Raw genomic sequence first — 72,089 nt, forward strand, 5'->3', positions numbered from 1 at the left:
ATGAGAACTTTCATGGGGTTGCACAAAGATTGAGTTGCAAAACTAGGAAATGGAAAGTCCATCTGAATGACTCCAGAATCTTTACTTTTAATCACTATACTGCATGCTCTCATTAGTATTAGTACATCACTTTCAGGCATAGATAAATTTGTGATATTACATATTGACTGTCATTTTAATTCTTTAAAAAAATGTTTTTAGTGGTATCTTTATTCTTGAAAGTATTACATATGTCCCTCTTTACCCCCCGCCCCATTAACCGCTTCTAGCCTGCCCCTGTCCCTGACCCCAGGCCTTCACCACCCTATTGTCTGTGTCCATGGGTTATGCATATGTGCATACAAGTTCTTTGGTTGATCTCTCCGCACCCACCCACCCATCCACCCACCCACCTCTGCCTTTTAAAGTGAAACTTTTGCTTGTTCTGAATAGTACATAGGCATCATATTAAATTAAATCAAGATGGATGAACTATTGACTATAGGTTAGCATTGTTTTTCTTGAACAACCTCATCACTCCTTGAAACAACTTCAGTTATCCAAGATCCAAGTGGCCATATCAAAATGTCTGTGCATCGCCTACCACATTAGGATACACTTTAGCCAATCTTTGCTATCTGATGACCTGAGGGTTTTCTACTAAGAGGGTTTTTTTGTTTTGTTTTGTTTTGTGTGTGTGTTTGTGTGTTTGTTTTTTATAATTTTGTAACTGTTCACTATTCTCACATTCTTCTCTTCATAGAATGGTGCTAACTCAGGCAGAAATTGATTTTCAAGCCCACTCATATTCTGCCCTGGCAAGTTTGGAGGCAAACAACTCACCCAATGCCACAAGTAGATTGTATACCTCAGTGAGACCTGCAGTAGAAAAACAGTACAGCAACCCTAGTTAGTGTGGATCAGTTGGTTGGAGCATCATTCTGTGCATTGGAAGCTCATGGGTTTGAGTCCCAGTAGGGGCACATGCTAAGTTGTGGGTTTGATCCCTGTTGGGATGAGTACAAGAGACAATAAATCAATGTATTTCTCTCACATTGATGTCTCTCTCTCTGTCTCTCTCTCTGTGTAACTCTCTCTCTGTCTCTCTGTCTCCTTCTCTAAATTCAATACAAAACAGTGCAACACATTTTTAGTCATGTGTCTATTTTCAGCATCTTAATTGATTCTGAACTCAAAATGGTAGAGAGATGGAAACATCTCCCTTCTAACCTATAGGCAGCTCTGATATTCTATTTGTCAGAGCCAAAAGCAGATGGACTAGGAGCAGGAAACATTTCTTGCAAAAAATAAAACATAAATAAATAAAACACAATAAACTTTTGTTATTTCCTATATTTTTGCATTGTCCACTTAGTGATTTTTTTTTTTTAATGATTTAACCTGGAAAGAACTAGTATCTTTTCCAGGTTTATAATTTCAAAGGTGGACTGACAGAAATGATAGATAAATATGGCAGTTACATCAGTGGCTTAAGTCACACCTACTTGTCATTTATCTTGACAAGACACAATGTTCCTATAGTGTTTATACCATTAGTGAGTTCATGGATCAAGTTGAATAATAAGCTCTTAGCCCTAACTGGTTTGGCTCAGTGGATAGAGCGTCGGCCTGCGGACTGAAAGGCCCCAGGTTCGATTCCTGTCAAGGACATGTACCTTGGTTGCGGGCTCATCCCCAGTAGGAGGTGTGCAGGAGGCAGCTGATCGATGTTTCTCTCTCATCGATGTTTCTAACTCTCTATCCCTCTCCTTTCCTCTCTGTAAGAAATCAATGAAATGTATTTAAAAAATATATTATTTAAAAAATAATAATAAGCTCCTAGACAATGATCAACTGATATCTGGTCAAAAGTCATTAATTCATATTGCCTCTTTAGAGTGTCCAAAGCAACAGCTGTAATTTAACCATTAAAAAAAAAAAAAGTACTAGAAAGGGAACCAAGCATTTTCTTTTATACTGACATGGTAGTAGGCATACACTATTACTGAAAGATGAAGTTGCTAATATCAGGTAATAGTAAAAATGTACATGAATACAAAAGAGGTTATTAAACAAAGTGTGACAAAACAAGTTTAAAGAAAGTTATTCAAGTCCTACATTGCTGAAGTCAAGGAAGCCATGGAAAAAGGTTGAAATAATGTCATACTCAAGTGAGTAATGGCATTTCAGAGGGAAGTGAGGAGGGGTGGGAGGGAAGAGACTGACAAAAGAACTTATATGCATACTAGAAGCCTGATGCACAAAATTAATGCAATGGGCTTGGCTCTCACAGCCCCAAGGTCATCTGGAAGGATATCCGGAAAAATATTTTAGCTGTTCGGTTTAATTAGCATATTACGCTTTCATTATTATAAACTAGGGGCCCAGTGCCCAAATTCATGCACCTTGAAGGGAACTGTGGGCCGCGAGGCTGCAGTGGGCACAGGAGTGGGTCTCGGCCCATCCTCTGCGTCCCTGCCTGACCCCTCCCGCCACAGCCCCCAGTCTCCTGTCTGTCGGCAGCCCTGCTCCCACTCCCACCACCACCGCTCCCATGCACTGACAGCACCAGCCCTACTCGCACCCGCTGACAACAGTGATTGGGGCGGGTGCTGTCAGTGGATGCAAGCAGTGGCTGCTTCCCAGATTGCCCCTCAAGAGCAGGGGGAGGTGGAGAAGCCCTCAGGGGCAATCGGGGCTGGCAGCAGCTGCTCACACCTGCTGATGGCGCAGAGCAATTGGAACCAGCACTGGGTGCTGGCAGTGGGTGAGAGTGGGGCTGGTGCCGGCAGCCGGTGCAAGCGCCAGGCAGGACCATGGCATGCGGGAGCAAAGAATTTTCAGTCACCACCAGAGGCTTGCCCCAATGACAGAGACTGGTACCCCGCCTTGGTCTGGTGCCCCCACTCACCTGTTCCACCATCCCACCGCGGCCAACGCCTGCCATGTTCCACACTCTGCCTCCTGCTGCCCAAGCCCACCATGTTCCGCACTCACCCCCTGGTGGTCAGCGCATGTCATAGCGACTGGTTGTTCAGTTGTTCGGTTGTTCTGCCGTTTGGTCTATTTGCATATTAGAGTTTTACATATATACAGATATATAGATATGTAGACCCTATGGACACAGACAATAGTGTGGTGAAGGCCTGGGGTGGGGGAGATGGGGATAGGTCAAAGGGACATCTGTAATACTTTCAACAGTAAAGATAAATTAAAAAAAGAAGAAAAACAATGGCTTCTGACAGATCATCATGAAATAAAGATAAGGCACTTGATGTTAAAGTATATATATTGTGATAACTTCAAGAGTAAGGAAAAAGAAACTGATTATATATGTTACAGGTATAGTACTAAAGTAGACATTTAAACCAATTAGAATTCTTTAGCATATCTCTAAGTAGTTTCCTACTAATTGTCAACAATTATTTAAAACTTTTTATTATAATCATATAATTATTAACACAGAGATAAATGAATGCACATCATTATAGTAATGATAACAAAGGAATGTATTCTCACTTATATCTTCATAAATGCATTGTAACCCAGCTTCATCACAAATGATGATTAATGATTAATTCTGAAGATATGAGTTCTGCTATACATTTGAGCAAGTACAATTAAAATAATTTGTATCTCAGGCAAAAAGCTTGGTTTATGTATATAATTCTATGAAATCATAGTAATCTATACAAAATTAGTCTATTATTTCTGCCTTAGGGTTGTTTTTTATAGGATATATATCCAACTGAATACAGATACTGGGTCCTTTCTATCATACACAGCTACCATCCATTTAGTAGCTTTCTCTGAGTCAGTGGGCTTGTTTGCATCCTGGATCTTTGAAACAGAGTATTGATATAGGGCCTTTAGGGTGAGGTTCTGTATTGCCTTGTGACAAGAAAGGGATTTGCTTTTGCCAGATTATGTACAGCAGAAATCTTTTATCACAAGTGGCCCTATATGTTGGTGCTGTCTTAGCAGATCAGAGTACTCAAGAGCTAGCACCCAATGTGGCTGGCAATCTCTGATTGCTGAAGGCTGCTCTTCACATGGTTCCCCTACTTCTACTCCTCTGTCTTCCTCAGCCCCCACGGGTCATGCTCCATCACACTTTCATCCTTAGACTTACCAGGCAGGTAGTGTTCATCACTTTTCCTTGGTGATGCCAAGTAATCTGCATTTTCCTTTGTTCATCTTCTGTTTTACTTTATCTTTCAAAATAAAGGTAGATGTATGTAACAGAGGAAACAGGGTAAGAAACTGCAGCCAGGGGCAAACATTTTCCAAAGTAGCATTTGACATACAAAGTATGTTCTGCTTTGTTGACAGACTTTCAATTTTTTTGTTGAACACTTTTTACTTGTTTCAGTGAAATTGATGATGTTCATTAAAACCTTTATCTCACATATCCAAAGGTTTTGGCAGTGATTTGTAAGCTTGGCTACACAATCATTTTGGGAGGAATGTACCACCAGGTTCTCCCCCTCCTAAACCCTCCCCCATATTCAGAGATGCTCATGCAAATAGTTTGATTGGTGTCTGTCTGAGTTTGTTTGGGCTGCTATAACAAAAACACCATAAACTAATAAACAACAGAAATTTATTTCTCATAGTTCTGGAGGCTAGAAAGTCCAAGATCAAGACACATACTGATTTAGTGTCTACTGACAAGAGCAAACTTCCTGGTTCACAGACAGCTATGTTTTCATTGTAACCTCACCTGGTGGAAGAGGCTAGGTAGTTCTCTGGGGTCTCTCTCATTATGAGGACACTAATAGTATTCCCAAAGGGCCTACCTCCTAATATCATCACATTGGTCATTAGCATATGAATCAGAGGGGGATGACACAAAAAGATTCAGTCTATAGCAGGACTCCATATCCTAGCATTTCCCAAAAGAAATAAAAATAAGCAACTATGATTGAAAATTAATGGCTTATAGTGTAAATGTAAGAGCCCTTTTGAAAGTCTTAACATTGACCTGTATTGGAGACCTGTTGTTAAAAACAAAAATAAAAAAAAATAGCCTGGTTGGCATGGTTCAGTGGTTGAGTATCAGCCTATGAACCAGGAGGTCATGGTTTGATTCCTGGTCAGGGCACATGTCCAGGTTGTGGGCTCAATTCCTTGTGTGGGGCATGCAGGAGGCAGCCAATCAACGATTCTCTCTCATCATTGATGTTTCTATCTCTTTCTCCCTCTCCCTCTCCCTTCCCCCTTCTGAAATCAATAAAAATACATTTTAAATAAATAATAAATAAATAAATTTAGATAATCAATGTAAAATGTTTAGTGCGGGGCCTAGTACAAAATAAACCCTCAAATCAGTGAGGTGATAATGATATTTTTTTTTCTTTTACTATTATAATAATCCTAATTCTCCTTGTGATAATATGGATTTTTCTGAATGATTTAAAGAGTCTTCAGCTACAAAGTTATAGCACCATGGTAAGTACTATGCAATGACTAATAATCTGTTTCTCTATCTTTCATATGTAAATACCATATGTATAAAGCAGTATTTTGAGTATAGTAGGTTTTACATAAATGACATCTTTCTCTTGTCAAATATACAGTGGTTGTGTTCAAATGTTTCTCAACAAAACTAAATTCAATTCTAAGTTTCTATGAAATTAATGTTGTTCCATACTTGTCAAGATGGGGAATGGTAGGCCTTGATTTGATCTAATTTGTATCAACATGACACAAAAGGCAAGGAAATTGAAGTGAAAGAAAATAAATCACACCCTACCCGGTTTGGCTCAGTGGATAGAGCATTGGTCTATGGACTGAAAGGTCCCTGGTTCAATTCTGGTCAAGGACACATGCCTGGGTTGCGGGCTCCATCCCCAGTAGGGGGGCGTGCAGGAGGCAGCCGATCAATGATTCTCATCATTGATGTTTCTATCTCTCTCACCCTCTCCATTCCTCTCTGAAATAAATAAAAGAATAAAATAAAATAAGTCACAAGTGAAGTAAAACTTTATAACAGGCACAAATCAAAATATTTGTATGAGAAAGCAAGTGAAGTACCCTTAATTTAGGATTTAGTTTAAAAACAGAAAATACAACTGTTCAGAGAACATGGTGAAAAATAAATTCATTTGCCCACTGACTGTTAGGTCTCTTACAGAAATTAATCATGATGTTCAAAGGGAACCTTTTAGAGTATATATTAAATCAAGATATCTTCCATGATAAAATAATGTTTTCCATGTGCAGTTAAAAACAGCATGCTGAATCCCTAAAATGGCATGAGTTGTTTTTTTTACTTTCATGTCTGAGAATTTATACTTCTTTAACATACAATAGAAGAGACCTTTATTCACCCTTATTTAATCATTTTATTCTTTCTTTAGAATAAAAATTACTGACACATAAAAATAGTTTGGTTATACCTGGAATTTAGTGGATGGAAAACATAACTCTCAGATATCTCTTACTGTACCAGTGTGTTATCATTGATTCTGTCACAGTTATTTTGAACACTGTTTGCATTTTTTAAAAAGCAATATAAAAATCTTTATGAAACAAAATAAAACCATTTCTTATAAATAAATGAACCTTTATGCTAGGTTGGGGATGAAGCTTGTAAACATTGTGTTAAGATGATTTTAAGATTATTTAAATAATTTATGCTTTTCAACAGGATTTAATAAATACCCTTAACCACTTACTCTTCTTAAACTGAAAAGGTACCTAATATGAGCATTCACACAATTAAGTTCCTTATATACTTTATATATTGTATCTCTTTAAATAATACTAGAAGGATAAAATAGTGTATAAGAGAGTTAGTGGCCACATAAGCAGAGCTGCCATCTTGTGGATAGCTCAACAATGGATCAATTATTGATGCTGCAAGTATAGCAAAATGCTATATTCTACTATTTCTAACTCCCTAGATTTAAGTAATAATATTCAGAGTTTAAAACCTGTTTAAATTCCTAAATCCTGTCTATTAAATTACCACTTGAAAGGCATGTCCATTTCCTCTGAAGTTAAAAAATAAATATGGCATTTACTTAATACCATAACCTAACTTATTTATTTTTTTTAAAAATATATTTTATTGATTTTTTACAGAGAGAAAGGAAGAGGGATAGAGAGTCAGAAACATCGATCAGCTGCCTCTTGCACACCCCCTACTGGGGATGTGCCTGCAACCAAGGTACATGCCCTTGACCGGAATCGAACCTGGGACCCTTGAGTTCGCAGGCCGACGCTTTATCCACTGAGCCAAACCGGTTTCGGCAACCTAACTTATTGATGTGTACCTTTGGAAACATTCAGGCTGTTTTCTCTAGTTTATTTAGCTTTAGTGCTGATTCATTTTGATAACATAGTTTAACGACAAAATTTATGAATAGAAATAATTGTCCAGTTCTGAAAACAATGGCGGCCAAATAGGCAGACGTGTCCTGCGCCTTGTCCTAGAGCAGATGGAAGAAGTGACTAAATCACATAACATCCACCCGGAACTGGTGAATTAGACACTGCTGGTGAGGCAATTCACAGCTAGGAAGGGCAGAGGATGCCTGGAGAATGATAATATCAGGGATCTGGGCTGGAGAGAGACACGCAACCACTGGGCTGAGAGGGTCAGAAGAAAGCTGCACTGCACCAAGTCTGTGTTCCTTGGGCAAGGGCATAACATGTGATTGTGGAAAGGAAGTCCACAGGGCTGCTGGAGGCTGGGAAATATGGATTTAAGTCCACGGCCATGAGAGGCTGCACCCAGAAAAGCAGTCTGAAGAGTTGCCTGAGCCTCGCCATGCTGGGGGGAGAGAAACTCACAGTCATGTGGTTGTTTTGCCTGTTTTGTCTTTGCTTTTATTTGCTAAATCCAGTCCATAGGACCTTTCAATTACAAACACTCACTTGCGGCTATGTTGCAGATAGAGGTGAAGATTTGTGAAGTTTGGGGAGAGGCTGTGGAAGGGGGCAGGATGGGGAGAGGTGACCAGGAATCCAGCACTGAGACATTCCTGACCCTCCAAATCTAAACAGCCATTTTCCTGAAGAGCCAACCTCTCCCAGCAGCCTCTAGGCAGCTAATACAGCCACACCCAGCCTACACCTAGAACTTTTCAAAGGAAACAGACTGAATAGCCCCAAAGAGCCCTCAGGGACTGGGTTGAAGAGGGGCAGTTCAGTCCCGAAAAGTGATACAGCACCACCCCCACCTAAAGCCCTGTCAGAAACAGACTCTTGAGTGATTAAGATTGACAGCAGGCAGACAGGCAAAGCAGGCAGATTGATCCTGCCTGCTTGCAGGCAAAGCTGTGGAGACAGACACAAACAGAGGAGTGGGGCATCACTTGGTACTTCAACACAGTGCTGACTACCTAATAGAAAACTGAGAAGTGACAGACAGAACAGAAGAGTGAGGTCTTAAACCAGCCCCCATGGGGCATTAAAACTCAGTTGGACTGAACGACACTTGTCTTTTTAATTTTTCAATCTTTTTTTCTTTATTTTTTTATCTTTTATTTTTTGTATTATTTTTCTTCATTCTATATTTACTTTTTATTGTTATTTTATTTTATCTTGTGCTTTTCTTTTTTTCCACCCTTTTCTTCCACACTTCTCCCTTTTTAATCCTGTTTTCTCTTCTCCTAACCCTGCTTTAGTTTTTCTCTTTTCTTTCCTATTACCCCTTGTTAAAAATTGATCTTCTTTATCTGCTTTATTAACGTGTTATTATTATTGTCATCTCTGTTGGCTTACTCATATATTTAATTTCCTCTCCCCTGCTCCAAATCCATGAATGCTCCTCCTTCTTTGCTAGTCAATTTTTTTATGCTTTTGTTTTTCATCTCTCTTGCTCTCTTCTTCTCCTGTTTAATTAGTTTCACTCACTAAACTCAAGCCTATCTGCTCTGTCTGCTATTCTTCTTTTCCAAAAACCAATGAATAAAAGAATAGATACATTTAAAATTTTTTTGTTTTATCTTTTTATTTATTATTTTTCTTTTCTTCTTATGCACTAATTCTCTTTCTACATCCTCTATACTATTCATTCAATTCTTTAACCTTACTTTCTGTATAAAAGTTCTGTCTCTACAGATTCTGTCCTTCCACCCCTTTTTTTCTGGGTGTCTGTTGTTTACATTTTTTGGTTTATTTGTTTGTTTTGTGGTGTTTTCTCCCCATTTATATTTTTTCTTCTTTTTCTTTTCTCTCTTACCTTTTTTCTATTTTCTTGATATCATTTTTGCTCTCTTTCTCTCTCCTAATTCTCCATTCTCTGGTGGTCACTTTTATTGGGTTTATTTGTGTCATGAGTACATTCATGTTTCCTTCCCTTTGTGTTGTGTCTTGTTGAGTTGTATTTTGTGCTGTTTGGTCAACATGGTAAAGAGTGAGCCACATAACCAGACACCCTGACAGGAGACTCCATCCACTAACAGGACAATAACACTCAAGACCCAACTACACCAAGAGAACTCAAATATCCCAAGTAGGAGGCATCCCTAGATTACCCAGCACAGAAGACCTGAAAGGTTGCACCACTGGGTCCCACAAAACATCTACTATATAAGACAAACTTAAAAAATCTGGATGGCATAGCAGTTTGATCTAATACAATCACAAAGGAACCGCAAATATGGGGAAACAAAGAAACAACCTCCATACGAAAGAAAAGGAGGAATGACCAGAAAAGAATATAAACAAAATAAAGCAAGCAATTTGTCAGAGAAAGAATTCAAAGCAAAGGTTATAAGGACAATGGGAAGGATGGAAGACAAATTCAACAAAATGTATAAGAATCAAGAGGAAACAAAGAAGAATCAAGAGAGAATGAAGAATGACATAGCTTTAATAAAAATACAATAGAAAGTTTTAACAGTAGACTAGAAGAAGCTGAGAACCACATCAGCATGTTAGAAGACAAGGTGGACAAAACACCCAATCAGAGCAGCAACTGGAAAAAGAAAAAACTTAAAAAGCAAGAGAAGAGCCTAAGGGAGCCTTGGGACAACACAAAATGAAACAACATCCCCTTAATAGGGGTACCAGTATGATAGGAAGCTGAGCAAGGAATAGAAAGCCTGTTTAAAAAAGTAATGACAGAAAACTTTCCTGATTTTTGGGAAAAAGCCACACAAGTGCAAGAAGCACACAGAGTCCCAAACAAGATGAACCCACAAAGACTGACACCAAGACACATAATTAAATTGGCAACCATCAATGACAAAGTAAGAAACTTAAAGGCTTCCAGAGAGACACAGAAAGTTACCTATAAGGGATCTCCCAATATACTATCAACTGATTTCTCAACAGAAATACATCAGGTCAGAAGGGAATAGAATGAAGTATACAAAGTGATGCAAAGCAAGGGACTGAATCCAAGAATACTATACCCAGCAAGGCTATCATTCAAAGTTGAAGGTAAAATCAGGGGCTTCACATGCCCTAGCTGGTTTGGCTCAGTGGATAGACTGTTGGTTGGCCTGTGGACTCAAGGGTCCTGGGTTAGATTCTGGTCAAGGGCATATGCCGGGGTTGTGGGCTTGATCCCCAGTAAGGGGTATGCAGGAGGCAGCCAATCAATGATTCTCTCTCATCATTGATGTTTCTATCTCTCTCTCCCTCTCTCTTCCTATCTGAAATCAATAAAGGTATAATTTAAAAAATCAAGAGCTTCATAGACAAAAGTGATGCTAAGGGAGTTTATTACCACCAAGGCAGCAATGCAAGAAATGCTAAAGAAAGTGCTGTAAAAAGAAGAAATAGAAAGGGAAGCAGGAACACAGGAATAAAGAATAAAAATGACAACAAACAAGTACCTATCAACAATAACCTTAAATATAAATGGATTCAATGCTCCAATCAAAAGACATAGGGTAGCTGAATGGATAAGAAAACATGATCCATATATATATGCTGTCTACATGAGACCCACCTCAGAACAAAGGACTCACACAGACTGATAGTGAAGATATGGGAAAAGATTTTTCACGCAAATGAAAAAAAAAAAAAAAGAAAAGAAAAAAAAGCTGAGTTAGCAATAATATCTGACAAAATAGAACTCAAAGTGAAGGGCACGGGACATTTTCAAAGATAGACCAAATATTGGGACACAGACAAGTTATCTTCAAATTCAAGAAAATAGAAATCACATGAAGCATCTTCTTAGATCACAATGGCATAACATTAGAAATCAACTACAATAAAAACAATGGAAAAAATCAAACACTTGGAAGCTAAATATCATGCAATTAAACAATGACTGGGTTACTAAAGAGATAAAAGAAGAAATAAAAAGGATCCTGGAAACAAATTACAATGAAAACACAACAATCCAAAATCTATGGGACACAGTCAAAGCAGTCCTGAGAGGGAAGTTCATAGCTCTACAGGCCTACTTCAAAAAACAAGAAAAATAGTAATAAATCATCTAACCATACAACTTAAAGAATTAGAAAAAGAGCAACAAGCAAAGCCCAGAGTAAGCAGAAAGAAGGAAATAATAAAGATCTGGAAGGGAATAAATGACAAAGAAACCAAAAAGCAATACAAAAGATCAATAAAACCAAGAGCTGGTTCTTTGAAAGAATAAACCAAGAGCTGGTTCTTTGAAAGAATAAACCAAGAGCTGGTTCTTTGCTAGAATGAACCTCTAGCCAGGCTCCCCAAAAACAAAGAAAGAAGACCCAAATAAATAAATAAAAATCAGAAAAGAAAGAGGTGAAGTAACAACTGACCCCACAGTCATACAGAGGATTGTAAAAAAGTACTATGGCCCTAGCTGATTTGGCTCAGTGGATAGAGCATAGACCTGAGGACTGAAGCATCCTGGGTTCAATTTCAGTCTACAGCACATGCCTGGGTTGCATGCTCAATCCCCAGGAGGGGACATGCAGGAGGCAGCAGATCAATGATTCTCTCTCCCTTCCTCTCTGAAATCAATAAAAATATATTAAAAAAATACTATGAACAAGTCTGCTCCAACAAACTGGACAACCTAGATGAAATGGACATATTCCTAAAAAAATACAATATTCCAAAACTCAATCAGGAAGTATAAAAACTCTTGAATAGGCCAATAACTACCAATGAAATTGAAGCAGTAATCAAAAAACTTCCAGCAAACAAAAGCTCTGGTCTGGATAGCTTCACAGGGTAGTTTTACCAAATATTCAAAGAAGAACTGAAACCTATCCTCTTCAGATTATTCCAAAAAATTCAAGATGAAGGCACACTTCCAAGTTCTTTCTATGAAGCCAGCATTACCCTAATCCCAAAACCAGATAAAGGCACTACAAAGAAAGAGAAGTACAGGCCAATGTCTCTGATGAACATAGATGCTAAAATCCTCAACAAATTATAGCAAATCAGATCCAGCATTACATTAGAAAGATCATATACCATGATCAAGTAGGATTTATTCTGGGGATTCAAAGCTGGGACAATATCCACAAATCAATAAACGTGATACATCACATAAACAAATTGAGAGAAAAAAATGAAATAATCATATCAATTGATGCAGAAAAAGCTTTTGACAAAATCCATCACCCTTTCTTGACAAAAATGTTTAGCAAAGTAGGAATAGAGGGAGCATATCTCAACATACTAAAGGTCTTATATGATAAACCTACAGCCAACATCATATTCAATGGGCAAAAACTACAACCATTTCTCCTAAGAACAGGAATAAGACAGAAATGCCTACTCTAACCACTACTGTTCATCATAGTATTGGAAGTGCTAGCCATAGCAATAAGGCAAGAAGAAGAAATAAAAGGCATCCAAATTGGAAACGAAGAAGTAAAATTATCATTAGTCACAGATTATATTGTACATAGAAAACCCTAAAGACTCCATCAAAAAATTACTAGACTTAATAAATGAATTTGGCAATGTAGCAGGAAACAAAGTTAACACCCAGAAATCTATGTCCTTTTTATACACCAATAATGAACTCGCATAAAGAGAAACTGGAAAAATAATCCCATTTACCATTGCAACAAAAAAAAAGTAAGATACCTAGGAATAAACTTAACTAAGGAGGTAAAAGACTTGTACTCAGAAAACTACAGGATGTTGAAAAAAAGAGATAGGGAAGACATAAATGAATGATAGAATATACCTTGCTCATAGATTGATAGAATCAACATCATCAAAATAACTACTACCCAAAGCAATCTATAGATTCAGTGCAATCCCCAGTAAAATACCAACAGCATATTTCAAAGACCTAAAACAAACTCTCCAAAAATTCATATGGAATAAAAAAAGACCCCGGATAGCCTCAGCAATCCTGAGAAAGAAGAACAAAGTTGGAGGGATCACAATACCAGATATCAAGCTATATTACAAAGCCACAGTTCTCAAAACTGCCTGGTACTGGCACAAAAACAGACATATAGACCAAGGAAACAAAACAGAGAACCTAGAAACTGACCCAAGCCATTATGCTCAATTAATATTTGACAAAAGAGGCAAGAGCATACAATGGAATCAACACAGTCTCTTCAATAAATGGTATTGGAAAAATTGGACAGATACATGTAAAAAAATGAAACTAGACGACCAATTTATACCATACACAAACTAAAATTGATAAAGGACTTAAACATAAGATGGGAAACCATAAAAATTTTAGAAGAATCCATAGGCAGCAAAATATCAGATATATGTCATAGCAATATATTTACCTATACAGCTCCTAGGGCAATGGAAACTAAGGAGAAAATAAACAAATGGGACTACATCAAAATAAAAAGCTTCTTCACAGCAAAAGAAACCATCAACAAAGCAACAAGAAAGCCCACTGGATAGGAGAACATATTTGCCAATGTTATATCCCATTAGGGCCTAATCTCTAAAATTTATAGGGAACTCAAAAAATTTAACAAAAAGAAGATAAACAATCCAATCAAAAAAATGGGCAAAGGGCCTAAATAGACACTTTTACAAAGAGGACATAAGGAAGGCCAAGAGACATATGAAAACATGCTCAAAGTCACTAATCATCTGAGAGATGCAAATCGAAACAATAAAGAAGTAGCCTCTCACACCTGTCAGAATGGCTATCATCAACAAATGAACAAACGACAAGTGCTGGCGAGGATGTGGAGAAAAAGGAACTCTCATGCACTGCAGGTGGGAATGCAGACTGGTGCAGCCACTGTGGAGAACAGTATGGAGTTTCCTCAAAAAAAGTAAAAATGAAACTCCCCTTCGACCCAGTAATCTCACTTCTAGGAACATATCCCAAGAAATCAGAAACACCAATCAGAAAGGATATATGCACCCCTATGTTCATAGCAGCACAGTTTACAATAGCTAAGATTTAGAAACATCCTAAGAGCCCATCAGCAGATGAGTGGATTAAAAACAGTGGTACATCTACACAATGGAATACAATGCTGCTGTAAAAAAGAAGGAACTCTTACCATTTGCAACAGCATGGGTTGACATGGAGAACATTATGCTATGGGAAATAAGGGAGTCAGAGAAAGATAAATATCACATGATCCCACTCATTTGTGGAATATAATGAACAACATAAACTGATGAACAAAAATAGATCCAGAGACATAGAAGCATGGAACAGACCGTCCAACATCAGAGGGAATGCAGAGGAAGGGCAGGGGGTAAGAGATCAACCAAAGGACTTGTATGCATGCATATAAGCATAATCCATGGACACAGACAGTAGGGAGGTGAGGGCATGTTCTGGGGGGTGGGAACAGCTGGGGGAAGGTCAATAGGGGAAAAAGGGGACATATGTAATCATACTTTAAACAATAAAGAATTTAAAAGAAGAAATAACTATCAGGCAATTAATATTGCAATGATTTCAACTACTGGAAAATATATAGTATGTAAATGCAGTAAAATTGATGTGTACTTGGATTGAACTACAAAATAACTTTTCCTTGATTTGTCAAAAATATTTTTATAGAATCCATGTTCTTCATATTGGAATACTTGCACTAATATAAATTTTCTTAGAATAAAGCCTAGATTAATTCCTGTAGTTTTTTTTTTTTTTCCCCCCTCTTTTATTTTAAGCTTGTATGTGGCTGTTATAGTTAAAATATTTGTCTGTTTTCTGGAACTCACAAGTGTTTGCTGGCCATTTTAGTTGGAAGAAAGTAAAAAAATAATGAGACGATGTTGACAAAATAGTTATAAAAATGGTGTTTGTTATTTTCCCTTTTAATAAAATTAGAGATATTTTAGAAACCTTGACAAAAATGTATCTTACTTTCTACATGGATATAATAAATAGTACATTATAAATTGACCCCATTCTTTCACTTATTTTGCAGTCCTTTAATGTTTTAACATTTCTAAATTTAGAATTTTTGTTTTACATTATATAATCAAGTTGGATTTTTTACTATTGCAGTTTTATTATAGTAGTGAGAATTTTCATCTCATCATCAATGTGATATTACACATTACGTATTCGCTGTCTTATTTTTGGCTTTAACCCCAATGCATGTGCAGACTGACGTTCTAGAATCATTAGACTTCCAGAAAAGACACACTGAAAATAAAGAACTGGAAGTTCCTGACCTTTAATATAGCTCTTCCTAAAGAAAAACTACCAAATAATTACTAAAAGATATATGACTTTCACTTATCATTGATTTCAGATGATTACTGCCCATATAAGGAAATACAACTTTTTTGTTGTTATGTACAAAGTAATAGAGCAATCACATTGTTCCTTTGTATATTATATGCTACTAGAGGCCTGTTGCACGATATTTGTGCAAGAATAGGCCTTCCTTCCCCTGGCTTCGCTCCCGGCCACCTGGGAGCCACCAATTCCCTGCTCCCTGGCCGCCTGGGAGTCACCAAGTCCTTGCTCCTGGCTGGAGAACCGCTCCTGTAGTTCTCTCCGCCCCTCTCCCCCTCATAGCAGGCGTCCCACCCTGGCCAGTTGCTCCCTGCTTGCATATGCAAATTAACCTGCCATTTTTGTTGGGTTAATTTGCATACTCACTCCTGATTGACTATGGGTGTAGAGGAGGTATGGTCAATTTGCATGCTTGTCTATTATTAGGTAAGATATTTATCAGACACTTTCTTGAGTGTATAGGTGTAATTATTTAAAACTAAAACATAAATTCTGTAAATACAACTTGTATATATATAAATTATTTCTAATACATTATAATAAAATTGAAAATTGACAATGTATGGGGTAAAGATTCATTTATCATTATAAGCCAGAATTATTTAAACATTTTTCTACTATATTTCCTTTCTCCCCTATTCATTTTCCAAGAATTAAATCATATTCTACCAACTTGCCTATTTTGTACGCAAGTCAAACATTTGTTTTCATATTTTGTAAGTCAACTCCCTTAAAATTTTACTGCTGCCTTTATTAGACTTGACTTTTATACTATTTAAGCATTAAAATCTGTATTCTTAAAAAGTCTTATTTACATAGTATTAATAACACAAAACTGGGATCCTTTATCAAGGTATTCACTTATTAATGAATCATGTGAAGGATGTGGATATTTGCTATAGTCTGCCTGCAGAGCACTAGGATATTCATATTTTCCAATTTTCATCATGTGCTGTGTCTATTTGACAGGGTACTAGCCAAATACAAAACAAGATAAGAAATTTTAAAATCTGTTTATATTAAAAATTAACTGAATGGAGCCATGGCCTAGGTAGTTCAGTTGGTTAGAGTATCCTCCCTATGCACCAAATTTTGGGTTTGATCCCCAGTCAGGCTATATACAAAAATTTAAAAATCAACTGAGAATGCAAAAATAAGTGAAACAACAAATTGTTCTCTCTATCTTTCTCTCTCTTTCTCTCTCTCTCTCTTTCTCTCTCTCTCCCCCCTATCTCCCTTACTCTCTCTCTCTAAAATCAATAAAAACGATTAACTGAATGGCATATACATCAGCATACATTCTATGTGCAACAAGATAAAATCTAATTTTTCTAGTTATCTGTCTCTGCCATTAAATATTTATACCATTAAATTTTTATATAATGTATGACATGAAGGTGCATATATTACTTTATAAATAATTATTTTCTCATGACTTATCTTTTTAGCAATTACAATATCTTAGCTTTATCATTTGTCTACCAGGCATACAGTTGACATTCTCATTGTCCAAATTAATCTTTTCTGATCTGTAATTCAATTTTATGTCATTTTGCATGGCAATGAATCTTTTTTAATACACATTTCCATCTAAATCCCCATGTTTTTAGACAGAAATAAATGAACAGTGTCTTTTACATTGGCCCAAAGTACATTTTGACAAATAGTCCTTTTGAGTCTAGATTCTTGCACTTGACTAATATGATTAAGTCACAAATAATACTGGGAGGGGCAACAACTTCAAAAAAAGACCACTAAATCAGTCAGTTTTATAAGTTAATTTGGAGCATCATTTTGTGTTGAAATTTTAAGACTTTAGGATACTATTTTTTCCTTCATTATTTTGAAGACACTGGATTGACTCTTCCTTTTAGATTTATCCAAATGTTTTAAAAATGAACTCACTTGATCTTTTGCATAACAATAATATTATCCATCTTATATTTACATAATACTTTTTATTTTGCATATGTGATACATTATCTTATCTCATTTAATCCCTGTATCAACCTTTTTTCTGTAGGTAGCATTCTCATTCCATATATGAAAATTATTAATTTTCCAAAGTTCTTACAGATAGTAGGTGATACGGTGAGAATTAGAAACCTGATGTTTTGAACTCAAATCTAGAAATCTTGCTACTAAGAGTAATCAAATAATCAAATCAATGTTTATGAAAGTCAAACCTTGGAAGGAAATTTTGAACATATGGTCTACGAAAGTATATTTTCATATATTTTCAATTTTTATAACTCTAATTGAGCAGTGCAATAGTAATAATTTTCTGTCATTGGAAATGTGGAGGTATTATAACAATTATTTGCCCTGAATCCATTATTCAGAAGGATACACAAGGTCACTGTTGGTGACCTCCTTCCCTAAAGGTGGGGATGGATGAAGCGAATTTCTCTCCCTCTCTCTCCAGGTGGTTATACTGTTCGCATGCTGAGCTGCACAGCTTTGAAAGGGCTTGCCCTGGGATATGACTGGGCTGGATTTAGAAGAGGCTGGTCATTGAATAGCTCTGCTAATTTTTGCATCTCACAGTTATGCAGCTGACAGCCCCTTTTGGTGGGGAAAACTTGGATATATTTCAAGGTGATAGCAGTTTTGTCCCTCTGGCAGCAAGCTGCTGCAACCAGCTTAGTCCATTATCTTCCTCTCCCACTGGATTTAATCCTGAGCAGAAGTCTTGGGCTTTTGTCAGAATAGAGGGTAAGGGATGAATAATTATTTCCCATTTGTGCTCAAAGAAAACAGAACTATACTACATAGTAGTCTTCAATTACTGAGCTGTGTTTGTCTATAGTTCCAGTGACTTACAAATTACTCTTTGTAAAAACCACTGTTTAAAATTATTATTTTAGTAATTTTATTCTTTTAATATCTCATACTTTAAGCTTTATGACACAAAACTTCGGCCATACTATTTAATAGTCAGAGAGTAAAATGCAATTTTTTTTTTTAAATTTGTATTAGAAGATTTAAAAATACAGCTGGCTGCTCTGACCAAAGTGATTGAAACACCACTGTACAACTGTGTACACGGTAATTTTTCTCAACTTGACTTTCTTAATCTCATGGGGTGGTTCTGTAAAATCAATGAAAAGTAATTAGAAATTTAACATTCTAGATGTTGTAATTACATTAATCTTTTCTTTACTATTCATTCTATGTAATACCTCTTATAAATACTGGTATTTAATAAGCATATTTGGGAAATAAAATTCCCACAGATCCTAATTAATTAATTATGTAAAATTGTCTTAGCATATTTGGGAGCAGCATTTTCAGTTTGCTTTCCTCCATGAGCTCAACATCACTTTCACTTCCTTTCCAGCCAAAAATTCTAGTCAGAGATGAGCATTTCAATTTGCAGCTGCCAGTTTAGGGTTAAGATGTGATTCCAGGTAACAGAAGCCAATGAGAGTACACCCAGTTGATGTTTGTGACATCATCCTCCAGCCGGAGTACACAGAACAGCTGAGGTAGCGTTCAGTTTCAGCCCCAGTGCCATTATGATGGATGTTTACATCTCTTCACTGAGAGCCAATTATCTCGCTTTTGTGTGAGGCCCAAGGATCACTCATGCTGCCAGGCTGCACAGAGCACTGTTGGATCTAGCTGAATGAATTGTTTTCCCTGTCTCTGGTAAGAGCCTCTTCTGTTTTACCTTCTCTTTAAAAATAAAGGTAGATGTATGTAACAGAGGAAACAGGATGAGAAACTGCTGTCAGGGGCAAACAAGATTACTATCCACTCAGATTTGAATCAGAGAAATGTTTAGCATTATTAAAAGGAAGTAGGGATTTAGCAAAATGAACTGAAGAAGAGCATGCTAACGTGTACCTGGCAAACTAATTTGCAGTAGAAAATGAATGGCAGGCAAAATAGCTTTTCTTTAGAGAAAGGAAAGTAACTGCTATTACAGGATTGCTTTTTGAAGGTGTTTTCAAAAATATATATGGTTGTGTATACCATCTGATTAATTTCTTTTTGTTTTGCTATTAGTAGCAAAGGGTAGCGGTAGAAATGGTCAACCCAGTAGTATTGCTATAAATTTAAAATGAGTCAAACTTTGTAATTGTTAAGTGATAGTTCTCTGGGACAGTTTTCCAAAGTTGTGTCTATACCGGAAAACAAAATTTACCAAGTGGGCAAAGGCTTTAGCTTCTGAAATAAAGTTGTAGCACTTTGCATTTATATTTCTTATTTTTAAATGATGATATTAGCAAATAGGTTTAAGGAACAGTGTGGGAGTTTTTTCCCCCTAGAATTAAGAGATGTTAGAATCATGTATTGCACTGAATGCTTTCAAATACTTAACAAAATACTCTGTTTTATGTATCTGCAGATTATGTAAACCCCGGAAAGAGAGCTTTCAATTATTTAATCATTTATAAGAAATAATATTGACTTCTGAGGATCCTTACAGTATTGTAGCAAAACAAATATATTTACAGTTGTTGAATTGCTATGACTATAGGTGACTGAACTTGACAGGGATCCTGAAAAATCAAATACAATAAAAGCTTTTGCTTGGCAGGAGGTTTCATGCTCCCAAATGAAGAATTCAAAAACACTTTTAACTCCTCAGCTATTGTTTATTATCACAATAAATTAGCAGACAGTTGTTATTTTAAAGTTGAATGCAATGGTTTATTAGATGAAAACACAGAGCATTGTAAGTAGCTGTTATTTAATATAACATGTTCTCTTACTAGCATCTCCATCTTTTATAGGGTAATAAAACTTTTGAATAATGATGACTCGTCTATCAGGCTTCAATATGCTCATGCTTTTCAGATTTATTTTTACTCTGCTTTACCATCAAATATCGCTGTCTGTGCAAACCAGTAATTTGGATAATTAGAAATCAGGGTTTGGAGGTGCTGAAGTTGTACTTAAAGACAACAGGCGTTTCTCAGCTGTGCCACACTTCTCCATCGCCTACTAGCCCAGTCCTGTTGGGCAGCGCTTGACATAACTGTTGTTCGATTTGTCTCCTCAGTCAATTCAGATCTGAACAAAACTGAGTTTATAGAAAGTGTCAGGTATGTATTAATGGAATCTAAAGAATTGAGCTTTGTTGTCTCAGGCAAGACAGCACATGATCCACTAAATCTCCAAAGCTTACAAATGTGTATCTGGAGTTAATTTTTTACAGGGAGATTTATATTGGTTATTCTGTGAATTTCAAAAATCTAAAAAAAAAAAAAAAGAGAATTCAAAAGTTTGATAATGTGAACTTGAAAGAATGAGTCACTGCTTTGAAATGATTTTTTTCCCTTAAGTACTTTAAAGTGGAGTTGAATAATCCAAAGGTATTGACTCTGTCATTTTCACAGGTGATCAATCTTGACCAAGGGAAAGCATTTGTTTTCTAACAATTAATTCTGTAAAAACCTGTTTCTATCATTCTGTCAGCAATGAAGAAAATCATACTCAGGCAAGGAACAGTCTAGACATTTAAAGTTGCATTTTCGGCAGCGTATGAATGCTTCTCTCAGTATTAGGGTCTCTAATCATAAACATGCACTGCTTTGAGAGTGGTTGCAGTGGCAGAATTGCTTATCCCCTTGTTTTCCTTTGAAAAACTTTGTACAACAGGATTTGCATGATATGATCTACCTGGATGGGGGACTTCATTGACATAAAGTTTTTACTTTTTATTTCATATTTTTGAAGAGAGCACATCAATGGGATCATAGCAGTTTCTCATGCTGCACACTCCCAGGGAAGAATTTCTAGTGCAGGAAGCCATAGGTAAAGGATTCCTGGTGCTACATGTATTTCTGTGTTTCTTGCCTCCTTTCTATCACATAGTCCTTTGTCTGAATTATGTGATTATCATTTTCTTCTTTTGCATTTTTCTCCTCTGCATTACTGAGTTCTCTGTATGTGGTACACCAAGCTAAATGTTACTTAGTGACAGGTTTTATAGGTCTTAAAAAGAGGTGGGAAAAGTGCACAGTGATAAAAAGATATATATTAACCCTTCTGAAGTTCTCTTCATTTTCCAGAGGCTGAAGGTAATATATTATTTTATTTTGAAAATTGTTCCTCAAATTATATCATCACTTATTCCAAAATAACATTTTTTTCCTCTAGTATGCCTTAATCCTCTCCTTGCACTTTATTTAGGTAAGCACCTTCATTGGCTTCTTTTAATTATTGAATTCATGATACCATTTAGTTTTATACTTTCTCTGTTGAAGTATTTGGATGTGTCTTTAATTCTATGCTTGTCTTAACAGTGTGAAATTCTGGACTTCCGTGGCCAACTTTTTAGTTAAGTCAAGAATATAGTAGCTATGATGTCATCTTAGCAATTTTATGTGAATGCATAAATATTTATTTAGATGCTTATCTTATGTGCATAAACATAATATTTATATTTACTTTAAAATTTAAAAGGTGTTCACAGACATAATATCTGTTATTCTTAATAACTGGTCTGTGATAAAGTAATTGATATTATGCAGTTAATGAAGCAAAGACTCATAGTTATTAACTTGTTGCCAATGATGGCCTGATCAGTAAATCAGTAAATGAAGAAGTCAGAATTTAGAAACAGGCCTTCAAATTTCAATGCCCCCAATGAATCAATGAATCAATCAACCAAACAATCTCTCTTCTCTCTTTTCTTCCCCCCATCTTCCTTCATATGTGTGGCTATTTAACTAGTTATTAATATATATTTTTTTTATTATGTACTCTGTGCCAAGCACTCATCTTGGTGCTTGAATTTATTTGTAACTGAACAATATAGAAGATCCTTGTTTTTTTTTTCTGTCTGTCACGCACTTATCTTTAAATTATGAACAAAATAGAATGTATTTCAAGGTGTAGTTTAATAAAACAATAAACTTGCTAGGAAATGGGAAACAGGTTCAGAAATGGACTTACTTGTATTTCTTGTGTTTCTATGTATCAAGTTTATGTATGTTCTAACCTAAAATAGATTTGTAAGTGCTTTACACTTAAGTTTTGAGAAAAATATCTATCAATTAATTATAACTCATATTTGGTTCAGAATGTAATCACTGCAACTTTACAAAAATAAAGTGCTTAAATTACAATGTATTCCAAAAAACATTTTGGACAAAGCGATTTTGTATTTGTAGGGCACATTCAAGCAATCTTGGCATATAATTTATCCTACTTTATAAAAAAAAGGCATTAGTAGTCATAAAACAATTTTACAGTTGTTTGGCTTTAGATGGGGTTTGGATAGTATAAACGGGAGATTAAGAAATAGATGAATTTTATATTTTCTTTTCAAATGATTAAAAATATCTTCCAAATGATAGCAGTTTGTATTTGAAAGAAGCAAAGAAGAAATAATCTAAAGTTTAACACTTATTTTTTCCGGTAGTTTGACATATATTACTAGTAGCGCTAGGAGAGTTAAACTGAAAATGATATTTACCACCCATTGAATTTACTTACAGATGTCCAGTGATTTTTTAAAAAGAGCCTGCAATCTAACCTCCTCAGAGAAAAATCAATCTGTACATAGAACCTATCGGTTGAAGATAAACCATTTTAGATGGTATCATTTAATTAGCTACTACGAATCAATCTAGTGGCCTACATATAAATTATAAAACAATTCAAAGTTGCCTGCACATAGTTAATTTAGCACAAATTTACTCTTATAATAGTATATAAAATTATATCCTTGATATTGAAAAATAATATTATATCCCTGAATTTATATCTTTTACTAATATGCATTTGAAATGTCCAGAATTAAGGATTAGAATTAGAATACAATAATAAAATGTCTGAATTATATAAATTCAAGAGATATAAAGCCATGGTTGTTTTGCAAAAAAAGTTTTACAAGACAGTAGGCCTTGAATTTAGCTACTTTTACCTAACAGTATTCCAGAATTAATTTTGGTAATATTTGTGATTAATAAAATATAAACTGACATCACATGTGATTTTCAAGTACAAAATCTGCTCAAAGCAGAGAATTGGTTGTTCTGCAATTCTGATTTTAAGTGCAAGGAACTGAGCACAGTATAAAGACTGTCATGGTCACAGTTTTCATTCTGAAGTGACTCTACCATTTTGCCATCGCACACTATAAAACTCTCAGGGTGAACCATAGCATTTGAATCAATGTGAAAAATGTATTTTTACTAAAACAGAGTGTACATATTGATACTGCAGTCAGTCCGATGAGATACTGAGCTGGATGAGATTTATAACGTGGGGCAGAGCATTTTAAAATCTGTTGGATTGATAGGTATAGTGCAAAGTTAAGTCCCAGTAACTTTTCTCAATTTTAATTTAAGTACATCCAGATGATGATTGGACAAACAAACAGTCCTGTTCAGTAGAGCAATAAATAGCAGATGCTCTCAAAGATGTTTTTTGCTTGTTTCTCTGCATGAACTGTGGTAAAAATATTGTTTCTGAGAACAGACTACCTGAGTATGATTTCCTGCCACACCCCATTCCAATCTTATTTATTCATATGAAAACTGGGGGAAATGAAAGTGGTACCTACCTCACAGGGTTGTTGGGAAGTTCTGTGAGCTCATCTTATCAGCACTGACAGCAGTGTCTGATGTATACTATGAGCTTAACCAGTGCTGACTCCTATTAATGTTTTCACCATACTGACTTATTTAGTATTGTGTGCATGTTTTAATTAATTTAGGTGTTTCATTAAAAATCAATATCTGCAAACAGAAAACCTCTGGTATACAGCAAACACAAAACCGTTGGGCAATAATCATACTAATTACTCTCTAAAGCTTGCTACTGATTCCTGGAGTTTTTAGTACTAGACATAGACCTATCAGTTACTGCATATAAAATTTTTGATATGTCTTAGATTTCACATTTTAAATGTGAAAAATAGGTTAAGTAAAAAATGGATTTAATAACTTTTAGGAGCATTTCCCAGCTTTTAAATCATATAAATGTCAATAATATAAATGGAAAATCCTATAGTTTTCTCCTTTATGTTTTTTTCTATTTTACACTATTTGCCTTTATCTTTTACTAGAGGCTCAGTGCATGACATTCGTGCACTGGGGGCAGTCCCTCAGCCCGGCTTGCACCTTCTCACAGTCTGGGACCCCTCCGGGGATGTCCGCCAGATCCCAACACTGAAGTCAGACATCCCTCTTACAGTTCGGGGCTCTCTCAGTCTGGGACCCCTCACTCCTTACCACCTGCCTACAGCAGAGGTGGGAGAGGCTTCCTCCACCACGGCTGCACTTACCAGCCGTGAGCCTGGCTTCTGGCTGAGCAGCGTGCCCCCTGTGGTGAGTACACATCATAGCTACACTGTCCACCAGGGAGCAGCTCCTGTGTTGAGCTTCTGCCCCCTGGTGGTCAGTACACATCATAGCTACCGGTTGTTCTGCTGTTTGGTCGATTTGCATATTAGGGTTTTATTAGGATACCATTATTTTTTAACAGTTGATGAGAGCTTGAAATGTGTAGCTATAAAAGGTTTTACAGAAACCAACACTCGTGCTTTGCAACAACTCATTGTCTCTCATGGGTGATGAAATGGTGATAAAATTAGGCTAGAGTCCTTCTATAATTCATACTGTTCTGTATCCCTAACATACTCTGAAAGGCAAAATAAGAGTGTTTTGATTTTTAAAATCTGTTTTGTTTTATTTCAGTGAAGTGCCTAACATGTCCTCAATCTTACATCAAGAGAGATGCAAAAGAAAAGTACAAAAAACAAAACAAAACAACAACACACACAAAAACCCAAAAAACAAAAACCCTTTAACCAGCAGTTTATAATCTTGTAAAATAGAGGTGTTAATGTACGTGTAAAACATAAAATAGAAACCTTATGATTTCACTAACTTATTTTGTCTTCACTTCTAAATGTTCTGAGTCATTCCATAAATTATTTAAATTGCAGGCACACAATTATTGAGCACCTATGACATGACCACAATGAACAAGTCACCACTGTTGCCCTCAAAGGCCCATGACCTAGAGGCCAACACAAAGTCAAACATAAATAATCATAATGTGTTGTGATAAGTTTCATATTACAGGCATGGACAGAATTCTGAGGGGCTTATTCTTACCTGTAAAAAAAAAAAAAAAAAAAGAACATTTTTTTCCCAAATAATCTGTAATTTAGTAGAGTTTTTAAAAATGAATAGGGGATATTTTAAGACAAGACCAGAAATGAATATTTCAGGCAACGGGGCCTTCCTTATGTACCAAGTCAAAATGGGAGGAGAAAAAACAGTGCATTCAGGTAAGTGCTCTGACTGGACGCGGGGATGAAGGGGAACTAAAAATTAGCACTAAAGTATCAGAGCAGATGCTGGCTGTAAAAAACCAGTAGGTACAACCTGATCATAACTATAAGTCTTGGCTGGAAGGTTAAATTGAGTTATTCTAAATTAAAATACTTTGGAAAGTGTGTGATGAGAGAGCTTTGTGGATTTGAGTAAATGTGGAATGCTTCCTAAAAGAAACAAAACAAGATGAACCAAGACTATTTAAAGCAGTCTGACACATCAGAGGACTAAAAAGGCCCAGAGAACCTACTTCATTAGATTTCAAATGGTATTATTAGATTCCCCATTTTGCTCATTTATCCTATTTAATAAAAGAGTAATATGCAAATTGACAACACCTCCGCTACACCCACAAGCCACGCCCACCAGCCAATCAGGAGCGGGTATGCAAATTAACCAACCAAGATGGCTGCGGCCACGGAGAGAGCAGAAGGCTTGGGTTTCCCCTTGAATGGAGGAAGCCAAGCTTTCCGCCTGCCCTGGCCTGCCTTGGCTTCAGCTTAAGGCTACAAAGTTTCAATTATAGAAGATAAATAAATCCCAACAAAAATGGCTGCAGCCACGGAGTGAGCAGGAGGCTTGGCTCCACTCAAGACTACAAAGTTTCAATTATAGAAGATAAATAAATCCCAGATTCCAGGGCCTCCACTTGGGTCTCTGGGGGGTGTGGAAGGCCTGCAAACCACCACAGACCCCTCACCCAGGCTGCCCCATGCCCCAAGGGAACCCCCACCGTGATCCGGGACACCCTTCCGGGCAAACCAGCCGGCCCCCACCCATTCACCAGGCCTCTAGCCTACCTAATCCTCCTATCTAATAAAAGAATAATATGCAAATTGAACATTACTCCAACACACAAGATGGCTGCCCCATGTGATCAAAGATGACTAACCCCATGTGGACACAAGATGGCCGCCACAAGATGGACAGTAGGGGAGGGCAGTTGGGAGGGACCGGGCCTGCAAGGGAGGGCAGTTTGGGGTGATCAAGCCTGCAGGGGAGGGCAGTTAGGGGTGACCAGGCCGGCAGAGGAGGGAAGTTGGGGGTGACCAGGCCTGCAGGGAAGGGCAGTTGCAGGGGACCCAGGTCTGCAGGGGAGGGCAGTTGGGAGGGACCAGACCTGAAAGGGAGGGCAGTTGGGGGCAATCAAGCCTGCAGGGTAGGGCAGTTAGGGGTGACCAGGCCTGCACGGGAGGGCAGTTAGGGGTGACCAGGCCTGCAGGGGAGGGCAGTTAGGGGCAAACAGGCTGGCAGGGGAGCAGTTAGGCATCAATCAGGCTGGCAGGGGAGTGGTTAGGGGGTGATCAGGCTGGCAGGCAGAAGCGGTTAGGGGCAATCAGGAAGGCAGGCAGGCGAGCAGTTGGAAGCCAGCAGTTCTGGATTGTGAGAGGGTTGTCCGACTTCCCATTTAGGCCCACCAGGATCGGGCCTAATCGGGCAGTCGGACATTCCTCAAGGGGTCCCAGATTAGAGAGGGTGCAGGCTGGGCTGAGGGACACCGCCCCACCCCCCCACCCCCCGTGCACGAATTTCGTGCACCTGGCCTCTAATTTTAAATAATAGGTAATATTCAATGGGATAACTTATTTAGTAAGAATACAGAGAAGGGAAACACATGACAGAATTGAGAATATCAGAGTTTGCAAAAGAGTCCTTGAGTCAGCTATTTTTCACTCTTGATGATAGTGACCAGACATTAGCCAAGGAAAGAAAATGTCTGATCCTGAATGACCCAAAATTTCAATATTGGGCTAATGTCAGGTGGAAGATCCAGGGAATGAACTTTCTTCTTATCACACAGCTCAATTCATTGTAGCTATTCTTAAAATTAATTGAATAGCATAAAAGATATTTATTAAAAATGTATCTTAAGGGAAAAAAATTAAGTATCATCCTACTCCTTTCTTGTGATTTAGGTGGCATGTGACTTATGGTAAACACAAGTTAGTATTGAGGGAAGAGAGGAAGAGGTACTAAGCATTAGTGAATAGCATAAACTAATTATTTTCATAGTTATTTCTGAAGACTGTCCCCAAAACAGTTACTCTATATGTATTCATTTATGCAATAATGAGTCTCCAATATGGAGAGAAAGATGACATCCAATGAGGACATAATTAATTAGGCTTATCTACAGGCTCCCATATCTACAATGGTATGGGCACTCTGGCAGGTGGTGGAGATACAGAGATAAGTGGGGTGTTGATGTTAGATCAAAAATATGGGTGTCAGGGCAAGGCACCAGAGACAATAGGACAGGTCATCCCAAGAGAGAAAAGACAGTTGCCTGCCTGTTTCTAGTAGAGCAAATTCCTGCTTGCCTTGGTTTTTAGTATTAACTCTCAGAGCAATGTCACATATGGGATGCTAGTGAATCCTTCAGGAAAGATAAATGATCTTGATGGTAAGGAATAGGCAGGAACTGTGAGGCATTAAAGATGTGGAGATTACCATCAGGAAAGTAAACGTTTTAGGAAAAGGGAAAAATATATCATCAAAAACTTATTAGAATATAGAATTGTGATAGTTAAGCATAGGAAATATGATAACTAATTATAGAGAACTAGAGGCCTGGTACATGAAATTCGTGCACTGGGGTGGGGGGGTCCCTCAGCCCAGCCTGCCCCCTCTCACAATCTGGGAGCCCTCAAGGGATGTCCTACATACGGCTTAGGCCCGCTCTCCGTGGGGAGCGGGCCTAAGCTCTAGTCTGGCCTCCCTCTGCGGGAGGTGACCCGGTTAATCAGGGGAAGGCGCCACCCCCACCACCCCGCTACTGCTGCCACTGCTGGCCACCACAGCCACCAAGGTGTTTTTATCAACATGGACTCCAGGCCCTTCACCACGAAAAAATGACAACTTTCTTTAGGCATTTTCAAGATGTCTCTTTCATAGGCTATGACAGTTTCTTTCTTTCTTTCTTTCTTTCTTTCTTTCTTTCTTTCTTTCTTTCTTTCTTTCTTTCTTTCTTTCTTCTTATCCTCACTTGAGGATACTTTTACATTGATTTTTAGAGAGTGTGGAAGAGAGAGGGAAAGACAGACAGAAACATCAATGTGAGAGGGACACTTTGATTGATTGCCTCCTGCATGAGCCCTGACCTGAGCCCTGGCCTGGGAGGAGCCTGCAACCTAGGTACATGCCCTTGATCAGAATCAAACCCAGACACTGCGGTCGGCAGGCCGAGGCTCTATCAACTGAGAGAAACCAGCTAGGGCAGGATATGACATTTCTTTTCTTTTTTTCTTTATTTTTTAAAATTTTTTTATTGATTAAGGTATCACATATTTAGGATATGACATTTCTTAGCCCCTCCAGCAATGGACCTTCGTTTTTTCCTCCAGGAGTGAGGTGGAAAAACCCTAGATCGCCTTCTTGGATTCTTATTACCCAAGTTACCAAGAACACTGCGAGTGGTGTACCGGGAGCTTAGCCAATGAGCGGTCAGAAAAGGTGTTTCCTCTGCAGCTCATGTGCAAAGCCCCCCCCTGGTGTGTGTGTCTGCTGGGGGCTTGCTCCCTGAGCCATGCCATGGTCGCTGGGAGCAGGTCCCCACCCCTGTGTGTGTCCACTGGGATGGGGGTTTGCTCCAAGCCACACCACGGCTGCTGGGAGCAGACCCCCACCCCTGTGTATGTCTGCTGGAGAGGGGGCATGCTCCAAACTACGCTGGTCCTGACTGTTAAGGCTTGGAGCTGGTTGTGACTGTTAAGGCATCCCAGACAAATTTGCATATTACCTCTTTATATATATAGATATTTTATTCCCTTGAAGTCCAGGACTCTGCTTAATTTTTCTTTGAATACCCATGGCCTAGAAAAGGATTCAGCAGATGTTTGTTAAATGAATGCTTGAATGCCTGAGGAAGGAAGGATAAAAACACTTTTTTTTTCTTGCCAATTTGACTCAGCAGATAAAGCATTGACCTGTGAACTGAAGGTCACAGGTTCAATTCCAGTCAAGGGCACGTACTTCAGGAGCAGGCTGCATATGGGAGGAAATCTATTGATGTTTCTCTTTCTGTGTCTGACCCCCTCCCTTCCACTCTCTCTAAAAATCAAAGTATCCTCGGGTGAGAATTAACAAAAACAAACAACCAAAAAACTGGTTTTCTTTGTTTGTATATATACATTGGATATGCTATTTGAGATGCCCATTAAAGAACAAAGGAGATATATTCTGTAGCTATTGGATATACAATACTGGAATTGAGACACTTAATAACCAACTTCATATGGTTGACTGCAAAAACAATCTCACTGAAGAACGTCAACTAGAGAAAAAGCTATAGGGAGTTCCACTATTTAAAGGTTGTGAAGAGGAGCCCCAATAAGCAAAGGATACTAAGAATGTGAGGCCTGCTGAAACCGGTTTGGCTCAGTGGATAGAGCGTCAGCCTTCGGACTCAAGGGTCCCAGGTTCGATTCCGGTCAAGGGCATGTACCTTGGTTGCGGGCACATCCCCTGTAGGGAGTGTGCAAGAGGCAGCTGATCAATGTTTCTCTCTCATCGATGTTTCTAACTCTCTATCCCTCTCTCCTCCTCTCTGTAAAAAATCAATAAAATATATTTAAAAAAAAAAAAAAAAAAAAAAAAGAATGTGAGGCCTTTTATTCAAGAGGAGAACTAAAACTAAATCCTATCTTTAGATCCAGAAGGAAAAGGCATTGTGGAGGGAAGGAAATCCATTAAAACTTTCATGCAGGAAAAGCAAACCTGAACATGGCATTTCTTTTCCTCTCTCCCATAGCCTCTTTTCATGCCCTTGTCGCTAAAACTCTTCAATAGCTTTCTATTCCTTACAGGACAATGACAAAACTAATATAGTTTGCAAGGTGCAAAATGGTGTGTGAATTCCAGCAACATTTGCATCTTTCTTACAATGTCTTCTCTGTCCCACCACTGAACCCAACTCATGCTATTCCACTGGGTAGCAGGTTTCTCTCAATATTCTTCACAGATTTACCAGTAACTCCTACTCATCATTCAAATCTCAGTAAAAGAAGTGCATCCTTAAGGAAGTCCTCCATGACCTCCTTGACCAGACCAAATCTTCCAATTACAGGTTCTTAAAATAATAGTTTACACTTGTAAGAGTTGCAGCTTGATTAAATTTTCAATTTCAATCTTCACCACTCACCTTTAAACTTTATTAAAATAATGGCAGAGTCTGGTTTGAGTCAACCATTGAATCCCCAGCATCTAACACAACACAGAGAGTAAAAATAGCAGCTAAATAAATGGTATAGGCAAACAGAAACTGGCAAAAAAAAAAAACAAAAACAAAAACAAAAACAAAAAAACAGAAAAAAAAGGTATTTGCACCAGAGAAAAACAAAAGCATTTTTAATTATAGAAAGAAAAATTGAATGAAACTTTTCTAGAGTATTAAATGCTTTTTCATCTCTATAGCCACCTTGTCACTAATATGTTTATGACACATTACTAATTATAGTACATTAGTATATCAAATAACATTATAGTTTGTGCACATTAAGTTACATGCCAAACAACAACAAAAAAATACTGTCAATATCTATAGTTAACTTTTTATATAAATATAACAAGGGCCCTTTGGAACACAGGAATAGTTGAAGAATATGAAGAGGTGTAGACCCAGCAAGAGGTATAGCAACTGAGTGAATCTATATAATAAAAGCCTAAGCAACCATTATGGCAGAATGACCAGAACAACCAGTCACTATGATGCACACTGACCACCAGGGGGAGACACTCAATGCAGGAGCTACCCCCTGGTGGTCAGTGCGCTCCCACCGGAGGAGTGCTGCTCAGCCAGAAGCCGGGCTCATGGCTGGTGAGCACAGTGGCAGTGGCAGGAGCCTTTCCCACCTCCATGGCAGCACTAAGGAGCAGTGAGCAGGTGGGCAGTAAGGAGAGAAGGGTCCCAGACTGCAAGAGGGCACAGGCCGGGCTGAGGGAACCCCCCCGCCCCAGTGCACAAATTTTGCGCACCTGGCCTCTAGTATATCTATAACTTGTAGGAGGCAGCATAGATGTTTCTGAACTAAGAAGAGTGTAATTGAGAATGTGGTGGCCAAACATATGAAAAACAACAGAAAGGCTCAAAGTACAGGAACAAAGAAAACTATACTTTCGATTGAAGGTAAGGTCATTGGTGGCTTAAAGAAAGGAGTTTGAAACGCTAGACTGCAAGTAGTCTGGCAGGAAATTGATTGTTAAGAATTGAAGTCATGTCCAAGCAATTCAGAACTGAGAAGAAATAAAGACCTGCTGGACAGAACTGTCAAATGTCGACTCCTTCATAAATGGGAAAACTTTACTTGATGGATAGATGTGTAAAATATTAGGTATTATTTATCCTTTCAATTGGTCTTCATAACTCGTACCAACTACACTTATAATAAATAACTAGATGTTAAGTATGTAGTTATTATATCTAAAACATCAACATGGTTAAATATAAAGAACAGCAATATATCAAAAAATGTAGAAAATTGTGGGGATTATTTACTCAGAAGTTAATTTATTCTCATAAAAAAAAGATTCAGTTTCAATTTTTCATGTATAAGTATCTTTATAGACAACTAGAGGCCCAGCGCATGAAATTCCTGCACGAGTACAGTCCCTCGGCCTGGTCTGTGATCAGGGCCATCTTCCCCGGCTGCCCACAGCTGACCCCGTCCCCTGCTGCCATCCACCCCTGGTTCCCCTTTCACCATCAAGTGATCAGTGCCTGACAGCCTGGGGAAGGGACGGAGAGGTCGGCTATTCCCGCTCACTTGCCATCCCCGCCCCCGCCACGGGTCACCCTCTGTGTGTGGGGTGACTGGCAGAGCAGGGGCCTTGGCCCGGTGCCACCCGCATCCCCTGCCATCCACCCCCAGTTCCCCGTTCACCATCAAGTGATCGGAGCCTGCCGGCCAGGGAAAGGGACCAAGAGGTGGTCAGTGTGCTTCATAGTGACTGGTCCAGCAGTCTTTCTGGTCATTCCACCTTTAGGGTCAATTTGCATATTACTCTTTTATTATATAGGAATAGAGGCCTGGTGCACAGGTGGGGACCAGCTGGCCTGCCCTGATGGGGGCCCTGGATCTGGGTAGGCCATTCTAGACCCCAGAGAAAGACAGAGGCACAGGGACCCCAAAACAATCTAAGGATGCTCATTGAGCCAAGATAGGAAGAAGGGGGCATGGCCAACCGGGGCAAGGGACTGGGGGCAGTTTGCAGGCCGGCCACATCACCAGTCAGGGTGGGGGTCCCTGCTGGGGTGGGGCTGGCCTGGTGTTCTGGTCTCTGGATGAGGGGCCATGGTGTTCTGGTCTCTGGTCATTCTGGTCGTGAAGGTGTTATGGTCACTAGCTTTTTATATATATAGATAAGCAATGCTTGCTTTGTAAATACATAAATAAACCTCCTATCATTGGAACTAGGATCCTTCAAAAGACCACATACTATTCTAAGGAAGCAATGCTGTGGCCAGCTGCTAAATAGAAGAGTTCCCATACCTTAAGGGGTTGGTGGAATTAAGTGAAATCCAGAAAGAGAAAGATATGCATCAGGTACAGGTTAAAAATCGGTATGATTAGAGAACATACTACACTATAATATTCAAATATGAAAGCAGAATAAATTTATATACATTTAAAATATATGGATCTTTGCATATATAAAAATATACATGTAATGGTAAAAAATTTTGTTTTCAAAGTTGGCTGCACAGAGCTATTTATTTTGGTAACTACAATAATTATATAATTATTCTTAAGAATTGATTTATCATTTGCTGATGAAAAAACACTGATTACTTTATTTGTTCTTGTGGACAGGAAGGGCAAGACATCTTTAAATAGCCTAGTGAAGAGGGAAATTACATCCCTCCTCTTTTCAAAATAGTCTGAAAAACAAAGCAACAGAATTTGATCACTAACTGTAGCAACTGACCCAGAAGGAGGATTGTGATGCACCATAGATTCAGAGAACAGTGAGGTCAAAGAGGGCTTTGGTAATTGGAAAAGTTGTCCCACAGTACTCTGTCTTGGGAAAATTATGGCCACCTCCATGTGACAATGATTTTCTCTCAGCAATGATTTGTAGTCAGGCCATTCTAGACCCCAGAGAAAGACAGAGGCACAGGGACCCCAAAACAATCTAAGGATGATCATTGAGCCAAGATAGGAAGAAGGCCAAAAAAGAAGGCAAAGCATGATGGCTGAGGTCTGAAATGAAGGATCTAGGCAAGGGGACTGGATGCAGAGGTAAGATTCTAGCTTCCAGGAGCTCTAGGCAGACAAAGCCTCATTATAAAAACCTGGTCTGACTGGGTCCCAGTTATTGGCAAGAACTCAGGAATTGGACAGAAAATCTGAGGGCAAACACTTTCCAGAATCTAGAGTGGACTGGACCTTTAGGTTGAGTTGTTGACTCTATTGGTGAAGGGTAGAGTCCTGACTCAAAGTCACACTATGTGGTTTAGTCAGAGGTAGACAAGGGGGTCTCTGGCTGGAGATAATCTCTGGCCAGAGACAGTACTCTGCACCCCAGTGCTTTTCTTGCTTTTAGGAATAAATTCAAACACGAGACAGCAAACAGTAACAAAAGAAGGCGAGGATTTATTTGTAGGAAGCAATACACTCATAGAGGACCTGAGTGGGTAACTCAGTTGGCTGAGACCGAACTAAGTGCTCCAATATTTGGGAGTTTAGAGGCTTTATACCTCTAGGCTGGAACGCCCCCTTGGCAAAGAGCAAGTCACCCCCTCCCTCATGTCTCAAAAAAATGTATCTTTAAGGTACAAGGCTCCTTCATCCAGGTGTTATGCCATCAGTTAGACCACATTCTAGAGGGGCTCTGAATCTTGCCTGCTCAATGGATAGGGACCTCCATTGTCTATTTCCAGTTTGTCATTTCTCACACTTACTTCCTCCAAGCCGCAGCTGCCTCTCCCAGCTCATACTTTCCTATGTGCCTACTCTAACAGTTTATTCATTGTGTTATGGAGTGTGGCATGAAAGGAGATGTTGAGAGTGTGGGCCCTGGAGCCAGTCAATTGGACATTAATTCCTGGTTTCAGCACTTACCATCGGCAAGTCACTTAACCTCTCTGTGTCTCAGTTGCCTCACCTGAAGGATGCTTTGAGGATCAAATGAGATGATACATACCATCTTCTTTGCACAGCACCACCACCCAGTACATGCTGGATACTTGCTGAACCTTCTTATGATGACTAACCTACAAACTCCATGCTTCACCCACTGCTTTTCAAACTCACCTCTGGGTGCCAGTACCTGTTGCCTCTGTGGTATCAATCCCTTTTCCTCTTTCTCATGTCAGTTCAGATGCATTACTGGTGGGGTCTGGGGCTTTCATCCCAGACCATGTGGGAATGGTGAAGTGTTCTCCTTTTGTGCCAGACAGCACCTGTACTTTTCTTATCCTGCATTTTAATTGTCGTTTCCCTCTCAAAGCTCTCTGTGTTTGGATTTCATATCCACTGCTGCATCAGCAGTGCTGGCAAGGACCAGAAACTCATTAAATGTTGATTAAATGAGTATATGGCAAGAGACCTCAGAAGTAGATCCCTTTGGAGAGCCATAATCTGAAAGGATTTCTGTTACAGCTTAATTTGGGTCTGGTAATTGGAGAGCCAGAACTAGAAGATCTGAGGTCCCATTCAGAAGGTGGCAATGAAATTCACTCCTGTGTTAATTCCTGTCTACCTCCTGGTAGAACAGCTTTCATGTTGAGGGCCTGCTGCACTGCCCCCAAGCTGCTGTGGCATCACCGTCTTCCGCAGTCTAGCTGGAGTGAACATGCCTGGAGAATGCTCAGTGAACATCAGCAGGCACAGCATTCTTCACCCAGATCCTGGGACACATGGTCTCACCCGGACCCAGGGACGCTTGGCCTCTCCCAGACCCAGGGCCACTTGGGCTCACCCGGGCCTAGGTGCACGCGGCCTCACCCGGATCCAGGGACACATGGTCTCACCCGGACCGAGGGACGCTTGGCCTCTCCAGACCCAGGGCCACTTGGGCTCACCCGGGCCTAGGTGCATGCGGCCTCACCCGGATCCAGGGACACATGGTCTCACCCGGACCCAGGGACGCTTGGCCTCTCCCAGACCCAGGGCCACTTGGGCTCACCCGGGCCTAGGTGCACGAGGCCTCACCCGGATCCAGGGACACATGGTCGCACCCGGACCCAGGGACGCTTGGCCTCTCCCAGACCCAGGGCCACTTGGGCTCACCCGGGCCTAGGTGCACGCGGCCTCACCCGGATCCAGGGACACATGGTCTCACACCGGACCCAGGGATGCTTGGCCTCTCCCAGACCCAGGGCCACTTGGGCTCACCCGGGCCTAGGTGCACGAGGCCTCATCCGGATCCAGGGACACATGGTCGCACCCGGACCCAGGGACGCTTGGCCTCTCCCAGACCCAGGGCCACTTGGGCTCACCCGGGCCTAGGTGCACGCAGCCTCACCCGGATCCAGGGACACATGGTCTCACCCGGACCCAGGGACGCTTGGCCTCTCCCAGACCCAGGGCCACTTGGGCTCACCCGGGCCTAGGTGCACGAGGCCTCACCCGGATCCAGGGACACATGGTCTCACCCGGACCCAGGGACGCTTGGCCTCTCCCAGACCCAGGGCCACTTGGGCTCACCCGGGCCTAGGTGCACGAGGCCTCAACCCGGATCCAGGGACACATGGTCGCACCCGGACCCAGGGACGCTTGGCCTCTCCCAGACCCAGGGCCACTTGGGCTCACCCGGGCCTAGGTGCACGCGGCCTCACCCGGATCCAGGGACACATGGTCTCACCCGGACCCAGGACGCTTGGCCTCTCCCAGACCCAGGGCCACTTGGGCTCACCCGGGCCTAGGTGCACGAGGCCTCACCCGGATCCAGGGACACATGGTCTCACCCGGACCGAGGGACGCCTGGCCTCTCCCAGACCCATGGCCACTTGGGCTCACCCGGGCCTAGGTGCACGAGGCCTCACCCGGATCCTGGGACACATGGTCTCACCCGGACCCAGGGACGCTTGGCCTCTCCCAGACCCAGGGCCACTTGGGCTCACCCGGGCCTAGGTGCACGCGGCCTCACCCGGATCCCGGGACACACGGTCTCACCTAGACCCAGGGACGCTTGGCCTCTCAGACCCCGGGGCACGTGACCTCACCCATGCCTAGGTGCACGAGGTCTCACCCGGATCCAGGGACACACGGTCTCACCCGGACCCAGGGACGCCTGGCCTCCCCCAGACCCAGGGGCACGCGGCCCCACCTGGACCTAGGTGCACGAGGCCCCACCCGGATCCAGGGACACATGGTCTCGCCCGGACCTAGGGGTGCATGGCCTCTCTCAGACCCAGGGGCACGTGGCCTCACCTGGACCTAGGTGCACGAAGCCACCCGGACCCAGGGGCGCGTTACCTCTCTCAGACCCCTGGTCGCGTGGTCTCACCCGGATCCAGGGGCTCACGGCCTCACCCGTACTCGGGACCCAGCCTTACCCGGATCCAGGGGCCCACGGCCTCACCCGGACCCAGGGTTCAGATTCACCCGGACCCAGGGGCACATGGCCTCACCCGAACCCGGAATCCAGCTTCACCTGGCCCCAGGGGCGCGTGGCCTCACCCAAACCCAGGGGCGTGAGGCCTCACCTAGACCCAGAGGCGTGTGACCACATCTGAGCCCAGAGGCTAGCAGGCTCGCCTGGACTCGGGTCTCAGCGGGGTTTCGTCTTCTTGATCCCAATTCCTGTTGGTCAATTCCCTCTCAGCAATTCCTTCGGTCATTTTCTCAGAGCTCCAGGGCGGCTGCCGCAGAACTCGTTGGGCGGCGGGCTCGGCAAGGCTCCGGTGTGCCCGGTACCCGGCGGTGGGCTGGTCCGGTGTCGCTGCGTCGGCCCTTGGGTCTGCAACGGTGGCCAGTCGCTGAGCGTGCGCACCTGGCCACTTCGGGGCATTGAGATTCTTGAAGGACTCGGAGGTCAGCAAGCACGGAGTCTCCCACCCCATGTCTCCCAGGGGCTCGTCTGTCCGTGCTCGGCAGCGAGTGGAGCCATCCCCTCAGCCGGAGACCGCCGGGGGAACTGCTCCGAGCACGTTCCTGGCCACCATTGTGTCGCCTGAGCCATAGTTCTTAAAGTGTGGACTTTGGGTCACCGGCATCAGCATCATCCTGCGTACCCCTCTCTTTTATTCTAGTTGTAGAGCATCTGCTCAGCCAGCCCCCCGGTCTTTCTGGCTGGTGTCTGCTCTGCTCTCCCGTCGTAGTCTCAATATTGTTGTGGTAGGCAACGATCAGGCTGCCGCCCTATGTCTCCATCTTGGTCCTCCTTTGTACAGTTAAGTCTTGATTGTTGTTGGTGTCACTGGGAGGAATTGTCCTCCAGGCCAATTGGCCGTGAGGACCCTCTTTGTCTATATAGGAAGAGTTGCTGTGCAGGAGACATGTTTGTGGGCCGGGTCTTGATGCAGCCATGCCTTGGCGCTCACTGAGTCTGCCTCTAGAATGCCTCCCTTATGCGAGTGATTGAAATCTGGTGTCATCTCCCACCAACCACTAGATGCCCTCGTTTCTGGGTCTCCAATGCAGTGTGGGTCAGCCACTACCTGAGGCACTCAGCAGGAAAAAGCTTCTGCTCAGCTTGGCTGGGGCGGAGCTACAGGGTGGAGCCTACAACCTTGGCTTCCTGTCAGCCCCGCCCTATGAGGCTCCTGTGTCTGTGTCCCTCTGTATTCCTTGCAAACACCTCTGAGAGAAACGCGCCCTGGAGTTTCGCCCACTGCCAAACAGTCCAGTCCCTCCCCTAATGAATCTGGACTCCCAGATTCTCGCCTGGAACTGGGCTTCAGTGCAGTTGGAACTGGGTCTCAGCGCAGTCTGGCGTCCCTGTCTCCTTCCCAGCAGGGCCACCCAGTGGCGCAGGCAAAAGTTCGTCCTCTGCGCACCTTCCAGTGCGCGCGTCTGGAGCCGCCGCTTCTCTGTGCCTCCGCCACCACAGCCCAAATTCATTCCCCCAGCGTGCGCCTGGCTTCCCAGGGATTCGCCCGGAACTGGGGTTCAGTGCAGTCGGAACTGGGGTTCAGCACGGTCCTGAGCTTATGTCTCCTTCCCGCTAGGGCAGTTCAGTGGCGCAGGCAACAGTCCGTCCTTTGCGCCCCTTCCCGTGCGCGCCTCTGGAGCTCTGCCTTCCGCCGCTCCTCTGTGCCTGCGCCCCACAGCCCAGATTCATTCCCCCAGCCTGCGCCTGGCTTCCCAGGGTTTCGCCCGGAACTGGCGCTCAGAGCAGTCGGAGCCGGCGCTTAGCGCACTCCGGAGCCTTTATCTCCTTCCTGCCAGTGAACGCCGGCCAGGCCGTCAGCCGCCCCCTCCTCTCCGGCTCCATCCTCCCCGCAGGCGCGCGCTCGTGTCTCCGCCAGTTTCTCCATACCTCAGGCTTTTACGGCTCCCCCGATTGTCCCCGTGGCCTTCTCCTTCCCCCCATCTGTGGGCATTTCAGTCCGCCAGCTCTCCTGTGGTTCTGGACGATGTCCGTTCTGACCTCTAGTTGTGCCTTTGAAATTGTTGTGCCCGGCTGCAGGTTAGGTGTTTCACCTATGCCGCCATCTTGGTTTCTCCACAACAAACAATCTCCAGAGATCATTTTGAATGAGAAAAGTGAATCAGTAACCAAGAGAAAGTGGTAAATGGAGTCAGAAAAATGGCCAGCTATCTTCTCCTAACCTCTCAACCAGAAACAAACAAGCAAATAACAACAAAAACTGTAGCCACATGTGCTTATTGTGGGCTTGGAGAGCTGGAGCAAGGTTCGGTGGTGATGGACCCTCATTAGACATTTGGGTTAGGAACCCCTATTTTCAACTCATAATCAAGAGGAGTGCAACTGAGAGTCACTTTGCTGATATTATCACTTGGGTCACCATTGCTATTAGTCTGTTCAATAAGGAAAAAATATCCAAAAGACCTCCTGCTCCTGGGCTCTTACAGCAGCTAGATCCAGTTCCTGTTCCCCTGATTGCTGGGTATTCTGAGGGGGCAGCAGAGCCTGTAAGGAGCTGGAACATGTGCGTATGTGTGGAGGTGGCAAGTGGGGGTTAATGCCTTTTATGGCCCATTGCTGAGGGGCTGTGTAAAGATGGGGTTGGGTAACACGGCTAGTCTTTCAGCAGCCCCCCTTCTCACTTTTTCTCCTCTTTTATCCATTCTATATACTTCAAAAGACCCTCACGTTTTATTGTAAAGTTATTTCCCAGAAAACCAAACCAAATTAGTAGAAGCTATTGAAACTTCCAGACCAAAATGCAAGTGTCCTGATATAAGAGATGACAAAAGGGGTCAGTACATGTGGAATAGTTAGTGGGAGAAATAGCAAAAAATAGAGTTGTGTGAGGTCCATGCCTAATCACATGGGGACAAAGCATTACCACTTGGGAATCTGAGAGGACTATCCGTGCACCACTCAGTGATTTAAATACCAGAAATGATGCAATTTCAAGTGAAAAATTGAATCTGTGGCAGCATCAGTGTTTGGCAAATCAGCTTTCTGGCCAGTGGCTGTGTCTCTTTGCATTCATCTTGCAGGATCCTGCAACTGAAGAGTTCTTGCCACATATCCTTTTGAGTTGGACTGAATAGCATATCACTCTGACCAATTTTGGCTCGTTCACAGCATAAAGTGGAGCTTGGTGTATTTGATGCTGAGGCCCTGGGAAAACTCAAATTTCATTAAGTGGCCCTTCAGTGTTCTTCCCTGTGTCTCAGGAAACTGTGTAAAAGGTGCAGACCAAGAGAGACACTTGGCTGTTTGTTTAAAAATTCTTTTAAATTCAATATTATTGTGCAATAGTTTCGGATATTTATAGCACAGTGGTTAGTTAGCAAAGTGTTCTCCCTGAGATTCCCAGTACCCAACTGGCACCATACATAGTTATTACAATACTAGAAGCCCGGTGCACGAAATTCGTGCATGGCGGGGGGTTGTCCCTCAGCCCAGCCTGTACCCTCTCCAATCTGGGACTCCTGGAGGGATGTCCGACGGGCAGTCGGACATCCCTCTCACAATCCAGGACTGCTGGCTCCCAACTGCTTGCCTGCCTGCCTTCCTGATTGCCCCTAACCGCTTCTGCCTGCCAGCCTGATGACCCCCTAACCACTCCGCTGCCAGCCTGGTTGATGCATAACTGCTCCCCTGCCAGCCTGTTTGCCCCCAACTTCCCTCCTCTGCCAGCCTGGTCACCCCTAACTGCCCTCTCCTACAGGGTTGATCACCTCCAACTGCCCTCCCTTGCAAGCCTGGTCCCTCTCAACTGCCCTCCCTTGCAGGCCTGGCTCCTCACAACTGCCCTCCCTTGCAGGCCGGGTGCTTCCCAACTGCCCTTCCCTGCTGGCCATCTTGTAGTGGCCATCTTGTGGTGGCCACCTTGTGTCCACATGGGGGCAGGATCTTTGACCACATGGGGGCAGCTATATTGTGTGTTGCAGTGATGATCAATCTGTATATTACTCTTTTATTAGATAGGATTATTGGCTATATTTCCTATGCTATACTTTATATCCCCATGATATATTTTGTAACTCCCAATCCTGTACTTTTCAATCCCTTCACATTTATTATCCAGGGTGATTTGATGAGCTAGTAAAAAGGGGGTATGCCGTGGAGTTGGGATAACTTCTGGGACATGGGGATGCTACAGAAGGTAACACAAATTATCTCTTCCTGAATCTTGGGTGCTGTTGAGGGCTGGGCTAGTCAAGCAGGTTCAGTTGAGGCTCAGGAAGAGTGGTTTAATGGGATGAAGCCAGACATTAGACTGAAGCAAAAGGCTTGTCAGCATTGCTGACCAGACTATTTTGACATGTCTTTACCACCTGCAGTTAGTGGCATTTGGGTGTCACTCTATGAAGTTTTCACATATATAGCAGTCAAGTAGGTCTAGGATCTGGGACAGCCCAGGATCAGCTACCACTGAAGCCCTCATTGCTGAGTGTGGCTGCCTTTCCCTCTTGGGCAGGGCAGCTCTGACCCCGAGCTTGACCCAATCTGGGAAAATGTGAAGACCAAAAGAATTATAATGAATTATAAGCTATTGAACAAAATAAAAAAATTCATGAGTCCATACCAATGAGCTAATAAATAAATGTAGGAAATTTATGCTTCTTTTTTTACATGAGAATGTAGAAGAAAAATAAAAAGATATAAACCTTCATAAATGAACTTCTAAAGACTTTCACTGGCTCTCTGAAATTTCTATGTCATTTGGCATTTTACAGGAAATGTATTATGTTCCTTTCTTCACAAGCTTCCATGAAAGCAAATTTTCATGTTATCCAAGCCAGATTTATTGAGACATGCAGCGTGTGATGACTTTGGGACAATTACCTTGCAGTTAGTTACTCCACTGAGATTGAATGAAAATTTGCCATGGTTTCAGACAACTCTTTTGGAACATGTCCAGTTTTAATAATGCAGTTGCCAAGGAACATTTCCTAAAGGGAAAAAAGACAAGAACATCAGCAGAATACAACTATTTAATAACAAAGTTAAAAGATTGTGTGTAGAAAGGATGCTAAGGGTCAACCTTTAAGATCACAAAAGCAATAATTCCAAGTTGGAAGTTGAAACCTGGGTCTTAGAGTTTCCCATGGTACCATATATTTCTGTTTGTATTGAAAAATGTTTAATGTTATTCTACTAATCCCAATTCTGCTAGCATTGAACATTTTGGATTCTTATTATTAATGCTATGTTTGCATAATACTTCATCTTTTTTTCAGAGGCTTTCACATTTATGATCTCATTTGAAGGCCTCTGTGGCTTGTTCAATGGCCTTTTCATTAAATCACATCACCTCTCCACTAACTTTTTCATTCCTCTTGTGACTGAAAAGTACACCTCAATTGTTACCATAAATAATTCTAAGTTTTATTATTGTGCTGGATGGAATATTGATTATTGAGTAAAAAGGCTTAACCATTTGAAGATGGCATACAATACAAATTTAGATCTACTTTCTACAAATTTATGTCTGTGCGGTCCAGGTTTTCTAGCATATTAGAGCTGTCCCTTCAGCAATTGCTTTATGCTTGCTGACCCTGAAACCATGTAAGCTTAATTCAAATAAACTCTATAACAGTGAGGTGCATGTGCTCACATTGACACTTCTTTTTTTATGTTTTGATAAACATGAAGACTGTAATAAAAAAACATCAAATGCTGTAGCATAATAAATAAGAACACTATGAAAATGTATAAAATAGAACAAGGTAACATTCAAGAGAACTAAATTTTTTCAATCATAGATCATTCTTTGCAGACAGCTCAAAGAATCGTATATGTGTTCAGACTTTTGTATTATTTGACTATGCAATGTATTGGCAGAAGATGAGATCTGCCATTCCTAATATTTAGGATATGCAGATCCCTTAATTGGGGATGCGATTGGGGAAGAAAAGCACTAATGCATCCTACCTAATAATAGACAAATATGCAAATTGACCATACCTTCGCTATGCCCATGATTGGCCAGGAGGCATGTGGGGGTGGGACTCGGGGTGGCCGGGGTGGCCGATTGGGCCAGCGGGCCGCTGAGCTCATGTCGCCAGCGGTGGCGCGAGCTCAGCGTCTGCGCCATGGCTGTGCTGCGGCACAGAAGGGGCCTCTGGGGCAGCAAGCTCACGTCCCGCCGCAGACCATCAAAAGCGGGGGAGCTGGGTGCCTGTCCGCTCAGGCACCAGGCCTTTCAGAAGCCTTCACCGCACTGGAGGCTTCTGAAAGGCCTGGTGCACCAGCGGACAGGCACCCAGCTCCCCCACTATTGAAAGCGAAAGTGTGGGAGCTGGGTGTCTGTTCGCTCAGGCACCAAGCCTTTCAGAAGCGTCCGGTGTGGCAGAGGCTTCTGAAAGGCCTGGTGTACCAGCAGACAGGCACCCAGCTCACCCATGATCAAAAACGAAAGCGTGTAGGGGACCCTACACGTGCATGATTTAATCATGCAATGGGCCTCTAGTTTTAATAATAATGTTCTAATTTTATCATGGGTTTACATAGCTTTTAAAAAAGTAAAGAGAAATGACTAAACTGCATGTCAGTCATATATTATTATTGCCTAAGTATTGGTTTTATAATAAACTAGTGGCAAGGTGCATGAAATTTGTGCACATTAAAAGGGAATTAATTAGAGGAAATATTTTAATGTTGCTATTTTCCCTTTCTCTATAATAGAAGTGTCAGAGATGTAAAAAAAATTAATAAAATATTTATGAAAATCTTCCTCCTATCAGAGTCTGGGGCTTACAGCGGGACCCAGAGTCAAGTCCCCACCCACCTGTGCGTGCCTTGAAATCGCGAGAGACCCAGACCCGGCCGGCCCCACCCACATTGGGCAAGATACAGACCCAGCTGGCCCCACCCCTGTCAAGACCCACTGGGCGGGGGCACATGCTCAGGTCCCCCGTCAAGTCCCGCCAGGTGGGGGGTGCAGCCTCAGGGCCCCTGCAAGCCCCGCCCAGCAGGGGGGCACAGCCTCAGGTCCCCTGGCGTATGCCAGTCACGGGGCGGGGGTGGTTTGAGGTTTCCCATCAAGCCCTGCAGGGAGGGCATGGGGAGCAGCCTCAGGTCCCTGCTGATTGCTCATTATGGCTCATTACGGGAACCCTGCCTCCGCTGTGGGCACAGACATCTTATGTTACGGGAACCCAGCCTCCTCTGTGCATGCCACCATCTTGTGACAGTGTTATGGTGTGAGGGTCAATTTTCATATTACCTCTTTAGTATATAGGATGCAACCCAAGAACAACCTCAATTTTGCAAAATAATTCTGTATATTTTAAATTGAAACCAAAATGTGGGTTTTGAGTCCCAGTTTGTTGGCTCACAAAATCAAGGAATGAAGTCATGGACAAAAACACAGAACCAAGTTTATTGAGAGAAGCCAATCCTGGAAAAGGTGCAGCTGGGGTTCCTGGAGCAGGCCAGTGTCCAAAGCTTAAAGTCTATTAGTCCATGTGTAGAGTCCCATGTGGCTTATGCATAGCTCCTGTGCAAAGGGGGGTGGCGGGGAGGGAGGGAGCGCATGTGCTTTTTTGTATATGCTAGTATGCTTGTTAGTTCCTGATTGGTCTTTTCAAATAATTTTGCCTAAGCAACATTCTTGGGATTGGTTTATATGCCTTACTACCTTGTGATTGGTTATCTGCAAGCTGCCTGTCTTAGCAATATCTATACATTGTAAAGTTCATGCCTTTGGCCCATGTCTCTTCAAAATGACTCTACAACCCCAAAATTTTAAACTCACTTACACAAGATGCCAAGCCCACAGAACACAGAGGAAGAAAATGGTAGGCTATGGAGCAAACTTTCCTTTAGAGGAAATGAAAAGTTACAGAAGTGTCAATTTTGGTCATAAGATAAAACATTATTAAGGACCAGCTTGATGTTGTAACAACTTAATGTTATAAAGTAGGCTGGCCTTATAAAATATGGAAATACAAATGCCTTGTCTCAGGACATCAGCATCAATTTATTTATGGATTAACTGTTACAGTTGTTAAAAAAACAAAATTCAACCAAGTAAATTTGAAAATTTAATTGGCTTTATGAAGCAATTAATGAATTGGGCAGCATCCCATCTCCATGGCAGAAGGATGCTCAGATGAGTTGTACAAAATAGGTTATTATAGGAAGCAAGGTAAGGTAAAGGAGCTATTAACAAAAGAAAAGAAAGGGTTATTTTTAGATCAGGACTTCTTTGGGGGGGAAGGGAACAGCCAGGGTGTTGTTCTTGTTTTTTTTATCATGCAAATTATTTCTTTTTATGGGATATAGACAGGGCCATTGTGACAGATGGCCTCTTTGGTGTTGAACAGAAAATTCCAAACTAGTTGATTAAGATTTTATATCTGGGAGAGATTGAAACAGCATTTAGGTCAGGTATAAAATACAGGTTTTGTATCAGGGGCTTTATCACAAGTGGTGCCATTTGGGGATTATTGTTTTTCTCTTTACCATTTAATTTTGTGATGTCACTCTCCAATGTGATCTTATAGGTATCTTGTTTTCTATATTTCCTAATGTCGTATCTCCTGATTTATATTTTTATGAAACTTTATTATAAATGGATCGTGAATCTCAGAAAACTTAAATCAAGATTAGTTTTCCTCCTAATGTATGTATAACCTCCTGCATGATGTTATGTCTTCAATTTAATTTCCACAGAGATATAACTAAGGGGAAGAAAATGAACCTATAGTAACAGTGGTTTTGATTTACATCTAAAAATTGATTTGAAATAAAAGTGTTAATCAATAAATAGTTGAAAGAAAAATAAATGCTATTGTACGTTTTACTCAGACTTAATATTTTAAATAATGTTTAAAATATTTACCATATTGTTATTTAAAATTATATTCAATATTATTATTTACTAGGGGCCCGGTGCATGAAATTCGTGCACTGGGGGTGGGGGGGTCCTTCAGCCCATCCTGCCCCCTCTCACGTACTGGGAGACCTCAGGGGATGTCCTACTGATGGCTTAGGCCTGCACCCCATGGGGAGCGGGCCTAAGCTGCAGTCTGGCCTTCCTTTGTGGGAGGCAACTGGGCTGATCAGGGGAAGGCACCAGCCCCATCATCCCACTGCTGCAGCCACTGCCAGTCACCGCAGCCACCAAGGTGTTTTCATCAACACGGACTCCAGTCCCTTCACCAAGAAAAAAATGACAACTTTCTTTAAGCATTTTCAAGATGTGTCTTTCATAGGATATGCATTTCTTTCTTTCTTTCTTTTTTATTTTTTTAAACCTCACCTGAGGATATGTTTCCATTGACTTTTAGAGAATGTGGAAGAGAAAGAGAAAGACAGAGAAAAATACTTTGATTGGTTGCCTCCTGCATGAGCCCTGATCTGGGCCCAGGCCAGGGAGGAGCCTGCAACCTAGGTACATGCCCTTGATCAGAATTGAACCCAGACCCTGCTGTCTGCAGGCCAAGGCATTATCCACTGAGTCAAACCGGCTAGGGCAGGATATGACATTTCTTAGCCCTCCAGCAGTGGACCTTCATTTTTTTCTCCAGGAGTGTGGTGGAAAAGCCCTAGATCACCTTTTTGGATTCTTATTACCCAAGTTACTAAGAATATTACCAGTGGCATACAGGGAGCTTAGCCAATGTGCAGTCAGAAAAGGTGTTTCCTCTATAGTTCACACCAATGGAGGGCTGGGCCCTGCCCAGGCCTAAAGCCTCTGGCCGAAACTTTAGGCCTGGGCAGGGGCCCTCCAGCTCCCTCTGATCACCTGCTCTGCCCCTGCCCAGGCCTAAAGCCTCTTGGGCAGGAGCGGAGCCCGAGCTCCCTGCCATCGATGGCAGGGGTTCTGCTCCTGCCCCAGGCCTTTCCTCACAGTGACCTGGGTGCCAGGATGTTCCTGGGACACAGGTGATGGGCGCCTATGTATGCAAATTAACCTCCATCTTTTTTTTGGTTAATTTGCATAGTCACTCTGATTGGCTATGGGTGTAGTGAAGGTATGGTCAATTTACATGTTTGTCTATTATTAGGTAAGATAATACTATTTTAATAAAATTATCTTATGTTTGTTACTTCTATAGCTAATATTTATGGCATTTATAATGTGCTAGGCATTATGTTAAGCACTTACAGGTATTTTTACCTTAAACTTACAACAGTCCTAAGAATTGGAAATGATTTATTACCACAATTTTATTGATAGGAGTACCTAGAATTAGTTAGGAAGGTCACATTTCTAGTGAGTGATGAAACTGGGAAACAAAGTAAAAGTTGGTCATCTATCTCCAGAACTTTTACTACACTGTTTTATTAAATGATAAGTTGTCATTTTGTCCCTATGTGTGTGTATGGTGTGTGTATTTTCTATATCGTTATCATGTTTATATTAAACTACCTATCCACAAAATTTGTACTCTCTTTCTCTCAACTTACATAATTAAAGAAAAACAATAGGCTAATGGGACATGTAGCATCTTATTTAAGATACAGCCTATCCCAGGTATACAAATTCAGCCAAAATTCAGCCACAATAATCACAATGAATGATTGCTTTTTAGACTCAAGGCTGCAAAATATTTTTCCTCATATTAAAGTGTCCAATTTTGTAATCTCTTTTTTCAAGTTGAACTTGAAATGAATCTTCAATCATTTAGTCAGTGACTCTGATTACAATTATAATATTTTAACTGACTCTGTATGAGTTCTCAGCCCCATTTCCATCTATGATGCTTATATATTTGTGTAATAAAGAACAACCTTACACACGGCATTGATTTTAGAACTGAAACAGTCGTAACTTTGTTGACCTTTGGTTTTGTATTGGTCATGGTGGTTGACTCCTTGACATTTTTTTTTACTTCCCCATTATTAATTTAGGCTATCTTTTTAACCCCTTTCTATGTTGCCAGGGATTTAGAAATAGAACCAGGACCTAATCTTTGCCTACAAGGTATGAGTGGAAGCCTGTTGGGATGAGAGTAGAGTTGTTGAGATTTCTTTTTTTCCTAAAATAGACACAGAGATGATGAAATCCCTTTTGTGGAACTGCTGCAGATGTCTTGCCAACCTTACATAGTCAGAGGGCCACACCAATTAGCATAGGAGGCTTGAGAGCAGGGAAGAATTCAGGGCTTTGAATCAGGTCTTCCAACCAATCCTGAAAACTCCCTACATTTAGACTATTAGGTGAGACAGATTCTTTTATTATTATTTGTATTTTCTTGTATTTCTTGCATTTCATTATTCCCTGCATTGTACATAAGCATTGAAAGCATATGATTCTGTGGTGTCAGTACCACATCTGCACTCACATCTTGAATGGCCATAAATTAGAGCTTTCGGTCTGCTGCAAAGACAAGATCAATTTCTATCTAGAACTGTGACATAATACTAGATTAGCCCAAGATTATATCTTAATATATGATGATTTTTTGTGGCATAATGTGGACTCAGGTTTTTGTAGTAGTTGTTAGTGGTGGTTGTTTTTAACTTGCATTGCAAATATTTATTTAACAGCAATCTTATTCAAGGCCCTCTAAGGAAAATGACAATAAATATGACCCATCACCACCCTTCAATCACACTTTAGGAAAGGAGGTAAGTACCTACTTAGGAGTAAGTTTAAGACACTGTGAGATTCATTATAAGGTGATTAATCTAGTCTACAACATCAGGGGGAAGATTTCCAAGAGGAGTGCCTTCTGAACTTAGATTGAATGAAAAACAAAAACTGAACAGAAGATAGCCAAGTAAAATGACATGGTGTTTTGAATTGCATACACAAACACTCAGAAATAAAAGACAGCAAACCATATTGATCAATATACAAAAAAGTCAGTATGACAAAGGCATACTAGTGCAGTTAGTTGAGTGACAGAGGCTGGAAACAAGATGGCAAAGGGATAGATGAGTCTGGAGAAGTTGGTAAGAGGAGAGGAAATATTACAAAAGGAACTTGTAAAGCTGTAGTATGAAGTTTGTATTGTTACCTGTATGAAGGAGGAAGTCAGTGGAGAGATTTATTCAAGAAGTGACATGCATATATCTGTGTGTGTGTGTGTGTTTTTGGGGTTGGGAGACAAAACCAAAAACCCTTTTGCTTTTCTGTGGATAGAATTGGAGTAGACAACTTTATTTTTTATTGTTGACAGTATTACAGATTCCTACTCATCCCCTTCCCCTTTACTTACCTGGTGTAGACAACTTTAGAACAAAGATGTCAGTCAAGTGTTAAGAGTTATTGAGGAAAGAAATGATGTAGCCTGAACAGAGATTGTGGCATGGGGAAGAAGAAAAGTAGATGAATTTGAGCAACTAGGATAAAAATATATATTTATTATGCAACTGAACTGGAGTTCATTAGAAATAGCTGCCTTGTGAATCATAAAAATATAAATTAACCTATGGGAATGGATGAAATATCTCAGCAATGTAATATATATATATATATATATATATATATATATATATATATATATATATATATATATATTTAATAGAAAAGAACTAAAGGCAGGTCTTTGAAAAATATCAACATTTAGAAATGGCAGAAGTAAATAAAAACAGCATAAATAAGCAAACAAAAAACTAAGAGAAAAGTAGTGAGTTAAGAGAAAACAATATTTCATGAAAGTGGGAGGAGGCAAGAGTGTCAGATGTGGTACTAGTTAATATAGGGGGATGGGGAGAAAATGGGAAGTGTTCAATGGTTTTGGCAAAAATGTGGTCATTGGTGACCTTGGGGAATAGCAATTTCAGTGGAGTAGTGTGGGAAGAATATGGATTAGTATGGGGTTTAGGAATGAATTAGAGGTAAATAAGGAAAGACAAAACTCAAGCTACTAATGTGAAGAGGAAAATAGAAGGCATTAAGTAGAGGGGACAACTAGAGCTCTGCACTGATGTGTGAGTCATCAAGAATTCTGACTATGTACCCAAGAACTGTCACTGTGAACTGGGACTTATGCTTACGTGTACTGTTTACCAGACACAGATTGGTACCTATTTTGCATTTAGAATGATACTTAAACCACAACAGCATGCTGACTCAGCAGATTGATTCATACTTGATGGAGAGTTTCTCTCAAGTATGCATGCAAAGTGCAGTGTTAGGCTTACAGCAATTCTTCAGTAAACATCCACACGATGTGGTTAAAGGACTGGGTCCATCAATCTTGGGTTGCCTATCATTTTGTGAAAATCAATTTAAATCTCTAGTTTTCTTTGCTTATAATCCCTCTCTCCCTAATGCTGGTCCTATATTAGTGTAAGATGAGGTTATATCACTTATGATTAGAAATAATTCAATTTATATTATCTTTGTATGTTCTCTAGAATATATTGTTAGAGAAATGCACACATATTTTTATGACAGACCAAATCAGATGGCTTTTGAAACTGCATTGAATGTATTAATAAGAAATTTTCATCTTAGCACAATTTCATGCCTTTTTATTATTATTACTAATGCCACCATGTTAACATAAATTATTTTAATACAGAAAATAAATAATTATTATCAAGTATCAAGTGAGAGTAGAATGTCCAATTTCAAATAAAAGCACTTATTCAATTACAAAATACTTATTTCATAGACATATATACTAGAAAATAAATTTTAAAAATGTTGAAACCATAATGAAATAAAAAACACATAGTTGAGTTGTTCTTTAACTGATTTTAATAGTAAGAAAAGCTAGAAATATAATATATTCATATATTAACTAAATTTTATTTTACAGGGAAAACATATTATGAAAGCTTATATAGCTCAAAGGGAATAAATAATTCTTTTAATAAACAAAATTTATGAATCTCATTGGATGCTCATACGGTACATATTTAGGAAAAAAATTTCTAATCATAATAAAAAGAATAAACTATAAAATAAACAAAATTGAAATTTTCTGCTTTGTTGTTATTAAGGACACTTAACTCACCTTTCTGTTCAGTCTTAGAAAGAAAACGTCCTGGAATTCACCAATAAATCATTGAGACCCTGGTGAAACTTACCAATTCAGAGGGAGATTAAAAGTTCCACTCACTGAAACACAGCAAGCCTGTCACCTATCAAAGGTTGCACCTTTGGAGTCTTTCTAATAAAGGTCTGAGGAGTAATCTAATGTGCCATTAACATCAAAGTGTCTGCAGCCTACAATATTGCTTTTGCTTTAAACATGTTGAGTAGCAACAAGCTGGCTTGCTTCCAGATTTTTAGTTGCTTCTGGGGGAAGCACTGAAACTTTATTATAGTTCTTTGAAAACAGACTGGCATATAAGTGGCTTATAGAGAAAATTGTTTCTTGCAAAATATCACCTTTTTTTTTCTAAAACATATTTTATTCAGTTTGAACAGCAAGAGCATTGGTTGTGCAAAATTCCTAAAGTTATGTTATCTGTGGAAGTGGGATATTCCTTTCCCCACTGAGTGTTGGGGGTGGTGTCCTTAAGATATCTCAAGAAAAAAAAATTTTCTGCAACTCACATGGGAGGATGAGTGAGTTTCATTTGTGTGAAGTTACACCTCTATGTTTCCAAAGTCCCATTTCCTTAATCCAGTCCTGAAAGAAGTGCAGTTTGGGATTCAGTAGAGCTAAAGCAAAACCAGTGTCCAGAGTTTCCTTTCCATGGTGGACTCAGGACAGCATCAAGCTAGATGCAGTCCATTAGTCCATTGTGTGGGGTCCACACGGTCATGAGCCTCGTGGTTGAATGCAGGAACATGACAGGAGTCAACCAAGAGGAATCAAGAGTGCAAGAGCACAAGAAAGAGAGCGCCTTTGTTTAGGGGATTACATATTCCAAGTCTTCCCATGCTTGCAGTGACTATTCTGGCCAATGACCTTCTCAGTTGTGACTGACAAGCAAGTATCTTCCCTATTTCACCCAAACTTTACTGGGCTTGTGTCTATTCTTCCCCTGTCCAGTCCCTTCCCCTAAGTGATATGTGGGGAATAGATCTGGGGAGTATTAAACTGCAGCTTCTTGGCAAAGCTAGCTGCACAAGTTGCATGCCTACAATATGTGGCCTTCCCTTTGTTTCTTTCCAGTTATTCATAACTAGGTTAATTACAATGGTATCAGTTATAACACATATAATACAAGGAGGTAAATCTAAATTTAAAAATCTAGAACAGAATACCCTAGTTTTCTCAGTTACTACCTGCATTACTGAGTCCCCTACTCTATTGCTAACAATTGAGGAGGTTGTGGTTTTTTATCCCCCTACAGCCCTACAGTTTGTTATATCTTTTTTATTTAACATGTAGGTAATAGCATGCATTTATTTCTGTATAGGATCAGAGAGAGGTTCTCCACATAATATCAAATAACATTCCACATGGGCCAATGGTAGATGTTCTATATTAGTGAATTGTATCATTACCCTCCAAAATTCTCACCTCACTTGGGAGCCTCATTATTTCCTATTATCCAGTCTATCCAATTATTTCTTTTGCTTTCCTCTTTGGTATGAATAAAAATGTATATACATATTCACTGCCTCAATACCAAATGGACAGGAACCACTCTTTATTCTGCATATCAAATAGGTAGGCACTCTTCTAAAGTTTGTGCATATTTTACTTCATCCATCCACACAAGTCTTCTTATGTGAGTGTAATTTTTCCCATCTTTATATATAAAAGCTTAAGCGACCATTACGACCAGACGACCGGATGACTGGATGACCAGCCAGTAGCTATGATGCACACTGACCACCAGGGGACAGACACTCAATGCATAAGTTGCCCTCTGGTGGTCAGTGTTCTCCCACAGCCAACCTCCCGTGGTCCCTCCTCCCGTCCAGCCAGCCCCCATCAGCCCCAATCAGCCCCGATCCCCAATTGGGACTGGGCAAGATGGCCCCGATAGGCCCTAATTTCTGGCCAGGCTGAGGAACCCCACCCATGCACGAATTTGTGCACTGGGCCTCTAGTGTTAATATATTTTTTAAAACCCTGAAGAATAAAAAAGAAAAATGTCCAAGAACAATATTATAGGGTGGGGCAAAACCTAATTTATTCTTGTGTTTTTGTTTATTAATTATTGTATTATTTTCCATATGAACAGCTGTAAATCTTTTTTTTTTGGTATTTTTTTAATTTCTTTATTGATTAAGGTATCACATATTTGTCCTCGTCCCCCCATTCCCATCCCAACCCCTCCCCACACATGCCCCCACCCCTCTGTTGTCCTTAACCGCTGGTTAGGCTCATATGCCTGCACACAAGTCCTTTGGTTGATCTCCCCCTTTACCCCCACCCTTCCCTACCCTCCCCCCGAGGCCCGACAGTCTGATCCATGCCTCCTTGTTTCTGGGTCTGTTCTTGTTCATCAGTCTATGTTGTTCATTATTTCCCCTAGATGAGTGAGATCATGTGCTATTAGAAATACACTTATAAGAACTGAAAATGAGACAAGCAATAATGGTTATGCTTACAGGCAAATGAATCAGTGTGTAGTGAGTTTCTTTCTGGGCCAACAGTTCTTCTGAGACCCAATTTCAATGTCCAACAGTTCCTTATGTGTACATGTCAGCACTGTCATTTCAGTTCTGGATGGTGGACAAATGGTGGTAATGCAGGTCCGACTCTGTCTGGTTTGGTCCTGGGCAATCTGCAGTGATGCACAGCTGCTAACTGCTAGTATGGGAAGGTCACATCAGCGTCTTCTGTCTCTGGACTGCTTCTCTTCTGTCTTCATGGCTGGAGTAGTCCTGTCGATTCCTCTCTTGCTGGAATCCACATGGTTGAACAGCTGTAAATCTACTTTTGCCCCATGATATACATGCTCAGTAGCCTAGTCAGGGTTTAAATTAAGACATACTGGACTCATATCTCTTGCACTAAAATACTCTGCTTTACTGCTTCCCCTTCCAAATATGACCACACTTGGAACACTTGGTGATATGACTTATGTTAATTTATTTGAGAAGAAATTCCTTTTGAGCCATTTTGTGAGTTCTTAGTGAATCAACAACAACAAAATCCAATGTATTGGATTGAACTTATATTGATTTGTTAAATAAATGTGGAATTTTAAAATTGCTTCCACAAATAATCAGAGAAATGGGATTATCTTATGGAACTGGCAAACTTTAGCAAGTCACTTAAATGCTTTGAGCTTTGACTTGAATTTGAACACTTTTAACATCTAATATTTGCCTTTGTTAGAAGGGTGTTGTTTGGGATTGAATAAATACAATTATTGTCAACTATAAATGTCTATAGAAATGCAAAAGAGTGTTATTGTAAAGGTTACCAAAATGGAAATTGGAATTTTGCAGTCTCTATGAATAGGGTAACTCTAATAGAACTTCAAATAAGAAATATACAAAAACCATTTAAATTACTTATCACACGTTCTTAAGAAGTCGAATACATAGATTCTGAGGTTTTCTGATTTACTTAGTAACATAAAACATTATTTATTAGCATTTAGATTAAAATGATTATTGTACATATCTGGTTTCTAGAACTAGATTATTCTTTGCTTAATTAAACATTCTGCTTCATAATAACCCAGTTTCCTTTTAAATGTTACACAGGTAATTAGACAGGCAGAAGATTAGAAAGGCAGAACATAATCCACCAATTAGGTACACATATATAATAAAGCAGGAGTTTTGCATATACCCTAAGTGTTTGAGAATTTACACACAAAAAAAGGAAATCAAAATATGTTTGAAGTATCTTGCCTAAGGATAAATCATCGCTTTTAGCATAGAAATTGGTGCCAGAAACAGTCTCTTTTTAACGATATGGCAAATGTCATCTGGGCTACTTCTTAGCAAATAATTTGCTAAAGGAGATTTTTAGGAAGTTTATATTAGTGGGAAAATCTGACTTATTCTTTTTATAGATTTCTAACACATTATATCTGATTACTAGAGCCATCAATGAGACTAAAACTTCAGACATACGTTTTTAGTAGGTTTTTATTTCAATTTGACCAGACTCTTCTAAACTGCAGTAGGCACCCATTATGGCTCATGATTGTTGACCCTGAAAAAATGCAGTATGGGAGGGGATGACCCGTTCATAATGTAATGGAAATTCCTTTTCTCATTTGGCACATAAATTAGGAGAAAAGGAAAAAAATGGGGGGAGGGAGTGTTTGAAGTATACAGTCATCTGTTAAAGGTCAAATTTCCAGAGACATCTTTACTACAAATCTGGGGAAAGAAATATTCAAAATCCTTCTCTGCATTTTGCAGAGGCACAGGTGATATTCCTTCTGTGTCGCTCAGAATTTTTTCCTTTAGGAGTGTTCCCACATGAGCACATGAAAGGACAATTTATTGTTGTATTTTCAGTTCCTTTTCCTGATCAGAATAACAATTTGTTGGCATCTTCAGCTTCTTTGTGACAAATTCTGATTTTCTACTACATAATTAAATAACATACACAGGACACATTTTGTTTTCTCCCGAAGATAACTAGTTGAACTGAAATTCATTTACACAAGAGTTATAATTTAAGTTCTAATAACATCTTTGAGTTAAAGGATGAATGAAATTGAAAAGGTCAAAACCTATTTGACTTCCTTTAAATGTCTGATAACTTGTTTACTTGAACTTATTCTATTTGAAATGCCAAGACATTTGCCCTTTTCATGTAGATTGTGGGGCTGTTCATTAATATTTTTTCTGACATCCATTCATTCCAAAACAGTACAGTTATGCGTTTATAAAAGTCAAGTAATAGATAGTTCCTACCTTCAATTAGCACACAGTCTGGTGCTACTTAAAAACATGTAATAGCCACCATTTTTAGTGCCTTTTCATTCATTCAATGCACATTTATAAGGCACTTTTATTATATACTAGGCATTGTTCTAGGATCTTGGCACATATCAGTACATAAAACCTCTAAAACTCCCTGCCCACTACCCAAAGTGAAGTGTACACAATGATATATTGCAAGGTTTTATACTTAAAATCTATATAATTTTATTAATCAATGTCACCCAATAAAATTAACATTGGGGGAAAAAACTTCTCCTCATAGGGAACTGTCATGCTAATGAGAAATAATTATGTTTTAGATTTTAATCAGTATGATTAAATATTTTCTTCCCATGGGAACTTACCATGACATAGGTGGGTGGTGATGGAGGTTGAGGAAATATGGTCTCCTATCTACAATAAGGACAATATTTTGAGATGTTAATATTAAAAAGACTTCCATATAATCATATTATGCTTTTAATACTGTTTTTGCTACAAATTATATACATGCTAATATATACTATTTCCTACTGTATAAACCAAATTATTTTTCACCACTTTCATCATAAAATCTTTCCCTGTTCCTGACAGAGACTATTCCCTCTATCCTTAAAAACTCGTAAACCTTTAAATAAACTCTCTTGTAAGATGCCCATTTTGTTTCTAATTATGTACTTTCTTTTACCATTACTATATTTCAAGCTACTTATAGGTAGAAACTATATAGTAGTCATGATTCCATTAACTCTGGACTTAACACAGTTCATGGCTCATACCAAATAAATATTTACTCTATTAAGTATAAATATAATCAATCTAATTTAAACATTAGAATAAAGCACACACACACATGCACACACAATATTCTTCATTCATTTTCTCTAATCCCCAATTTGAATTTCAGTGTAATTTGGAATGCCATGTCTGTATCCACATAAATATCTAAATATTTCTCATAACTTCCCAATATATTAGACACAAAACTATAGTTTCTGATTTCTAAAACTGAACTATTTTTCCAAAAAGAAAGAAAAAATCAAATTAAACTATGTTTATTGTATTGATATAAATATGTTTTTAACATAATTCCTATAACTTGTTTTAAAAATATGCATTTCTAAAATCATCTATATTTATGAATATATACTAGTATACCAACATTATTGTATGGGAGAATACAACTCTCATATATTTAATTATTATTTATAACTTTATCATTCATTTGCTTTCCAATACATTTAAACTTCTATAGCTTTTAATATTCAGGTTGCTCATTAATACACAGATAATACCAGTTCTTGTATGTGAAGCAAAATTAGAAAAAGCATCAAGCTAATTATTTTTCTCTTTTCAATCTAGATACATTTCATAATCCCACTAGACACAAGCAGCCCTAAGTTTACATTTTCTGAACAATGGCTTTGTTAATCCCGGATAACATTCCCAAGCTAGTGTATATTATTTCCCTGAGGAGTTCAGTTGACAGGCTCTGTCTGTTTAGTTTGACTTTGTTGATCGTAATAAGAATTAATTCTCCTAGCTGTGGTGAATATATAAGTATTGTAATGGCATACATCTAATTGTTCCTTGTTGACTAAATGTTTTGTTGTTGTTTTAAACAGGAGTCTTACATACATAAAAAGAAAACCTTAGAATTTATTGGCATAAGAAATCTGTTTCAAAAATGCAAATCTTTATTCCTTCTGTTCCAGAGAAAAAATTGGGGAAAAATAGAGTGTTTCGCTCTATTAGTGTGCAAACCCCGTGAATGTAATATTACATTTGTTTTTTCTCTCCCCCAAAATTGATTTTAAATGCTCCCCCTAGGTAGTTGACAGCTCTAGAAACTCTTTCAGTGTTCGATGCTTTCCTAAATTAAGCCAAAGATATTTATTCCATTGGTTTATAGAAGTATTTTTACAAAATCATTTATTGCATGCATTTTAGGATTGACATAAAATAGGTGTAAAAAGGCATCTTAAATGAAAATTATCTATAAAACCATGTAAAGGCAGGGCACTCAGGTACAATTTTAGGCTATTGATCTTTTTTGATCTTCCTGTTTCTGTTCACATGAGCTTCCCTGAGGAAAATTTAATTGATTCCCTTTGGTTTCATCTTCCTTTTCTATTAGATTTATTTTTTCTTATCTGAAAAACAGTCAGTAGATAGAAGTGATGGATGTGAATGTGCAGTTTTCAGAGAAAACTGGAGCCATGTGGCTCAGAGAAGGGTCCATGTGTTATTCATCCTTTGTACTCCTAACATCTAACACAGTGCGTGACGCGTAGTGTAGTTCAATAAATATTTGTTGAACTGAACAAGCTCTACAAGGAGGTCGTAGGCAAGATCTCCTGAAACAACATGTTATTGTACTTGAAGAGAGAGGCACATGAGGAATATTAGAGTCATGAGTGAGAAACTTGGAACGTGAGCTTCTAGTCTAATAGTAAGATGGGAAGTGCTTCTGGCTCCTGTCCTTGATGTACTACTACATCATTTAATTTCATTGCAAAACAGCAAAGCCCAAGTTTTTATTATATTGCCCCTTGCTCCTACCATACAAGCAAAATAATGTTTCCAAATCAGGAGAGAGAATTCTTTGGATCAGACACCTTTATTTTGGCACTGAATCCTCTCAAATAGATATACTGAGCTTTTAAAATTATAAACATTATATTCAGATTCAGACTATGAAAAATGCTAATTATGTAATATTAAGTAAAAGCAATCAGGATAATATAGTATGATCATAACTATATTTAGCAAATTGCTCAATTTGAAAATATTTTTCATACACATGTTAAAATACTAGAATCTGATTCCTGATAGTAGAACCTGCCATACCGGACCTATCAAAAATCCATTTACATGAGGGGCTAAGTCACTTAAAATGTCAATTACTCTATCTTGAAGAAACTGTGCCTCAGTCCAAGATTCTATACAGGAGCATTTTTTAAATCTTCTGATGAGACCTTGGGAACACATAACGTTTAGAAGAGTGTGGCAGCAGTGGTGACGACCAGGACATTACATCTCCATCTAGAGTTGCTATTGTGCGAGTGGATTATTCCTTGGAGAGGTGTATTTAGAGGACATCTCAGCAGCATCTCAGCTCTATTAGTGCCTGAGGCAGGCTTCAGATGCCATGCAAATAAAAAAAAAACACACATGGCATGGCCGTCTCAGATAGTATCAAAACTATGAGCCAATAGTAATAAGGAAGAAAATATAGACACCAAATGGAAGCAAGACTATTTCATAAATACACTTGAGACATTTCCTGGAGGGAAAAAAAAAAAGAAAACCAAGTTAGAAAGTGATTGGAGGAGACTTGAGGTCCTAACATGAGTAGGCAAGGGTGATCCAGAGAAAAGCATTTAGATATGTTATTCTGGCATTAGCATGATAAGAGGTAACATAAGTTATATGTTTTTATTTCTTTATTTTTTATTGAATCTATTGGGGTGACATTGGTTCAGAAAACCATATAGGTTTTAAGTGTACAACTCAATAGAACACCATCTGCAGACTGCATCATGTGCCCTATTTTACCTTTTCTATGTTGAATATGTACACAAACACTGTGTTACAATTGCCTATAATCTTCAATACGATAACTAGCTGTACAGGTTTGTTACCCAGGAGCAATAGACTATACCATCTAAGCTAGTATAAGTGCACTCTATGATATTTACAGAAGATGAAATTGCCTAATGATTAATTTCTCAGAACATATCCCAATTTTGCACATGACTGTATGCCTTGGATTCCAGTAAGAACATAATTTCCTTCTTTGAACTTTTGCTCCCTTGCATATTAGTGGTAACCCTGTTTGGGTCCATGGAAATGGATATAGTTTTTAATATTTATATTGAGTTTTCTCACTCCTTTTTAAATTTTTAAATGTAAAGTCTTAAATAATTTGCCTTGTTTTAAAACCCCTGAAGGTAAGCAACTGACTGGTGAAAGTAAGGATGCAGGAGATTTAATATGAATGCTTGAACCTTGTCATCAAATGATTCAGAATATTTTCAGACATTTACATTGTGTGTACATTTATATTGAGGGTTAGGATTGTGTGTGCGCATGGGGAGAAGGATGGGGATTTAAGGAAGTAGGTATTGAAGAGGTTATGTTTTATGCCTAAAACACTTTACCATCAATAATATGTTTATTTCAGAAATTGAAAGGTCTCATCTGCTATTCCTGCCGAAGTTGAAGGAAAACTCATATTAGCAAAAGAAAATAGGCAAATCTAACATAGTCACTAAGAAATAACTATACATTTTTGAATACGTGATTAGAATTCCAACACACTAAAGTCAACTGTGTGCAAGAGACTGTTTCAGTCTCAGTTTTATTGTCCTTTATTCTTACCTCTTTTGAAGAACCAAATCACCTTTCTCTCCCCTCCATCTCATTTTGTGAGATTTTGATGATAATTTAGTAAGAGTTTTTCAGTAGCAACTCTGTTCTAGTCAGACAGAGTTCTAACCTCTGGAGATATAGCAGAAAACAGCAAAATCCGCTCTTGTGATGCTTTGCATTCTAGTGAACATAGGTAAAAAATAGCAAACAAATAATTACATTAGATTATGACAAGTATTGGAAAGAAAATAAAGCAGGATAAGGGGAGAGAATGCCTACTTTAAGTAATACATTATATCAAGATCTCTCCGATATGGTGACTTTTGTTCAGAGAAGTGAAAGAAGTAATATCCAAATACCTAGGTGAGAAGTCTAGGCAAAGAGAGCAAATTCCTGGATGTAGGCAATCCTGAAACAGAAGAAGGCCATGAAGGGTGTAGTGAAAAGAGCAAGTGAAAGTAATAGATCAGGTGAGACTAGGTTGTGGTGTGGACTAAAATTGTAGAAATGGAGGGATGCCTAGTGCTTGAATTCTGGAATATTGTGTAGATACAGATTCTAGTTGAAGATTCATACTGGCCACTCCATTATTTGGAGGTTGGACAATGAGGAAGAAGTAGAAAAGAAGACTAAGGACAAGTATTCATTGAGAGAGGAAGAGGAAAAAAAAAGCTGACATATTTAATATTGAATAAAGAAAACAAAGAGGCAGTAGTTAAATGTATTTAATTTCAATTAACCTTTTGCACTCGGGATGTCGAGTGTGACTCGACATGGTTAGTATTAGAATAAAGGAATCGAGAAAAAAACAAGCGAGTGCAAAGGGTTAAAATTAGCAGAAATAAAAAAAGATGTTTTGATAATTATAAAGTAGAGATGATAAAAAATACCACCTTATTTTCAGATCTTTAAAATCTTAAGCATTTTTCTGCTTAATGGATTTTACACACAGTAGTAGTATCTTAGCAATTTTTTTCTGAATGCAACTCCAATTATGATATATTAAATTTTCTCAATTGAATTTTCTTCAGAGTGCTGTTACTATTGAAAGCACTGAACTACAGAGCAATTAAAAATATATACCAACTAAAATAGAAGTTGAGTCTATCAAGACTGGAAAAGTAAAAACAAACAACCCCCCAAAAACATTGGATTTGACAACATTCAGGCAAGTAGTGGCTTTGACAGGAGTATATTCATGGTGTAAGGGGAACAAAGCTTATTTAGAGGAAGTTTAAAAACAGTGGGAAAAGACGAAGTTAAATAATGAATATATTCCACTCTGCGTGTGTGTTATGTGTTTGTGTGTGTGTGTGTATGTGTGTGTGTGTGTGTATGTGTGTGTGTGTGTATGTGTGTTACTGTAAATGGGAGCAGAGAAATAGAGCACTAGTTGGAGTGAATTGTGAAGTCAAAAGAGGTTCTTTGTTGAGGGGGAGACATTACATAATATCTATGTTTTGATGTGAGCATTGCAGAAGAAAGGAAAAAGAATCACCAATAACACTAAAGAGAGAGGGAAACCAGTGGCAAAATATATGCCCAAGACTATGGGTAAGGGGATAAAACCCAGAACGTTAAGCAGAGGAGTTGATCTTAGACACATTATCACTTCACTTTAACAGGAAGAAGACAAGTATGTAGTTGAGCATGTAGGTAGCTTGGTAGATTGGACGATTTGAGTAGAGGTGGAGCGCAGTAATCTAAAAGTTCCCATCTGTTTTATATTTTTCAGTGAAATAAGAAATAAGGAAATAAAGTGAGACTGAGAAAGTAAGAAATGTAAGAAGCTTAAGGAGATAAAGATATAACTTTAACCAGAATTGAGTTATTTCCAGATATTAGGAAAGAAGGAAAATGAGCAAAGGAGTTTCTCACCAGTAAATACAAATTCCCAGGAGCCCCTCTTCATAAACTGCAGTCCAGCCATATACATTTTTTCTTACTTTTCAAATATATTTTATAACTGAGGTCTTTGAAATTGTTATTTTTATATTAGAATTTTTTTCAGTCTTTTTAAAATGTAGCTTTATTGTTGAAAATATTACAGATGTCCCCCATTCCCCCCCCCCCATTGACACCCTCCACCCCATTCCTGCCCCCTCCCCAGGCCTTCACCTCACTATTGTCTATGTCCATGAGCCATGCATATAAATTCTTTGGTTAATCTCTTTTCATTTTCCCTTTCCCTCTGAAATATGTCAGTCTGTTGTATGCTTCAATGTCTTTGGATCTATTTTGTTTATAGAACTATATAAATTTTAATAATTTTCTAAAACTCAATTTAATCTCCAGGAAGCCTTTTTTGTATAAGTACCGCGCGCTAACCGATTGTGCCACTGGAGCTCCAGGAAGCCTTTTTTTGTACAAACCCTAAATTTGCTACTATCATAGTACTTATTATCCTATCTAATAAAAGAGTAATATGCAAATTGACCATACCTCCGCTACACCCACAAGCCATGCCCACCAGCCAATTAGGAGCGAGTATGCAAATTAACCCAACTGAGATGGCTGTGGCCACAGAGTGAGCAGGAGCCTTGGGTTTCCCCAGCAATGGAGGAAGCCAAGCTTCCCGGACACCCTGGGTGGCCCTGGACTCCACTCAAGGCTATAAAGTTTCAATTATAGAAGTTAAATAAATCCCAACAAAAATGGTGGCAGCCACAGAGCTGGAGAGAGCAGGAGGCTTGAGTTGTCCCCAGCAATGGAGGAAGCCAAGATTCCTGGCCTGCCTTGGCCTCCGCTCAAGGCTACAAAGTTCCAATTATAGAAGATAAATAAATCCCAGATACCTGGGCCTCCGCTTGGGTTGCCAGGGGCCGTGGCTGGCCTACAAACCACCACAGGCCCCTTGCCCAGGCTGCCCCATGCCCCAAGGGAACCCCCACCTTGATCTGGGACACCCTTCAGGGCAAACAAGCCGGGCCCCACCTGTGCACCAGGCCTCTATCCTATCTAATAAAAGAGTAGTATGCAGGTTGACCATCACTCCAACACACAAAATGGCTGCCCCCATGTGGACACAAGATGACCACCACAAGATGGCCAGCAGGAGAGGGCAGTTGGGAGGGACAAGGCCTGCAAGGGAGGGCAGTTGGGGGCAATCAAGTCTGCAGGGGAGGGCAGTTAGGGGTGACCAGGCCTGCAGGGGAGGGCAGTCAGGGGTGACCAGGCCTGCAGGGGAGGGCAGTTAGGGGCAATCAGACTGGTAGAGGAGCAGTTAGGCATCAATCAGGCTGGCAGGGGAGTGGTTAGGGGGTGATCAGGCTGGCAGGCAGAAGCGGTTAGGGGCAATCAGAAAGGCAGGCAGGCGAACAGTTGGGAGCCAGCAGTCCTGGATTGTGAGAGGGATGTCCGACTGCCTGTTTAGGCCCGATCCTAAACAGGCAGTTGGAAATCCCTCAAGTGGTCCCAGATTGGAGAGGGTACAGGTTGGCTGAAGGACACACCACCCCTCCCCATGCACGAATTTCGTGCACCAGGCCTCTAGTATTGCATATAATTCTTCCATTTCTGCCAACAGACTGTGTATTCCTCACATAATGCTGATATATCTACATTAGCTGTGGGTAAACTATAAAATGACACAGATCCATTGTTATATGCTGGTGATTCTGTTTTGTTTTATTTTCTCCCTCTAACCAAAATTTAATTCAATGAATATTTAATTCAGTGAATGACAACACATTTGCATAGTAAATTTGTACTTAAAATTGTACGTTGTATTTTGAATTAGAAATAATTACAAGTACTTTTATTTAATTTTCCTTTTAACATCTGCACAAAGGATAGTGCAAGTTCAAAAATGTAAGTCTCCACTGTCTTATGTATAGATTTTAGGAAAAACAAAACAAAATAAAACAAAATCTAGAAGGTAACAAAGGAATAATAATGATAATAAAATTCCAAAATCTTAAAAGTTTATTTAGAAATTAATTATTTTTGAAGAGATTAAAATTAAGCACAATTCATCTTGCAGAGGTTTTCTTTTTTTAAAAATGGTGTTTCATAATTAACTCAGATATGCTATTCAAACTTTGACTTCCATACAAATAGAAAGGTATAATTTAGATGGATAGAAACAGGCTTTGCAATAAAACAATGTGACAATAGAGACTTTTTTATCTTATTCCATTCAATGACAGGAAAATGGAAAAATCTGTCACTTTTGATGGAGAACAGAATATAATGAAATTTAGTCTTACTTGAGTCCTTTGTTTCAATTTGATTTTCAGTTAACCAAGGCTCATTGTTTAGTTTAAAAGCTAATAAATTTGGTTTTCTTATCTGCACAAAAGGATGCATTTAAAGTACCACACCTGATTTTCAAATATACTTTTGGTTCTATATGACCTACAATATAGGTTTTATTAAATTACAACTGATGCTCTTTTACAGAGGAGACATGTATTTCTGATCTCCTTTTTCCTGTCTCAGGAAGATTTTATTTGTTTTGTCTTGTTTTATACTGTGAATTATGCCTGTGTGATATACATTAGAACAGAGTTTCTGTGAGAATTCCTATTTCTAACATATATAATTAATAAAAAATGTATATACAACAACATCTTTTGAACTATCTTTATTATGGATACCATTCCTAGGTATATGAGTATATATGTATGTATATACTGTTTAGCATGATGAATTATGCAAATATCTCAGTTTTTATTGAAGGATATTGTATTTTTTTATTAGAATCAGATAATTGGGTCCAATGAAAGAAATTTACATTTATCATTCAGCAAATATTCATTGTACATTTACTGTGCTTCAAGAATTATTCTAGACAAAGTAAATAAAGCAATGAATAAGACAGACAAGATTTCTACCTTGATAAAATTTTCAAGAGGTGGTAGAGATAGACTATACATAAAAATCAGAGAGTGACAGATATTCTGAAGAAAATAAAACAGGATAATGTGATCTGAATTGATTAGCATTGGTGACCTAAATGAGGGCTGCTGGGGAAGGTATCTCTCTGTTGATTTGACCTGTTGAGAGAATGACAAACATAGTCCAGAAGGAAAAGGATCTATGCAGAGGATATAAAAGGAGCAAAGACACAGAAACAAGAGTAAGTTTAGAGAGTTATAGAAACAGATAAATTTAGTATATTTGGATTACAGCAAGCAATTTTAATAGTGATCAGAAATAAGATCAAAGAGGTGATACCAAGAAAAATGTGGTAGAGCCTAGAGCCCATAGAAAAGGGGGTACTCCGTGGAATAGAATGGAAACTCAAAGAAGTGTGCAACATAACCTTAATTCATTTTTACAAAGATCACGCAGACCCTCAGGTGGAGAATGGATTACATGGGCAGCTAATGGAAGCAGGAAGACCACTTCCAATCACTTCCAATAGTCTGATAGAGGGTGATGGGGACTTGAATGTACCCAGAAACATAGAGATAAAATTAAAACTTGATCTAAAATTTGTCTTTATCTCCACATAACTTTATTTTTCTCATTTTCAAACTGCATAAATGGGTCTTGTTTACTTTTAACTTTGACTTGAATGTGCAAAAGCCCTTTTGGGCATGTACCATATGATCCTCCAACCGGAGTCCCGCCCCCAGCCTCTCGCAGGCCCAATCATGGGCATAGCGGAGGTGCGGTCAATTTGCATGTTTCTCTATTATAAGGAAGGATAATAAAAGGATAATATGCAAATTGTCCCCTCGACCAGGAGTTCGACCAGCAGGAAGGCCGGCCAACCGTCCATGTCCCCTCCCTCTGACCAGGCTGGCTGGACCCCAACCATGCACGAATTCATGCACCGGGCCTCTATATATATATACTGAGTGGTCAGATTATTATGTGTTCAGAGATCATAGTAATCTGGCCACTCAGTGTATGATATTGGTACATATAACTTGAATTAATAATGCCTAGTGTCTCAAAGCATTTTGTATTTTCAAATTGATTTTGTAGGTGTTTTTTTTAATTTGTGTTAGAGAACCATTACCCATAAACTCTTATGATGGTTGTCCTTTAAAGTTTGTTCTGTAAGTAATGGCATAACTACTACTTATAACAGTGAAATAACACAATGTGGTATCTATCACCCACTATTTCTTTTCACTGTGAGGTTAGAACTATTTTATTAATTGCCGAAGAGGTATCTATTTACTTGACTTACCATATGGTACCACCATGACTTTACAACTGTGCAGTCATTTTGCCCCATATGTGTGAATCAATCAATATACTGCAGTGGTCCCCAGGCGGCGGGGAGGAGGGGGTGGAGGGGGACTTGAATAGGACTAGCAACAGTGGTTCTTGGGAATAAGCTATTAGGTCTCAAACTCACTTTTGGAAAGAACTGACAAGTGCATGTTTCTGTCCCCAATTGATCTGTTAATTTAGATCACTGATGCCAAAAACCAGAAAGGCAAGTTATCAGGAAATCTCAAGTAAATTAAAAAGATTTCCTCCAGCCACAAATTCTCTCATCCTTCAGCACACAAAGCTAATGTTCCAGGAGTTTAGCTATTGAGCTGGTAAAGGAGATGTCACACCCTGAAGTCCTTGGGGATCCATGTCAAACTGAATCAACAGAACACACTGTTTCATCCTTATTTTTAAAGGCACAGTCCATGAAAGGAACTTTTGCTGCAACTTATAAAACAGTAATCTCACTAATAAGCAATGAGTGTCTTTCTTTACCTTTCTTTTTAATAACTATTTAAAATTTTATATAAGTATCTGTAATATAAATTAATATTAAAATATCAATTAGGTGGTGAAAGTAAAACTCAATAAACAAATACAGTTATTCAAGTGTCTTCTTTGTCCATTTGTTTAACTTCGCTTCTGGCATAATAATGTCACAGTGATTTATTTTTATACTATCAGAGCGTGGTTGTATTTCACTGATTCTATTTTGTTCAAACTCATATAACCTCTGTAACCAATAACTATAATAATAAAATAAGTACTTTATAAAAAAATTTAATATAACTAAATTAGGATGTTAGGTGTTTTTTTCATTGATAGTTTGTTGAAGTGCTATTTAGTAGGAGGAAAATCTATACTTTCTTTAAAAAGGATAGTTTAGCCCTAGCTGGTTTTGCTCAGTGGGTGGAGCATTGGCCTGCAGACTGAAGGGTCCTGGGTTCGATTCCAGTCAAGGGCACATGCCTGGGTTGCAGGATTGATGGTAGGAGATATGCAGGAGGCAGTGGATCAATGATTCTCTCTCATCATTGTTGTTTCTCTCTCTCTCTCTCTCTCTCCCTTCCTCTCTGAAATCAATTAAAAATATATTTTTAAAAAGGATAGTTTAGTGAATGTGCAAATTATTCTTTCTTTTATTTTCTCACCTACACTATCCATAAAGGAATAAGAATTCTGGGCCTACAAGCTTTGCATTTAGGAAGACAATGAGTCTCTTTCTTTGATGAAAATGGTGGGAGATAACATCAGATTTTTTTGCTCTTTTAAGATGGCCAAAGCTATGGAAAGATACAGGACAATTAGTAATTCCTAAATTTTGACACCGCAGTTCAAAATTTCAGGGACTAAACATGGATCTGGGTATAGTTTCTGAAAGAATTCTACTTTATTAACAAAGAAAATGGCTGAGATCACATCAACTGGACTCACTTTTCAACAGGTACAAAAATAGGGTAAAGTTAAGTAGGAAGAGAAGAAACACTTGTCTGGGTTGGCTCTTCTGTAGGTAGGGTAAGATCAGCAAAAGAAACTAGAAGAAGGAATTGGAAAAACTTTGAAGAAGCAAGCAATTAAAGACAAGGAAATGTTGAAAATGAAAAAAAGAAATACAGGTCTTTTTCCCCCAAACGACAAATAGAAGCAAAGAGGCATATTGCCAATCTCTGCTCATTCTGAGATAGCTCTCTGTTCTCTATGTTAGAACTATACTAGAACTTTGTTGACATACTTATCACTTTGTGGCATAGTTGTTGGCTTATCCCCCTTTCCAATCAAATTAGGAACAGATTGAAAGCAACATGAAATCTGCTATTTCTTTAGCCCCAGTGCCCATTACAAGATCTGGAATATATTAAATGTTCTTCAACTTTCTGTCAAATGAATGAGTCAGGTTTAACAGCACATTACCCCAAGAGGAACAAAATAATGAAGTAAACATCCAAAACCAAAATAAGTATTAATCTAGAAGAATATCGAAGGTAAAGTGGAAATATACATAATTGATATAATTCCAATAAACTGCAAAGACATTTGACACTATTTGGCCTATATGTAAATTATGCTTTAAAGATAAGTGATAGTTGTGCATTAGGTATTTTGCAATATTGAAGATATTTTATTAATGCTTCTAGGTAACTTAATTGATTCCTAGTGGGCTAGAATTCAAGAAATTCATGAGGATTGTGTCTGGAGTGTTCCTGAACCTGGACTAAAGCTGCACTTCTGGGTGAATGTCAGATGACGCCAGCCTCAGGAAAGAAAGCTGCCAACAAGGGAAATAAGAGGCTGACATCTCACATCACAGTTCTTTATAGTCAACTGATTTATTTCTCACAGTTCTGTTTAATACAGTTCTGCACATTGTTGTCAGAGAGTTGCTGAACATCGCACCTGCAAGTCAGTTTATGCCCCAAAATAAATCCAGACATTTAAAAGGGATTTATAGTGGAGGTAAAGATTAATATCACAACTTGATTAGGATATATTTATTGAATAAAAACAGAGACACCTATATTACACCAATTATCTACTATACTTACTAGTATCTTGAGTGTATTTATCTGTATATAAAATCCTTGATTCAAATAGAATATTCTGAAATTGATAGGACAAGGGGATTAATGGGCTAGGTAGATAATGTGGGGGAGCACAAGGGTTTCAAGGAAAAGAAAAGTGAAAGTTGAGCCTAAATTTTCAGGCTTTGTCTTTGAGAGAATCACAGTCTTGACCTGTATAATTATTAAGAGGCAAGCTGGGAAGCAGATAAGTGAAAGTATTTTGAACTTCTTTCTGAAGCACAGAAATGATATTCCAAAACTCTTACCCAAGAGGATGTGTTTGTTGTTGTTTATAGAATAATAAAGACCTTTCTCACATTCATCTTTGGTGACGGTGAAATAGAGAGCTGAGAACTTGTGGGAATTGTGGAACTGTAATGAAGAACATTCACCACATTTGTGCCCAGCGAGATTCCTTATTCTCATGCTGCACTTTTTTGCTAATGCCCGGCCTCACTTTTGAATCTCTGTCCACAGGGAGATGGGAAATCCTAGTATAGGTCATCTTTTTTTACAATCAAGTTGAGAAATAAAGATTGATTTGCTTACGATTATTTAAATTAGTTAAACATGGGGTTGGGAAACATTTCATGTGTCTTAAAACTGATGCTAAACATTAAGAATGTTGAAATTTGCTAAAATTATTGCAATTTAGAAGTAAATATAAGAATCATATGAAAAATAGCTGTCAAAAGTTGTGATGTTCTTGGCCTGGCCGGTGTAGCTCAGTTGGTTAAAGCATCATCCCGCGCACCGGAAGATAGCCCATTTGATTCCCAGTAAGGGCATCTACCCAGGTTGCGGCCTCACTCCCAAGACACAGACAGACACAATCCTTGCTTCTCTTTCTCTTCACTTTCTCTCTCCCTCTCCCTTCCTCTTCAATAATGTTGTGATATTCTTCTGTTCCTATTTTACTTAAAATAAAATATAATTTCTTCTAAAATATATATTTATTGAATATTTTTTACTTTAATGTATTTCTTAAAATACAGGGTGTCCCAAAAATGTATATACATAATTATTAATTCCAATGAGTTAAATCTGAAAAAAAATATCAATTGAGCCATCAGCTGTTAAAGTGTGTATACATTTTTTTGGGGGACACCCTGTGTATTTTTGTTGAAAGATATGCTATCATGTCTTAATTCTTTCAATTAAATTTGTTTTCTTTGTCCTTAGTATTCTAAGGTATTTGCTAGTCTAAAGTTTAGCTATAATGCATTAAGGAATTGATTTATATGTATTTCTTTTTGGGGCGACCGTATCCTTGAAAAGAAGGAAAATATAAAAGCAAGTGCTCTATTTAACCTGGCATTTGCCTGGGGACATTTTATTCATTTATATAGAGAGCAATTTTTGAGGCAGAAATCAGGGTTTCGAGATGTTGAAGCAACTAGAATTTGATCAGGGTGAAAGAGGGGTCTGGGTATCATCTGCCAAAGAAGGACTCTAGAATTCTACCTAGAAGTGTTAGAGGGTCTTCACCTGAGAGCTGGGCTTCAAGTATCCATAGGGACTCTCTGCTAGATGTATGAGATATTAGCTACTGTTTACTTAGATCTGAATGGAAATACCAGAGGTCATCCAGTATTGCCTTTACTGGAGTTCCAGTCTAGCCTTGGAAATTCATTTGAGAACCCATATAATTCTTATTGTAATGAAAACATCACTTTTTAATCAGCACATGACCCTTAAATTAAGGGAACAACTGAAATAGACCCAGAGTAACTAAGCATAAAATAAAGCCTAACATTATGGATATATTTATGGCATAAACTGTGGTGATGGCTTTATGTATGTGTATTTATCTCCAAGTCCATCAAGTTCAAATACGTACAGATTTTAGTGTGTTAATCATAACATTAAGAGGATCTGTCAGAAATTGTACTGCCTCTCAGAGCAAAAATCAGTGCCATTTAAAGAAAGAAAGTACAATCTCCACTCAAAGTAAAATCATAACATACAGCATCCTTAAAAAATGTCCTAGCTATTCAGGAAAACAGGAACATGTTTGCATAATTAACAGCAAAAGGAGTCAATAAAAATAGGTTGCTAGATGAGATAGTTTGAGTTAGCAAAATTTATTGTAATATAGCTATTAAGACATGTTTAAGGAGTTAAAAATATGGATGTATTAGGGAATGGTTGGTGAAATGGCAAAGAAATGGAAATTATAAAAATTAAATGGAAATACTAAAAAAAAGTGAAATATGTAGAAAAATTATTAGATAGGCTAAAAAGCATTTTAGACACTGAAAAATTACTAAAATTAATGAAGATCAATGGAAATTATTTAAATTTAAGATTCAGATAAAAAATTTAATGTTAAATGGAGATTCAGTAATTTGGGAAAATATCAAGTAACATAATTGAGTGTTGGTGGCTCCAGGCAGGACAGGAGAGAAATAACAGGACAGAGGAATAATCAAGGAAATAATGGCTCAAAATTTGCTGAGTTTTATAAAATACATCAACCTGTGTGTCTAGAAATTTATTGAAGCACAAGTAAAAATAAAAAATCCTTAGCAAAATGTTAGCAATGTGAATCCAGCAATAAATAAAAACTATAATTCATCATGACCAATTGGATCTTATCCATGGAATACAGGGCTGGTTTAGGATTTAAAAAGCTATTAATCTAAATTACACCATTAAAAAGGAGAAACATATGACTACATCCTTCAATAATCTCTAACACACAGTCATGTAGATAACTCACAATAAAGTGAAAATAGAGTAAAGATTCCTTAATCTTATGAAGTATATTTCTGGAAAACCAACAGCTAACATCATACATACTGACAAAATAAATATTGATGCATTCCCTTTATGATTAGAAACAA

The 72,089-nt window shown here is 39.3% G+C and overlaps 1 long non-coding RNA gene across 1 annotated transcript; it reads left to right on the plus strand.

Moving 5' to 3' along the window:
* The first annotated feature begins 19,116 nt into the window (after positions 1–19,116).
* LOC129149907 (uncharacterized) lies at positions 19,117–51,527 on the plus strand. Its single transcript, XR_008556705.1, has 3 exons — positions 19,117–19,240; positions 48,922–49,002; positions 51,357–51,527. It is a non-coding gene; the product is annotated as an uncharacterized LOC129149907 (long non-coding RNA).
* Positions 51,528–72,089: the final 20,562 nt, after the last annotated feature.

Source organism: Eptesicus fuscus, chromosome 7 (genome assembly GCF_027574615.1).
Source record: "Eptesicus fuscus isolate TK198812 chromosome 7, DD_ASM_mEF_20220401, whole genome shotgun sequence".
Lineage (NCBI taxonomy): Eukaryota > Metazoa > Chordata > Mammalia > Chiroptera > Vespertilionidae > Eptesicus > Eptesicus fuscus.